We start from the raw sequence: 72,089 nt of genomic DNA on the forward strand, positions 1-72,089 counted from the left end.
ACGATCTTGGAAAATACATGAGGTAAGTAATAATATCTATTCAATTTGTTGTATATATTTATTATATTCGTGATTTGTTTTTCTTGCTATGTAATCTATTGTATATTATTTTGTAAAGTCTCGTATCTATATATTTTTTGTGACTTGAATCTCTTAATGTAGGTGGTTGTCATCTAAAGAAATCCATAAAGAAGATATAAACTATTGGAAGAGAAGAATTCTTCATTTACTGTGTGAAATGCAAAAGTGTCTACCTCCAACTTTTTTCAATGCACAGGAACACTACCTTATACACCTAGTTGAGGAGATTGAATTGTGTGGACCTGTACACACTAGGTCAATGTGGATGGTTGAGAGGCACTTGAAATATTTGAAGGCTTTGGTTTGACAAAGAGCATATTCTGAGGGTTCTATGGTAGAGGGATATATGGTATACTAGACTATGGTGTACATTACTGAATATCTTCCTAAGTTTGCATCAAATATCCATGTAGATCACATTTGGGATCTCGAGCCTTTTAAAAAATTAGAAGGGGAGTACTTGATGGGGAAAGGTACATTGAGGAAAGTGAGAGGTAATAAGTTATAAGATGTTATTGTAATAAATTATTTCTTGATCTTCAAAATAAATCGGTTGTAAGTTGTCTATTTTTTTTTTGTACAGGTGCTCGAGAGTGGGATGCACTACATTTGTATATTGCAAACAATATTTATTGGATGATGGTATGGATTGAACGATGTCAACATTCTAGTCACACATTAACATGGGAAGGTGTATCTTCATTGGTTAAAGAAGCTCATCGTAATGGAGATTCCAATGTTACGCAAAGGAAAATAGATTTAGCACGTGGTTTAAGAGATTTCCAGATATGTACAAATTTATTAATCACCCGTATGTTTATCAACTCATGATACAATAATTTTGACATGTTTCACATATTATTGCAGGTTAAACACCACAAGGCTATGTTTTGTAATGGTCAAAAATTTTGCGTCAAAGTGTTGGATGACACGAAGAAAACTTATGATTTAGGAATAATTGTTGTCTTTCAAGTGACTAATATTTCATCTAGAAATGACTTACATCCTCAATAGTCTGAAAATTGATACTATGGCATTTTGGATGATATACTTGAGTGTGACTTTAGTTCCTTCAAATTAGTACTCTTCGTTGTCAAATGGTACAGGCTATGACTTAATCCAAATGATCCTGATAGAACTGTTATTAAACATGATAATGGATTTACATGGTTAATACAAGGTCATTTGAGCCAGTTGGGGATGAGCCCTATGTTCTTCCAAGCCAATGTGAGCAGGTATTTAACTCAGAGGTTCCACATAAATCGGGTTGGTCATTTTTTGTTAGACATGAACTGAGAGGAAGGCCAATAAAGTATAATGTGATGGAAGAAGAAGACACCAAAGAAGTAGAAGATGATGTAGATGGTGATCATGATCGACAGTTATTAGATGATGTTCCTGACACAATTTTTCATGAAGAAGAAGAAGAAGATGATGACGATGATGATGCTACTAATGATGATGATGAAGATGATGTTGATGTTGATGATGATGATGTTGATGACGACAACAACAAAAATGATGACGACGACGGCGATGATGGCGAGGATGATGATGATGATGACGATGATGATGACGAGGAGGAGGATGATGGCGAGGATGATGATGATGATGACGATGATGATGAGGAGGAGGAGGATGATGATGATGATGATGACGAGGATGATAATGATGATGATGACGAGGATGATGATGATGAAATTTAGAGGTATGCCATCAATCCTTAATCTATTTAATATTCATTTCTTGATAGAAATATATTTGTCTTATATGGTTACATAGTTTATTCATTATCTATTTAAAAGCTACAAGTTTCAACTACAAATAGAATACTGCTAATCTAAATTAACTATTAATCTAAATTAATTAAATAAAACTATTTAAAACACATATTGATGTGTGAATGTATTAAGCCTTATTTTCTTTCAGGTCAAAAGCATTTGTAAGTGTTTAGTTTAGAAAAGGGAATTCATTAAATATCTATAAAAGGGAGTTGTACCTAGAATAAAATTCATAGGGAAAACATAATATAAGTGCTTACCCAATTTGTTGGTTAATAATTCTGCCTCTATAGGTGATGTAGAGACCCTAGGTGGACTTGCAATCATTCATAACAAGAGGGACTTCCATAGTGTTCTCATAACACCAACCAAGCATCTTCATAAGATCCCTCTCCTTGATCCAAGACAACTCCATAACCTATCAGAGTGCACACCAAATCCTTATGCCACCTTAGGTTCTACATCTTTGGAATAATCCCATGAATGTTCCTCAATCCATCCAATGGATTCATCCAAGCAATCTAATCAAAAAACTATCAAATGCTCATAATGCCTCAATAGGCGCCAAACTTGACTTCACCTTAACTAGGTGTTTCCTCCACCTCCACACACATCAAACAACTTCAAATAGCATGTCCCCAAGGTGACTAAGCCCTCACCTCATCAGCTGATACAAAAACCCAGTTTTAGCCCTTCACTAGGCCTACTTCCCTAGTAGGCTTATAATGTGAGCCTAATTTAAGGGTTATATTGTGTACCTTTTAATGTTTTTAATTTTTATGTGATGCTTATGGTGGATGTGATTATGATTATGATGTGATTATGCTCACCATAATTGAATTACATTTGCAAGAAACTGAACCCCTTTCAGAGGAGCATCCCGCATAGTCTCATGGATCGACAGATATAAGTCAATACTCCTTATAGATAGTCTATTTAATACACTTATCAATAGTAAGATTGATTTCTTCTAAGATCTCTCCCATTTGCAGGTACCAGCGAATAGGTATTTGTCAGAAGTGTCTTCCTCGAGTGAGGGAAATATAGGAATAGAAGAGGAAAGTGAGACATGCAGTTTATCTAGAATAGGGAGATTAACTAGAGGTCAAAGGAATAGAAGGAAATTCAATAAACGCATGAAATTTTTCCTTGCTCAAGGGGGTCATGTTCTTATGATGATGAGATAGAAGGCGACATTGAGGTGCCCTTGAGGTACCAACATCTACAGAAACATTGGGTACCCAAGGAACTTCCTCCAATAAACACTGATTTTTGTGTTAACGAGAGGATATATCGCATAGCACCATCATCATTACATGGTTTGGGCCTATTTTCTATGGATGGCATAAAGGTGTCTTACAAAAAAGTTTCTAAATTGATGGAGTATGTTGGACCATGTTACGATTACAAAAGTTGGATGCATATTGTTCAATATAAAAAAAGTATGCATAGGTATGCCCTCTCGAAAAATTATATACAACAAGAAGACACTAATCAAAGTAAAAGTGTGGCTATATACATTGATGGAAGGCCAAAAGCAACAGGGAATATTGCAGGTTTTATAAATAGTACACGACTTGGGTCAACTATAAAGCAACCCAATTGCATATTTGAGGCGCGCGAGGGAAATCGTGTATTCATCTGTGTGATAAAATCAATACGTGCAGGGGAAGAGCTTCTTATTGATTACAATTTGAACCGCATAGATACAAACGAGGCTACTATCATGGGGGTGGTACATACTATTAAACCAACTTCTAGTCAATGACTCCAACATACCATTTAGTCAATAAATTTTTGGCTAACATTTTTATACTTGATCTTTAACACAGGGGCACAATATGGAGCAACCACCTGGAGGGGATGCTGGCGATGTTCTCGGCTCATCTACACATGAGCAGGTAAAACTCATTGTAATTGTGCAAACTAGATAGAAGCAAAATGTTATTTTTTTAATGTTGTTTTCTTCATTTTTTTGGAGTAATTTTGATAATACTAATACTATTGTTGTCATAGAGGGCTAGTGGTCGGAGGGAGGGAAAGGAACTTGCAGTTCCTCAACAACCCCCCCTTGAGGAGGACCCTTTCTATATTGATTTAGCAGAGACCGATGACCCGATCGGTTTGATTAAAAAGGTGCTAAAGAAAATTTGCAAAGAAATTATACATTTGGCAACCATAAAGCCTACTGCTCAGGAAATAAAAGATAGGGGATATGAATTGTTGCACACCTCTAAAACCTTAAAAGTAAGTATTAATGAAAATTTTAATTATAACAAGAGTTCAATAATGGTTTTTATGTTATGCTCTTTTATGGCATTAATTAAAATATGGATGCATTGTCTTTACAGAGTTTTTTGCGTGATTTCAAGCCCCATTCCCATGATGAGGGTGCTGCAGGTGGTTCAGGTAGATCACATGTTCCATTCCCCACTTGTGTTTCCACTGAATATATATAGGAATGATCATAATCATTGACAATATGTGCTCGAACAATATTTTTTTTTAATGCTCTAACAATCTTGTCAATGCTAGTCCACGTGTTCTACATTTATGCATGCTCTAACAATTTTATTCTTCAACTTCAAATCAATTGTATCCCATGACGATGCCACCTCCATCCAGGACAACCACAAATCTCTTTCCGACTGCTGAGTCGACAACACACAGCTTACAGACATCGAGTATTGCACCATCTACTGGTACACAAATCCTTCTTTTTCTCTCTTTTGTTATGTGTTTAAGTATTATGTGTTTACAATGTAAATTGTAATGAGCCCCCTTTGGTAGTCACTCAACATTTAAACCTTTTCACAATTTTATGATTCCAAACCATAAGAACTCGACTCCATTCATAGCTTGGATATACAAGGTTATGTTACAGGTCAAACTTCAATTAGCTTTCTTTAGTTATGAAAGATTGTAATATTGAAGGTCATCTTCTCTTGTAGTATATTATCGCAATTATATTCTGATGCAGAGTCTAGTAGCCACTTCTTCTACTAGCCTTCAGAAGGCTTTCACAATCTAATTTTTGGATCTAGGACTTGGTATAAGTCCCCTTACCCACACCGGGTATACACAACTGCTGAGCCCAAATGCGACAATCCACTTCAAAAACTTCACTCACTGACACAAGCAATGGTGATAGCAACCAGGACCTTCAGTCCAACCACAATCCTCAGTTTGTTTGGAATCTACCAAATCCACAACAATCCTTTGCACTTCTAGGCCTACAATCCTTGTAGCCTTTCCAATCCGTTTTCTTGTATTTTCACCAACTATCCCTCTATGGCATAGGGACTTCTCCACTATTTTAGGCACCTCTTAAGACACTTGCTAGAATCCTAAAAGCTTCTAGGATGATCTTGCTCTAGCACCCTCCAAACTATTGCTTGGTACCTAGGCCTAGTTGATCAAGTTAGGCTAGGGCTTCAAGGAAGGATGGACTAGGTGGGTTCCCAAGACCTCCTAGGTTAGGTGCCCTGCACCATATTCGTGTGCTTGATCATGCAATGAGATGTGAATAAATATTACTTTTATTGATGAAATAATTGTCTAATATAATGTCCTTGATTTCATAGAATGGTTAATGTGATAATAAATCTATAGTGATGTAGTTGATATTTCAGATGAGCCTTATAAACTTACATCAAGTATGATTCTATTTCTAATGTGTATGAGTTACTTCATGATAAATGGAGTTGTCTTGCTTTGATCTTCCTTATTAGTAATCAATGCTTTTACCATCTTCAATTTATATATATATATATATATATATCCATTGCCAAAACTATGTTGTAATTATTGGCTCTGATCTATATCTGATTTGTCATCTTCCCAATAGTCACCCTTCATAAGTTACTCAAGGATTCAACAATGTCTTGGAATCCACTCAAGGAACTAGAGTTCAACTCAAGGATCAATAAGAAGTCCTTGACTTTAGGATATCAACCAAACACTCCTCTGTAACAAGTTCATTGCCTTGATTCATTTTGAACAACTTTCAATTCACTTTATCCATGTTTCAAGTTCCCTTTCATTGGGAAATCTCCTAATTCACCCTTCATGCAATGAACACTTAATCTTTGTCTTCAAGGATTCTCTTGATCCTTCCAATGCCTCAATAACCTTCAAATAGCATAACTAAGGAGTTCCAACCCCTACCAAGCATCAACTCTATACCAATCTTCAAAAGTACCTTTTGTAGGACTGTCCTATTAGCCCTGTCTTGCAAGCAAATTGCATTTTTCTTCCAAATTTCTCAAACACATGGTAACTTCTCCACCTCTTCAAATACCCTTTAATGAGTTCTTAAACCCCTACAAATATCAACCTTTCAACTTGTGACTGATGAACCCTTCTATGGTCGTCTCTACAATCAATTAGGCCTAATTAGCCCTTGCCTAACAAAGCAACTACATTTTGTGCTTATTATCAACCTCCCAAACCTTTACACAACCTTAAGGCATCTAATAAATAGTAGGATTCCTCAACTTGTTTAACCCTCCATGCATTTCTAGATACTTTTCCATTAAACCCTCCCTTTAAGGGTTTCTAGCCTAAGGCTTCCTAGAAAAGACCTTAAATCAACTTATAAAATATTTCTAATGGCTCAAAAACTTTTAAACAAACCCTCTCAGATGTTTTCAAGCAATATTTAGTCATTCCAACCCTCAGATCATTATATTCACCATGCGGTGCCTTGCAAATGCACCTTCACTGTTTGGTTTAATAGTCACCTTGCCGTTCCTTTCTTTGTTCACTGTCACCTGCATCTAAATCATGTTAAATTCATCATATTTAAAAGCCTTAGTACCTCTCCCACAAGTTACATTTTAATCACAGAAAGTGGGAGAGGCACATTTTCCCAAATTACTTCAAAACAGTGACAGACTGTCACGTTTCTTGTGACAGCGGAGATCTAAAAAGTAGTTTTGCTTGAGAATAACTTAAAAAACCCTTGCACAAAGTTAACGAAACATGACAATCTCTTCAAGAAGTAAAATAGTAACTTTTGAATGGCAAGAAACTTATTGAGTTACCAGTTTGAATCTTGCAAATTAGAAAACTGTCCCTGTGACAGTGAAGTGTAGAATTCTTTTATTTATATCTTTTCTTCGTACACACACACCCCTTTTCTTGACTAAAAAACTTGTGTCTTATAAAGACCTTTCTTTTCAAGCCTTTTTCCCATCTAACTGACTCATCAAACTAAACAAAGACTCCTTGGATTCCAACTTCCCTTCATAACTGTCTTATGATAGCAACAAACAATTTTTTTTTACAACTTTTTAACATCAATTATCATTTGTTCTTTTATACTTCGTGAAAAAGACTTATGAAACTTATGAAACTTTTTGTAATAAGAGTTGCAACATCATTTCCTGGATGTTCCTATGTTCCTAGTATGAGAATGGTGAAGGATGTCATATTGATCATCAGCAAAGATGAAGGCATTCCATTAAAAGTAGCCAAAGTTCTAGGTACTTTAAAGTTATTATTATTCTATAGTGATATAATAGTAATTTATTTTTTGATCACTCTTCATCGACTAATGATCCCATGATTGTTTTGTAGGGAATGATGTTTTTTGGAGAAAATTTGGTGATGAGTGTTTGCGAATATTCGGGCCCACCCTACGTACCTGGTGGAACATCATATCCTAACTAAAACCCCAAACCACTATTTTGATTTCATATCATTGCTAGAATAGTTTTCCTTTTCATCCATTTCTTGAACTATATTAAAGGTAGCTTCACTTCATTTATGAGTCTAACATGCTTTTTTTTACTTAAAAGGTGGAATAACCAAAAAAAAAAGTTGAAGGATGATCTTATAGAGAGCATGACCCAACTTTTTGGACCTCATGCATTCGAGAGAAACAAGCTCCTTGAAAAAGATGGTATATGTTTGAAGTATATTAGGGACCAATATAGAAAAAATTTATAGGTTAACCCCAGGTATGAGCATCCACCCTATGTTCCTGAGGCTGAGTGGCAGGCTCTGATTTTGGATGGAAAGTATAAAGCTGACATGAAAAAAGAAATTACACCAGTAGAGAGTAGAACAAGGTATGTGATACTGTTGAGAATGTAATTATGTACTAAATAACCTCTATATTTATGATATCTAACATATTTCAAACTTTTCATAGATTGCCTGACACATCAAAGGCAACAAAGGCAAGACTAGAAAAGCATGGGACACACAAGCTTGGCTCTGGTGGTTTTTTGAAACTTCAAGCACGAGTTGTAAGCATTAGTAAATGAAAAATTGTATCAAATTTTTTATATATTGTGATGGGAAATTCTAGGATAGACTAGCTTGTCTATGCTCTTGATCCTCAACTTGGATATCAGTGTTCCTCCACACCAATATATGATGCAGAGTAACACGCTTTGGAAGCACCAACAAACTCCTAGCACCTTGGAACAACTAAGCAATTCAAGTTATCACCCCAATCCTCTATTCTCCACAAGAACATTCAAGGCTTGATTCACCTTCAAATAAGGAACTAATCTATTGTTACAATTGCTCCTTTAATTCATGGACCCAACTCATCACATAAGGCTGCATACTAGTTACTTCTCCCTTGTACCATTCAAGGCCTCATACACCCAACCTTGACACCAAGTGTTTTGGACAACTCTAACCCTCTAACATAAATGGAAACCAAAACAAACATCAACACAACCCAAAACAAATCAGGTCTAAGGCAAACTTGCTGTTACCAGTCACAGGGCAGATTGCAGCACTTGACCTTTATTCTACACCCAACCAAGAGTGCAATTGGATCCTCCAGGACTCCCAAACACCAAAGATAGTTTAGAACAACTCCAACATGACCAAAATAAGGTGTAACAAGGGTTGGAAACCCTACTAACTATTTACCATGCAAACTGCTGCAACCAACCTAACAAGCACTTAGATTTCTTAACACTGTTTTTCACCAACAACTCAAAATGTTTACAAAGGACAAGGAAAACAAAAAGCAAATTCAAACACCCTTTTCAAAGTGCCAAAAGACTCCAAAGTTTCAAAATTCTACTCCACTCCAGCATACCCTAACCTCAATCATGCACTCAGGCCTAATTAGCAACTTTAGGCTTGGTCTACAATGAAAGGGTTAAAAATATGGGTGCATGGGTCAAATCTTCAACTTCAGTATGTCCTCCTAGCCAAATTTGAGATACCTTGCCTCCACACCAAGTCCTAACTTCCCTTTTTCACTCTAACTCATCAAATTGCAACAAACAAGGTCTAATACATGGGTCTTATTAGACCTAGGGCTTGCTCTTAAAATTACCTGCTGCAACCTCCTGCCTCCAGGCTTTTGACATGTGATAAAACATTGCCCTAGTTTGCTCCATACCAAATTGGAGAAAATTTCAACAGTGGGAATTCAAACTAGGGCCATTTCTTTGGCCACAACCCTTGTTTTGAGGGTTTCACAAGCAGCAAGAAAGAATAATGGATAACTTACAAATGCAAACAGATCTTTCCTTGAAACCAATGCCAAAACTTCTTAAAATGCAAACTCCAACTTTTCAATGCAAAACAACCACTGTAAAACCTTTAGGAGTCTGTATAGTATGGAAAAAAGTTAAAATTGCTCAAAAATAGCAGATTTTATTGATTTTAAAGCAAGTACATAGATTTCTATTCATCCCATGGATGTTTAGAGCCTTTATAGGCTTTTACAAAGTGGGTAGAACCACCCCATGGCAATTGCAGCCGTTGGGAGTGGTTTCTATTAAGAGTTGTAACATTTTGCAAAAAGTTGCTAATGTAACTTTGCAATTTTTGTATTTCCTTTTGATATTTTAACTACCCTCCATTGGTTGATGAAACAATGCAAGTAAAATTCACCATACCACACAAAAATGCAGGGCTTAGAGTTCAAGAGATGCCTCACAGAAGAGGATAAGAGAATTGGCTTCCAACAAGGCTATAAAGCCGTGGCTAAAAAGCTACGAGCTAAAATCAGTGTGGAAGGTTCTAATAATGATGCATCTGAGCCATAGGTAAATAAGCTAAATGCAATTTATTTCAAATTGAATACTTTACCAATTAGTCTATTTAATGTTAAGTTCCAATATAAAGTGAGAATATTTGTTTTAAGCAAGCAATGATAACAATGCGTAGGATGTTGGAATGCAGCTTGACAATCCTTCTACACAATCTGTGGATGCTGAAGGTTCGCATGATGTGCATCCCAGTGGTGGAGGTATACATTTGCTATTAAATTTTTTATATGCAATTGCAATTGGTGTTTGGATTAACGTAACATTTTGTATAGCAGCTGTAGAGGATCGAGGGGTCGATGTTCATGAGCGTGTTGACGTTGAGTCCAGACAAAATGATGTGGTCAGATTAGGTAAAGAGTGCCACAGTTATGTTATTTAAAATAATTAAATACTTGTAACCATTATAATAAATTATTTTTAATTTAACTCTTTTATTTGTTATTGCAGAGGACCCCCCTTTGCAACAACATAGGAATTTGAGATCATCAAGAACAGAGAACAGAACAACTGATGAGGGGGGAATTGATGATGACACTGATGCTCCTCTTACAACTTACATAGAAAAAAGGAAAAGAAAGGAAAAAAAAGAAATGATTGTCATCTACATACCTTAATTGATAATGACTAAATTTTACGTCTCAATGAATTTAATTATGTGCTAATGAATGTTAATGAAAAATGTGTTAATGCAGAATATTGATGAATGTTTGCATGTTAATGAATCTAATGTGTTAATGAATGTTATCATGTGATATTGATTGAATGTTATCATGTGATATTGATTGAATGTTACATTTTATTAATGGTTGAAAGAATGAATGAATGTTAGATGTTAATGGGAAATGTAGAGTGATGTTAGGGGGAGGGGGGTGGCGCCAAATGAGTTTCCACCTTCACATGGTTGGCCCTATTTAGTAGAGAATATTAAACTATTCTAGAAACAAAGTGAAGCTCAATAAGATACTAAATATTTCTCTATTTCTCTAAAGTAGGTTTCATATCATATGTTTTTATTACTTTGCAGGTAAAGCCATGTATATGGGTTGAAGCTCAAGTAGAAAAGCATTCAAGAAGCCAGGTTGAACAGTAGGAAAGTTGGATTGAAGAGATTGAAGATCAATCTTAACTATTAGATTTTGATAGGGTTTGATTAAAACTTTCTTTAATGAAAAGATGCAAATCTGTCCTTATTCAATTTATATACTCCACATTTTAAAAAAATTACAAATTCAATGTTTAATCTTTTCGATCCAACTATCTTCCCGTTCAAGCTTGTCCTAATTGGATTTGTACAAAGTTATGAATTGTATCCTCATTTTTTTTTTCTAAATTTCACCACAGCTTCCTAGTAGGGTGTTTTATATAAGCTATTTCTTGCAACTTTTACTTAAAAGAGCTATTACTGTTCATGGCTTTCCTAAACATTGTTTCTTGTTTATTTACTGAAGTTAGCTTGGGTTGTATCTCGATATGTTTTGTGTATTTGTTTTAGTGAAAGTTGCAAAGGGCTAATATGAAATTACATTTAAAAAAAAAGCACATGTAAGCCAACTTTCATGGAGCTCCCTAATCATTTGTTGTTATGAAATTTTGCTATTTCAAACTGTGATAATAAATTATAATATCTAAATTTTGTGTTATTTTGTCACTTTGTCTGTTTATGGTCTCAATGTTTCTTTTGAACACAAACTAGTTTATTATTTCAGTTCTAAGGTGATAGGGAACAAATTACTTCCCAAGCATGCCCCTCTGGATTCAGGGGTGTTCATGAAATTTGCAAAACGGATCTTTGTTTTTTTGTTGTTGTGATTTAACTTCTGAAATGTGAAGTCAAAAGCTAAATAGTAAATTTTTAAAGTATGATCATGATAGCTTGATGGTTGGGCTTTGTTTTTGACAGGAAGAATGTAGAAAGGTCTCAACAGAAGGGTAGCAAAAATGGTTGGAATTTTCAAATAAATTTCATGATGCAATTAAGGTTTGTTCTATATCTGAATTTGATTTTCTGATATACAGATAAGACATCTATACATTCTGATTCTCAGCATGATATTTATGTTTTATTTGCCCTAGGTTGATTGCTAAGTATAGGCCTACTATGCCAGTAATTTCTGTTGTCATCCCAAGATTGACAACATATCAACTGAGATGGGGCTTTACGGGTGCATTTCAGGTATGCTATACATATTAAAAAAGAAAGTTGTTCTGTTTTTCTTCAACTTGAGTGACATGGATTCAAAATCAAAGTAGCTTTATTATTCTATGTAATTTTTTGTTCAAATCATTCAAGTAACATTAATTAAATAAAAAATGATGAGATCAATACGCACATCTCAGAAAATTATGATGCTGCTTTACTGGCATTAACATCCAGAGATATTTTTGATCTAATTACATATATCGATGTATTCAATCTAATGCCACATCATTGCAATCTTTCTTCATAATATTTGTTTTCATTGAACCTTCCCAATTTTATTGGCTTTTGCTTCCATGGTTTCACTACTTCTATATTTGTATAATCGGTTTCACTACATGATATTGTAGTGCACAAAATATATATTGCACATTCCTAGTCCACCATAGCTGAAAAAGTGTGTGCATGTTCAAGAGATTATTTCTATCATAGTTTATCTTTATAAGAAAGCTTCTGAAAAGAGAAATGTAAGGAATCAATTTTAGCAAAATTGTCAGTACTCAATGATTTAAGCAACATAAGTATGACATATTAAGGCTTGAGAAGGAGTGAGACAAAGGGAGGAGACAAGGAAGGTGAAGCTTCCAGCTACATCATTCTCAACTACCTCCAACATCAAACCAAATCAAACCTCCTAAACCCTATGTAACTTCATTTGGTCACATCTTATATTTGAGTAGGATGGTGTCTTATTGGTGCTCCTTCCATTATTTCATGATATATTATTATCAACCCATCCAATCAGCTATAGGACAAAGATGATTCTCGAATAATCGAATTAGCAATATGGTCGATCTGCATTGCATTTGGACACTTGGTTTGAGGTTCATCTCATCGATTCCCATTCATCACAGGATCTTTATTTGATTAGACCTCCATAGAAAATACTGAGATTTCTCGAGCCCCAAGCCCAAATCGTTCAAGCTTCAATCTCCACATATCATAAAGCCTATATATAGAGTTGAGTATTCTCACACCATCCGAGAGCTGATGCAGGTGAAGCTTCCAGCTATGGGATGCTCAACTCTATATAAAGGCTTTATGATATGTGGAGATTGAAGCCTGCATGATTTGGGCTTGGGGCTCGAGAAATCTCAATGTTTTCTATCGAGGTCTAGTCAGATAAAGATCCTGTGATGAATGGGAATCGATGAGATGAACCTCAAACCAAGTGTCCAAATACAATGCAAATCGATCGTATTGCTAATTCGATTGTTCAAGAATCATCTTTGTCCTATAGCCGATTGGATGGCCTGATAATAATATATCATGAAATAATGGAAGGAGCACCAATAAGACACCATCCTGCTCAAATATAAGATGTGACCAAATGAAGTCACACAGGGTTTAGGAGGTTTGATTTGGTTTGATGTAGCTAGAAGCTAGCAAATTTTTGTTTTGTTTTACTTTGTATCCGTTGCTATTGCGACGTCAGCCACACGAATTGCGATGGGATTTCTGTAGCGGCGATGCCCAACTATTGTTGCAATTGCAAGGGTATCCGTTGCAATTGCAACGTCAACCACAAGCATTGCGACGAGGTTGCTGTAGAGGTGACGCCCAACTGCTGTTGCAATTACCTGATGTCCGTCGCTATTACGATGTCAGCCCCAAGAATTGTGACGGGGTTGATGTCACAATAAAGTGGTTGCATAGCGACGGATATGCATCATAATTATGACAGTATAGGATAGACATCGTAATTTGCGACTAAAAAATAGCGACGTCTATGACTGTCGTAATCGTGACACATTTCTGTCATAATTGCGACACATAGCCGTTGCAAAACGATGCCAAATGTATTAGTGATAGTCTCTACTACTTTATGCTTTGCAAATTGCTTGGCACTAGCAGTTGCCCTGGTCCTTGGCTTGTTTAGTGGTGGAGGTGTCATTGTTGTCTTCTTATGTATTCTTTTGAGCCTTCTTTCTTGATGACATGACAATAACCAGGGATTTTCCTTTGTCACCTTCTTCTTCTTCTTCCTCATCACCACTACCTTTTTCTTCATCTTCTCCAAGACCTTGTGTAATATGCAATGGTTCCTTGCCCTTGCCTAGGCTACCTAACTTAGCTTCTAGGTCTTCAATTATTTTCTTTCTTTTCTTCTCTTTGGAAGCTATATTGATATTCATAGTTATCCTTGCTTTGGCTTCCTTATATCTACCAAAAGGTTCAGCCTCAATGTTTATCTCCTCTTTCAGTAGTGCCTCAATATTTGCACTTACAACATCACTTTGTATCTCATAATCAAAACTTTGTAACCAAGCCTTCCTTGGCTTAACTGCCTGTACAAAAGTGTTGTCCAAGTCAAAAAGAAAACATATGTCACTGTAGTATCTTATGACCAATTCTTTAGGAATCCTCATTCTTCTTTTCATCCTTTTGCTTAAATTCTTCAAAATAAGCATTCATTACATTTCCAAAGTTTTCTCCCAATTGAGTAATGTACTCATTGATTTGCTTTGTCACTAGTTTGTCTTGTTCCCATACAACATTACCAATACTAGGAAAGTACTTATGGATATAAAATAAAATACAAATGATTAGGGATCTGAACTTACACATTGAATTGTTTGCTTTTCTTATTGATGACAGATTCTTTGCAAGTTGCAACTTCTGTGGCTCGGTAAGATCATACTCATGATCTTTCATCACAATCTTCCAAGCTTGATCCACAACCATACACAACATGCTATTTAACTTCTTGATTGATAGAATTTGTGAGCAATGAATCTCACTAAAAATTTAGTTAATGAATCAGAAATGCTTGTAATGGACATACCACGTCCATTCCACTTAGCTCCAATGTTAGCCTCAACTTCTTCATGGCTCAAACATCGCATGGTCTTCTTCTTTTATAAGTTTGGATAACTTGTAACCCTATGTATCATTTTCTTTGTAATCTCCACTAGTCCATTCTATAGCCAATACTTCATGTCATGAATTCTAGACTCAAAATAACTTTAATCCACTCGATTTTGAAATTTCTCAAGAACTCTAGGGCACGAGTTAACCCTTTCCTCTCAATAATTTGAAATTCATCCTTCAAGATTCCTTCATTACACAACTTCTCATTAGCTTCCTTGATTTCATAATCTCCTACCTCTCCAATTTTGCACATATAATAGCTTCTAACATCATGGATCATAATGACTTTAGGTGGTATTGAAGATAATGCACCCATTGAGTCTCCTTTCATATCAATCTCTAGAATAACACAAAATTTAGGTAGAGGACATGCGCCACTCTTCACCAGTTGAATTCTATTAACCTCTTGGCTCATTCCAGTGGTTGATGAAGCTACGATGACCATAGATAGGGTTTGAAGTTCTTTCTTCACTAGATACTCAACATAGTTCATATTCTCCACTCATTCAAGCTTCTTGATCAAATCACCCTTGAAATCTTTGTTGGTTGCTAAAATCGCTAAATCACTCTATGCTCTCAAAAATTTGAATGCAAGGTATGAAATAATGTCTTTGAAATTTGTTATACACCTTCTTCCTAACAATTAGGGTCTCCATTAATGTTGCATACTTAGATGAGTGGAAGCCAGTTGTATTGGTCACTATTGATGCCTTTAAAATAGGTCTACAACTTGGCCTCTTCCATGTCACTCGATCTCTATCATTCTTGAAATGCTCAGTCCATGTTGCAATGCTCGGTCAACATAGATAATTTTCTTACACTCGACAACCTTTCACATATATATGTTCTTATGCACCTTGTATACGCAAATATGAACTTTTGGCACATTTATATGTAAGGAACTGATGTATGATATATCAATTAAGTATAAAGTTCCATTCATACCTTTTTTACTTAGTTTGAGATGACATGATCACATTCTCCATTGGATTGGGTGACCTTGACTCCATTAGCTCTGTTATTTTCATCTTTTGTTTTCTTTTTCCATTTTTGGTTCATTTCATTCCTTACTTTCTCAATGTCCACTTTACCTTCACTTTTATTCTTTGTTTGATTTTATGAATGTACTTGAGTCCTACAATTCTTACTTTGATGTCCAAACTTGTGAGGTTTGGAACATGCAATGTTAGGTGCATAATTCTTTTTCTAATTTGTCAAATAGGGTTTTATCTATGATCAAAATTCATATGCTCTATGCCCATATTTTGATAATTGTAGCAATATCCTTCAAATTTATGTGTAGCTAATGTATTCCTTAGTCTTGACCTACACTCATGTATCTGATGTCCTTGTTTCTTGCAGTAAAAATAGTAACTAGTAAACTCAGGTTTAGAATTTTGCATACCATGTTTGCTTTGACAGATATTTGTAGTATGACAAAGTTTTCCACAATGATAACATGTTGTCTTATCCTTTGACTTTGCATATCTTATTTCTCCATTCCTGGATGATTCTCCTTTCTCAGTGCATGAATGTCCTCACTCATTTGAACAACTTGATGACTTCATAAGTTCTTCAAAGTACTTCATTGCTTCCTTTGGTTTGTTGAATCTCTCCATAGATTCCTTCTCATTTTTCAATTCATTCTTTAGTATGTCAGTTTGTGATTTGGGATTTGCAATTTCCACATCCTTGTGATTCAATTCCTAATTTACAAGCATTAGTTGGTTCATCATGTCCAATTGAGTATTAGTGAGATTTTGTACACCTGGTATTCTTTCTTCAAGTCTGGTAGCCATTACCCTTTTGTCTTCTTTAGCCATGGTCCTATCTTCTTCAACTTTCTTTCTTTGCTCGGTCTTCACATAGTCTTACTGATTGGATTTTATGTTCTCTTTTCAATGCTCTCACTTCTTCACTTAATAGTTTGTTGTTGTCAAGTAGATCAATAGATGCTTTATCATTTGGATTGATTGGTTCAAACAATCCTTCAGTCTCAACTTCTTTATAAGAAAATTGTTTTATCTAGATGGCAATTTTATTTCTCCTTTTTAGGGAATCTTTCAGATCTTGTCTTGCATTCTCAAGTTTTTACAGTGTGATTTGAATGCCAATCACCTAATTGTCAATAGTCTTGTCCAATTTGAAAGCCTCCATCTCCAAGATCTAATCTCCAAGCCTTTAAGCTTCTTTCAAAGAACCAACACTCTGATACCAATTGTTGATTGATGGAGTAGTAACCAACTAGATACTGAGAGGGGGGGCGGGGGGTAAATCAAAATCTAAAACACTTTTTTCACTTTTCACAGATTTATCCACATGTATCAATAACTCCTGCATGTAAAATTTATAATGTAAATTTGCTGTAACATATAAATTTGATCAATCACATGCATACAAATAAAACACATAACATAATATTTGTTACCCAAAAACCCTCCAAGTTGAAGGTAAAACTAGGGTGGGGGTGACACCCACAAATCTTCACTACTATAGTAATAAAGTTAAATTAGTTAAGGTTACAATGTTTGATCATAAAATATGATCTACCCTGTGAGGGGTCTGCCCTATTAAAAGCTTAAGACACTGTTAGGTCTCACCTTGTTAGAGGATTTAACACTTAGAAAAAAGTAAGGAATCTGTTAGGAGATTTACAAAGATCTGTTAAGACTGCTCTATTAAGAGATTTACCCTGATTCAAATTTGTTAAAACTGATTCAGAACCTACCTCTCAATTTTCTTTGTAAGCTGATTTCAAGTCTTCTTCTTACTAATTGATCCTCTCCTTTGATTTGATATGCTTGTCTTTCCTTTTCACTTTATTGTAATGACTAGGTCACTTAGTTTGTTAGATGATAATAGAACCCTTCAATGACTTCTAAACTGATCTTAATCCACATCTATCAATAACTTGTGCATTTAAAACTTATAATGTAAATTTGATGTAACATATAAATATAATCAATCACATGCATGAAAATAAAACACATAACACAATATTTGTTACCCAGAAACCCTCCAAGGTGAAGGTAAAACTAGGCTGGGGATGACACCCACAAATCTTCATTACTACAGTAATAAAGTTAAGCAGTTAAGGTTACAATGTTTGACCATATAATATGATCTATCTTGTGAGTGGTCTTCCCTATTAAAAGCTTAAGAGATTGTTAGGTCTCACCTTGTTAGAGGATTTAACACTTATAATAAAGTAAGGACTCTGTTAGGAGATTTACAAAGATCTGTTAAGACCACTCTGTTAAGTGATTTACCTTGATTCAAGTATATTAAAACTAATTCAATACCTAACTCTTAGTTTTCTCTCTAAGCTAATTTTGAGTCTTCTCCTTACTAACTGATCCTCTCCTCACTAACTGATCCTCTCCTCTAATATGATATGCTTGTCTTTCCCTTTCACTTCACTACAATGACTAGGTCACTCAGTCTGTTAGATGATAACAAAACCCTTTAATGACTTCTAAACTAATCTCAATCCTTTTTTTGTCAATAGCTTCATGTTTACAAATAAACTCTTCTCGTCTCCTTCTTTATTGGTCTACGATCTAGGTTAAGATCATCACTATATAAAGATTTTTGTAAAGATATTCTAGATGATTCCATGTTTTGCCTCTTCATCCTGATTGTTGAACACACAACATAGGGATCGATGATCCACAACATGTGAATGTTCTATAACAACCTCTGATAGTATTGAATGTTCTATAACAACCTCTTCAAAATTTAAATATTCCTTCCAAGTTGGCTTGATAATCGTTTCGTCTAAAACTTTGTTCCATTCCTGACTTTCATGTAAACTTTGTGTAGCTCGGCCTTTACTATTTTGTGATGCTCGACATTGTTGTTGCTTGACCTTCATTATTCTTGGTACATACTAAGTAACTCGACACATGTATTTTGAAAACTTGCTTTCTCATTGATGACTTACTCGGTCACTGACACGCTTGACTCATATACAAAAATACTTTGTGACCCAAAAGACTTACTCAGTTCCTATAGAGCTAGGTACATACTTAATTATGTACATGACTCAATCTATATAGAGTAACTTGATCATAGTGATGATTGTCTGATGCTACCTTGTAAATGACTAAGTGGTTGACACTAATAGACAAAATGGTTAGAGATACCAACAAAATCTTGGTTTCTTACTTGAGCATGTGTGTTCTTCATGTTCTATGACCAATTGGAGTTTTATGATAATGTGAAGCAATTTCCCAATTGGCAAAGCTTTGCGGCTTGTTTACAATGTTCCTTGATCTTAGGATGATGTCTCTCTTGGATTGTCCTTTATTTTAACAATTTGGCATTGAGATCTTCATGCTTTTTGTCTTGAATTATATTCATGGTATTACATTTTCTTTACCTAAGAAAATATGAATGATACGAGTTGACATGTTCCTAACAAAGGCTCTATATATTAAGATATTGAATCTTTATCTAGGGAAGGGGTGAGATCTTGGTAGGACACTCTTGAAGGATCAAAGGACTTAGAAGTCTATATTTTTTGTTCATCATTGGACATGCAATCCTGGATGCAATTTGTATGTTACTGGCCAACTTGATTTAAATTTATGATTTTTTTTGTTAATGTGAAGATGTGGGAATGCATATTTTTAGTTCATTGTTGATCTTTTGTTGTTGATTTTGCTATGATAAATCAGGATGTGCAAATCTCATTGAGGTCCCTCTAACCATGACTATGCCAAATGGATATGTATTACATATCTATATTGAGTTTCCTTGAGAAGGATAATGCAAACATGTTATTCGTTTTTGTTGGTGTAAATAAATATTCACTATTTACACTTACTTAAATTTACTTAGGTTAATGCATTATTTTATTATTTCTTTGGTGAGACACTAAGGAGTTTGCATACTTTTATGAGTTGTCATGTTGACAACACAAAAGTAAGCAACTCTAATTCAACACATGGTGTCTACAACATTGGAGTTTGCATAATTAACTGAGTTGTCATGTAGACAACATAGTTATTCGCACTCATAATTTAGCACATGGTGTCTACAACATAATTTTACGTGCTACACCTTGGTAGGCTAATCCTCTCATCATCACACTTACTCCTATGCTTAATAGAGGATAATCCACTTATGGTGGACATGTGCCTTGTTGTAAGACCTATCAGTATGCTGATTCCTAGGCATTCTAGAAGCATTCCAGAGGCCTTTATATACAGGCACTCCTAGTGTACTTATACATGATAGAACATTGAATGACAATAAATCAATTTTGGATATTGTTATTTTGATCATACCTTATTGGTGTATTCTTGTGCTTGTGCTTGAGTTCCTTGATCTTGGATGATTTTTCCCTAAGGAAAATTCTTACATGCACTTGTAAGTTTTATGGTCTTGGATTGTTTAAATCCTTTATTCTAAGGTGCCTCACTTAGCTTAATGTTCTTCTAGGTGATGGGCTATTTAGTTAGCTTTCACATTGTTTTAGACTTGGGATATTATTTATCATTCAAAAAGATAGAAATACAATTATTTTTGTAAAAAGAGGCTTTAGAGGCAATACATTTTATAAACTTTATTTGATCACTAGGGCAATGTCCCTTACATTGTGTTAAGTAGGTTCCCATATTTGTACCTTATAATAGAAAACATTGACACTCTTGACTCCTCTTAGTACTACTTCTAGAAACATAAGGTGGTTCCCCCTTTGTTGGCAAGCTAACACATTAGGGTTCTCCTCCACTTGGCTAATTTCCACATTGGAATCCCACCATCTCACATAGTAGATTGAAAACCAACTTGCAAACATGAATGATTTGTAGTCACAAAAGAATGAAGATGATTTTTTCATGGGTTCAGAGTGAATTGATGAAATCAAGGGCTTTCTCAACTGAAGGGAGGATAAACTTGATGATTAGAACCCTTCCTCCTAGAGTAGGTTTAATAGCTTTAGAAGCTTTTTTTTTGATCCCGTTGCAATTTTATGATTGACTACTACTTTTACAGTACTAATTGCCAGCCATGCAATTCTTTCCTCTTTACGAATGCTATCCACTTTTATTCTTATTTGTGTGATTCAAGACAAAACACCATTCTAGAATGCACTTTTTGTTTGGGATACACATTTATTTTTATTAATGATAATATTGTACAACCAAAATCTTGTAAATAAACTTCACTTGAACCCAAAGTAGAAGTAAAAATACTATCAACTATAAAATTTAATAAAAATGAACTTTTCAACCCTTCTTCTAAACACAAAACAAACTTTTGAGCTCTCATTTTGTACATATATTAGCCCTACATACACAAATTGAAATTTAAATGTACCTTTATGCTACCACCATCATTATACTTCCCCCCATATTTTTAATTTTTTTTTTACCAAAGTTTTTTCATCCAGAAAATAATTTTTGGCTATCCAATAAGTAATAAAAACTTTAGACTCAAACCTATTCCCTATTTGAAAAATATACATCCCTTGAAAACTTTAAATTTATACCTCTTACCAATTTAAAAAACATCCATCCCATATTGACTTTGGTTATCTCCCCGCCACAAGAAGGTGAGGAGTTTGAAGAGGATAATGTAGATGGTTGGACACAACCAAATCCTTAATTACACTAGGAGCTAAGCTTAGGTTAGAAGGATGAACCATACCCTCCACCTCCTTTAGGTACAACTTTAGTCACACTAAGTTGTTTTCTTTAGGTACGACTTTAGTCACACTAAGGATGAACCATAGCCTCCACCTCCTTTAGGTACAACTTTGATCAAATAGTTTTATGCTCTTTCTATTTTGGAGCTATGCCCTTATGATTTTAAGTACTTTACTTTCTTGACTTAGCCCATGTGACTTTCAAAGAATAACTTTGCCTCCCAATATTATTTTTTAATTATACTTTAGATATCTTTCATAATTTAATATTATTAAACAAAATTTAAAAACAGAACTTCAATTTATATTATTATTAACATAAGATTCTTTAATGTTCCAAAAGAAGTCACAATTCACAAGCAATTAGTCTTCAATTCTAATCATACAACCTTGACATCCTTGAAAAGAATCTCCCCTCGTCTCCGCCACTCATTGGGAAGAAACAAAAGCCGTATTATTGTTGTGATAAAAATGTCCCGTTCTCTTTAAAGGACTTCCTTTTAAAGGCCTCGCTATATGTGGTAATGATAAATTTGGTCCAAAATGCTTAGTACTAAATCTAACGCGAGTAAATGCTTCTCTTTTTTGTGGGTCCCATCTAGTCTCCCTTACGGTGGGCCCTACGACATGCAAACGTGGATTAGAAGATTGAACAGGACAAAAAGTGGCTCGAATTTCGATACGTGTAAGGCGGTGATCCGTTCCACAGATCTGGGAAATCTGGGTAATTTTGATTAGATTTTCTACCGAACAAATTTGACGGCTAAATAATTTGAAGAGCCAGTAATAATATTGGGTGTTCGAATTTCTTGCTCGTAGACGTTAAACGGCCCGCTACTTAAGGGACAACGGAGGGGTAGATTATACCCTTTGGTACGTCAGAGGATCTGTAAACCGTACGATATTTTTACGGCACGTGTTTTATCGAAACGCCCGATGGCGACAGTTTACCACTTTCACCCTGTATTTCACCGCTCTTTTTCACCCCTAACGAGATAAGAGCTGAGATTTTACCTTTTGTACTGTGGTAGTTTTGACCACCCTCGTATGTTTAACCTTGTCTTGGTTTTTCACATGTAAAATAAAAATATTCGACGTTAAATGAGATACCGGCACTTTTTTTTTCGGTTGGTATATTTTCGGGCTTTAGAATGTGGGCATCGAAATGCTGAGTAATTGGGATTCGGCATTTCTTCAGGTTTCGACTCCAACAATAATAAGGAGAGATCGCGATAAGTCTGTCCATCGGTCTCGGATTGAGTTTGCGATTAACGAGAGCTGCGCGTTGAGACTAAATTTGTCTGATTTGGCCGAACATTTTGTTTATTTTGAGCTCAAAACCTACTATTTTTGGCTTGCTCAGTGCCCTGATTATCGGCTCCAGGGGACTGTTTTAGTTGATAGCTAATTTGTCCGATTTGGCAGCAAATTGTGTGAAATTTAATCGAAAAACGTGATTTTTACCCGAGGCTTGGATTTGCGGGTTTGATGGGAAGGAATTCGGCGCGTTTGAAAGGTTTTAAGTTTATATGTTTGGATTCTTGCGTATTTCGGACAGCTTTTGATTGTTTTGCGGTGGTTGTCGAGACTATGGAGGAATTGAAAAGCGCTGACAGGGTTTGCGACGTGAACTTTAGGGTTTAGTTGGAAGGGAAGTGAAACGGGGCGTGAAGTTTGTTGTTGAGTATGGGGAATAAGTTTACTCGACGTAGACATGTCGTGGATGAGCGGTATACGAGGCCGCAGGGCTTGTATCAACCCAGGGATGTTGATCAGAAGAAGTTGAGAAAGCTTATTCTAGATGGTAAGTTGGCTCCCTGTTATCCTGGAGGCGAAGAGCACATCGGTGACCTTGATGAGTGTCCAATTTGTTTCCTGGTAAGTTTGTAGAATTTTAATGCTCTTTGCGTTTTTGAATTTTGTGGGTTTTTATTTCTTTTGCTATTTTGTGCGGAGGCTCTTTTGGGGATGAGTTTTGTGGAATGAAGTAAGATTATAGGGTTTTGCGGGGTTATTGTTACGTTTAAGGTTATGAAATTAATCTGCCATTGCTTTTTGGTATTGACGAATTGGTGTTAACCTTTGGATATGGGCTTGGTTTGTTTTTTTGTCGATTCGGTGTGATTGAATTCGGTGCCTTGTATTGTTGGACTGTGACCGCAGGATATATGGACTATTATATTTAAATACTGGCAAGTGAATTTTTTTTCGAAATCGTAAGAATTTTAGGAAAAAGTATTAGGATAGAAATGCCACCTTTCCGTGGCGAGCTACTCAAACTGTGATGGGGCTAGTGTCTTCATAATTGAGTTTGTGAGTTCCTCTCTCAGCGTTATCGGCATGTTATAATAGAAATAATTGTGAACTCCGAAACGATGGACTGGGTTCAAATCCTGTCAAAATTGCTCTCCTTTTGGTTAAATAACTTAAATAAGTTTGTTGTAATAGGAGGAGCTTTGCCAAGCTTACCTGATGATAACTGGGGAGTTTTGATGAATCGATGCTCCACTAAAAGCGAATGGTGTAGTACCTGCTTAAAAACGTAACTAGTTGAGTTATAGATTTAAGTGCTTCTTAATGATAGTCGTTGAAGGTAGGGTATTTGAACTGATACCGTATGATTTATACATTAATAGCAGACCTTAGCTTTTGTTCAAAAATCATCTGTACGATTATTAAGGTCATAAAGGAATTGGCTCAGCATCAACATCTCACTTATAATTTAATGTTATTAGAAATTTCTTACCATTGATTGTCAAACTGACGGAACTATAAAGCTGTGCCCTGTAATACTTCACCATTGTAGTGAATTTGGGTATTATTTTCAAATATTTGAATATATTATGTTGGGAAATTTGAATCTGAAATACAAGTTTCCTGAAGCGGTGATACTCTAGTTGCCATGAAGGACTTAGACAAAGGGAATTGAACTGCAGTGGCTCCTTACTCACCTACGCTGTTCACCAGTCTGCATATAACATGATGCATGTTGTTAGTTTTGTCAGAATTGTGAGAAGATTCAGGGGAATTAGTATTGATGTGAATGCTTGTGTAAGAATGACATTGGGTAAAAAGAATTGAATTATATTGCATGTATATCTCAGAAAGGCACAAGGATGTATGCAGAATCAATTTGCTATTTTGATGGAGTTTGCTTGACATTGCAGAGTTATGCTTCAGACTATATGTTTAAGAACTTAGATTCTTACCAGCACTACTAATAAATCAGCATTGTTAATTTATGTATTCTTAGTTTTTAATTGATATTATGTGGTTTCTAGGGAAGTACTATTCTTCTTCTAAAATGTGAATGGCATTTTAGAGAATAGAAATGTCAGTACATTCCACGTACATCCAAGAAAGGTATTAGGATGCATCCAGATCCAACTGGCCTCGGCATGATCTCTTCACAAGTGATTTTATGCTTAGGATATTTCCATTTTGGCTGTTGAATTGTTGTCACTGTAAGTCGCAAGATTTTTTATTACTTATCATTGCAATCAATTTGAGTATTGTTATTTTTCCTCATGCAAGATTCGAGTGCAATGCTGTTATATTGGATATATGTTTGAGAAGGGCATTGATGATTTGATGCCTACTAAAAGGCATTGAGCTGTGTACAGGTTATGTCCAAAAATACTCGGAATTCTAGAACTTTAACATTCTTACTGTTGCCTGTTGAGTTAAAGCCACTTTGAGGATCCAGCTCTATTTTCAAGCTATAACTGTAGTCAATTTATATATTGTTATTTTTCTTGAAAATATAAGATATTTGGGCGGTGCTACTCTCTGGGTGCTTTATGAGAATGGCATTACACGGAAGGACATTTGAGCAAACTTAAAATACATCTGTAAAATGTATCAAGCTGTGTTTATTGCTATACATAGAAGTATTAGTATTTCACGTAATTTTGTGCTTTGGATATTTTACATGTGCCAATTGTTGATGGAGGAATGCCATTCTACATTTCCACCTCTGTGTTCAAGGTACCCGAGTCAATCTGGGTGTTTCTGGCTTATTTTGGAATAATGGTATCCTAGGGGAATGCTATTGAACTGGATGGTTCCTTTTTGATTGGTACTAAAGAACCGGAGATTCAAGCTAATATCACATCCTTTAAAATCATCAAGTTGTGTTCATAAGTTTTGTGATTTCAGGGAACTGCTATGACATTTTCCTTAGGGTTGGGTAGTGTTACTTCACACAGTAAGCACAGAGCAGTGCAAACCGCAGAAGCAGAGTTGTTTGGATATGGATTTTGAGCATTGAACTTGTTTTTGTTTTGACATTTTCATACTGTGCTTTGTTATTTAAAATGCCTTCATTTGATTATTGGATGTCACACTTATATTATCTTGAAAGGAACCTGTTTATACTGTCATGAAATGATGAAAGGAGGAATCACACACTTTTTCCTTTTTCTGCCTTGAGAATCTGAAGACCTTTGTGCATTGGCTGGTTCAGACTCCACAGTTTTATTGTGTATTTTATGAGGATTGAGGCTTCCGTGTAAATTGTTTTGCACAAGCAAAACAATAGATAATAGCATTTGAGATGTGGTAAAATATTATTGTATATGATAGCTGATCCATTGGCTCAATGATTTACTGTATCTTGTCCAGTTTATTACAACGATGTATTTGCTTCATGTTCTTTGTTGCTTTTGTTTTCTTGTTTGATGCCCACTTTTCCAGTATCTTATTTAAAGGAATTTATTTGAACATTCATTGAATAATTAAACTGGTGCTTATTTTTATATTTCAGTATTGTACTCCAGTGAATTTCATTCTAAATGGTTTTTATATTTATACAAGATTAATTGCTTTTCATCATTCATTTTGCGACTACCTTTTTTGTTTTCTTGCTGTGGACTTCATGGGTTTACAGATATCAATCTCAAATTCATTTTTTCAGAACATACAGCTTGCATTTTCAATTTTTAGTTAATTATCGATTGATTGATAAGATAATGGATCAGTTTTGTTTTGCACAGTCAATTTCTTTCCACAGAAATATTTCTGATCCAGTAAAAGTGATATTCTGTCTTGTGTTTTCTTATGTTGTATGCAGTACTATCCAAGCCTTAACAGATCAAGATGCTGTATGAAAGGAATTTGTACAGGTGAGTCTGTCAGAACTTGAAGTTTATGCTTTCAACAATTTATTCTGTGATTAGTTATCATATGATGACAATGGACCAATGCACTGATTTTTTTACCCTTGTTGCAGAATGTTTCTTGCAGATGAAATCACCACATTCTGCTCGTCCTACACAGTATCCTTATGGAAGATTTTAAATATACCTATTTCATTTCTCATCTGCTGATCTAGAGATATTAGGATGTATGAACATCTTGCAGAGCAGTTTAACTTTAAATGTGTGCTGTTTTTTTTAACTTCTTAAGATGCCCCTTTTGCAAGACTTCAAACTATGCCGTAGAGTATCGAGGTTGTAAGACACAGGAAGAAAAAGGCATTGAACAAGCTGTAAGATACCATAGGAGCATGCTTTGATTTCAAATCTTGCTTGAGCACATTTTTGTTTGCAATCCTTTGTAGAGCAATAGCTGAATGTGAAACTATTTTTGTTTGCAATCCTTTTTAGAGTAACAACCAAATGTGTTTTTCTTACGATTTTGTCTTCAGGAAGAGCAGAAGGTGATTGAGGCAAAAATAAGGATGCAACAAGAAGAAATTCAAGCTGAGAAAGAGAGAGTTCAGAGAAGACAAGAGCCTATACATGATGAACATCAACAGACGATGTCACCTGAAGAAATAGAGCAACTAGACCTTACCAATCCAAATGTAATGTCAGGTATTGCAGCAAAAGCCTGGTATTCCACATTTTCTTTACCTTCTCAAATCTGTATTTACCAGACTCCATTCAAATAGGTATGACAAGTGGGTTGATTTTAACAGATGAAGATGTAAATAGTGTATGTGGTACTCATGGTTCTTCATCAGAGCCAAATGAGGTTCTTGCTACTCAAAGTTCATCTGGTGTTGCTGTTGCAAGGCCACAAGACTTACAACCTTTGCAGGGCAGACAAATCAGGTAGTGTGGTCACTTCTTTCTTTTCTTCTGGCTTTTTTTAATCATTGTTAATTTTATTGAAATCATCATAGATTATTGTCTTCAATTACATGCATACCTTGTTAAGAACTCATGCCACTTTGTACCTTTCCTCTATACAAGTTAAGTTAAAACTAATTATGTATACTTATATTCAGCTCAAAACTGCAAGCTTCTGATATTATCAATAAACTTGCTAGTGTGTTTTTCATTCAGTTATGAAATTTTTTTCAAGCTAAATTACGAAATTTGTCCCAAGCTGAATTATGAAATTTTATTCCAAGCTGTAATACTTATTGTGAGGGAAGATATCGAGTCAGTTAAGTCTTTTAAAACACAGAGTTGTCATCCATGGATCAGACATCAAAGTCATACATGTTTTACTGTAAGAAATGCAGGTTATCCCTAGTTGGTCCATGTTTGAGCTTGTGGCTGTTGTTATTGCTTGTAATAGAAAGGGTCCAAGAATTTAGATTGATTGACAAACGTTCTGAAACTCCTTAAACAGTTATAAAATTATTAAACCTGAAAATCATACTGCCATACTTACACAATTCAACCTCAACTTTTCTCCCTAATTGGACAACTCAGTATCAACTGTCCTTGTGCAGATGTGTTCAATGCTATTTAAAAATCAGATAATGATACTATTAACTTAACAATATCAATACTATTTTTTGTACTAGTAAGTTTTCAGTGAAATATCAGAATGAAATTTGTAAGATTTTTCCTGAATATATTTGTTGTGAATAGTTCTGTTGCCAAAATCTTAAATGCAACACTGAGCTGTTGTTTGTTACAATCTGGATCAAGTCACCTTTTGAACACCTACTTGAAGAATAAGACCAGCTTTGTTTTTTAAGGACTTGAGTTGAATTGCCAAGTACTGACATGCCAAACAGATACTGCTCCACCATTCTTCAATGTACAACATTTCTCCAAGTTTCTGAGATGAGGGTATTAGCAGGTGTATGGAGCTGTTTTAAGGATAGATTTTGGGGATGGTAAAAACTGTGTGTATGTTTCTTATTATAATTTGGATCTTGTCTCCATTTGAAGACATACTTTAAGAAAAAGACAAGCTCTAGGCTTTTAAGGACTTTACTTGCATTGCCAATTTTGTGGACAATACTGCACTTCTATTCTTCAATATATAATGTTTCTTCTAGTTTTGAGATGATGGTATCAGGGTATGTAGGGAACCATTTCGAGGATGAATATGTGTTTATGTATACACACATATTATATGTGCATTTGTATACACACATATTATATGTGCATTTGTATACACACATATCATATGTAAACACTTCACATGTGTGTGTATGTTTACACAAACACATATATAGAGTGTTTTGAGGGACACAGCCACCCCTAAAATTTCTCATGTTTTTGGGATGTGAAACTTGGAGAGGATGTACCCTTTTCATCCCATTATCACCATGAAGCTTTCAAGGATGTTTCTAGGATGCCTCCATTATTTGAAATTCTCTAGGAAATGTCAAGACATCATTGAGATTTCTAGGGGATTCCAGAAAGTCCTTAGAACATACTTGAGGCACCTAGGTGGCCTTCATGGCATATAACATGGAAAAGTCATCTAAAAAATAAAATGAAAAGTTCTTTTGTGCATGCCCTAAGCCCCAACTCTAAACTTTCAATAACAAAATTGAAAGTGACAACAAATTGTAACAGTGAGAGTGAAGAAATTAGGATTGAGGAAGAGCAAGAGAAAGGGCTAGATGAAGTGTAATGCGAATCCACCATTGAATCAAAGGAATTAAAATGCCATTCAAACCTCAAGTGGGCTTCCTTCACGACTTTTTAAACTTTATTGACAATTTGCATTGTTGCAAATTTCAATTTGTAATTTAAAATTTATTATTTTAGTTATGCCAATGAATAGTGATCAAATTTTTTATTTTTATGTTTACAAGTTGCAATATCTTATTTTATAATTTTTAGATGTTAAAAATTATCATTTTGTCCAATTAGAATTATTTTAATGTACATAGATAGATAGATATTTTTAATACCCACGAGGCTAAACATAGCCTATGTGAAAGCCCGACAAATATAGTCAACTTCAGCAATTTGGTTCTTTTCTTGTGCAAAATAACACCGAGCACTCCTGGCTTCTCAATGCACTCCTTGTTGAATAAATTATGCCAAGAGTAAGCAGATAAAATACCTGTAAATTTGTCCTTGATGTCTGTTGTGAGGTTTTCACATCATCGCCCCAAAATTTTGGGGAGCCCCTTTTTTTGGATCGCCTTAGCGAATTTTTTGGAGTTGTCCAAAAGTTTTCAATTTGAAAATTTTACACTTTGGATGCCTTCAGGCGAAGAGGGATGTGGTTGGATTTCTTTTTTTCACCCGGTCTTAACTTGATTTTCCGAAGCATGTAGTTTTATCCTTAGGCCAAACAAATTTCAAAGACAACTTTTTTGATGGTTAGAACAATATTCGGCAGGATAAAATGGCAAAATTTGGACTTAGATGGATTTTGAAAATTTGATATAATTGTATAAGCTTGAGCGCGTTTTCAAAATGAAATTTTTTAGATTTAATTGTTTTGGAAAATCTTGAATTTTTTTTTTGGTGAAGAGAAATTTTTTGATAGTGAAATTAAAATTGGAAAATTGATTTTGAATGCTAGAAAAATGATTTATTTTGGTTAAAAAATTAAAATTGCGTGCAATATTGAAAGTGGATTAAATTGAAAAAATCTCATTAAATTGGTCGAAATATTGCCTAGAAGATTTTTAAATGTAGAAAAAAGTTGGTAAATTGGAATTGAAAATCGATTTTGGCTTGCTAGAGTTGATTTTAATGATATTATAATTATCAAAACGTTATTAAATGAAAATTTTAACATCTCCAAGGCTTTCCTCATTTTATTTTGCAATTTTTGATAACAACCGGCAATTAAATGGGTTAATTTCACTTTGAGCTAAGTAATTTTAGCATGGCATTTAAATTTGGGCCATTAATAAAGATGCTGATTTAATTTTGCTTCCTTCTAGGGCAAGTCAGCCAGCTTGGAGAGATAGGAAAATTTGCTATAAGAGGGGCTCCCCCCTCTCTCATTCCCTCATTCCACCTTCCTCCTCATGTCTTGGGCGATTTTTTTTGAAGAGGCAATTTCCAGCTTAGGCGATTTTCTTCTTGAAGCAGATTTCGCCTTCTTGGCGGCATTTTTTCTCTTCTTCCATCCTGGGTGAACTTTTGCCCTAGGCAATTTTTAGAGCAGATTTGAAATTTTTCTCTTGGTTGGGCGATTTCTTGAAGTCTAATTTTCTTGCCAAAGGCTGCAAATTTCTGCCCTAGATTTGGGTGATTTTATTTGGTAAAGGAGATACAAGATCCAAGGTTTGATATTTTGACAAATGAGGGCAATTTCAAGGGGATCAAAATTCTGATTTTGCTAGGGCATCATTATTTGCAAGAAGGCTTGATATTTCCGAGATCTGATCTGAACTTGAAGAGGGCCAGGTTATTGGTAAAGACAAAATTAAGGTAAAATTCTATTCATTTTAGAGGTGAAGATTGGTTTAAAGGCGGATTCCACTTATTGTTCTTGCTGGGTTTCGTTTCCCTTATATTCTTCTTGCATTCATCATCCACCACTTCATCATTCCATTGATAGGTTGAAGTTTGGAGAGATAAGTGTAGATTCCATGATAGGACACTTGGCGAGGCAAAAATAAGCTAGATTCCATCAATAGAAAGAAGGTTGGAGATTGATGAGTGTCATTTAGAACGAAGGGGCAAAAATAAGTGTTTAGGATGGTAGATGTTAGTGCAAGCAAGAACCCAAAGGAAACGAATACCAAAAAGGACAAACAAGACATGATGCCTAAGACCACCTTCTTCTCGAAAGTGAGGCGAATAAGTGATACCAATATCGGTATAGTGAACATGATGCAGTTAAAGGACAAATTGAAGGAAGGACAATCCCCCATGGCAAAGAAGATCTACAAGAGCGGAATTGTACATGCGGCGGCCTTCCCTTCTACCTTGCCTTGGCTAGAATTGGTAATGGAGTGTGCATCCCGATTTGATATTGTTACCAAGTCCATCATTTTTGATGAAGGGAAGAGAGTGTTAGCCAACATTGGCATACAAGTGGTCGAAGAAGCATATAATATCCCCCAGTACAAAGGCATGACAGTGGTAATGATGGATTAGGCGGCTAAGTTCTTTCAAGATAAACAAGAGACTTTCTTCATTCACCTAAAGTAGAATTGGTTACACGAAGGCAAGAAGCGAGTTACCAGAGCATCAAGGCTCACCATGTCAGATTTCAAATCAGAGTATGGCGATCTCATTGTGCTTCTCAGCCAGATCATGGGCCTAGCTCAAGGTATGCAATTTGAGAATTGGATGTATTATTTTATTGATGGAAATGAAAATGGTAAAAGAAGATTTGATGGGGATAGGATTATAAGCGAAAATTTAGAGTTGCAACTAAGGACAATACAAATTCAAAAGCAATTCTATATGGGGTCCTACCTCTTTTATTTGATTTAGAGGCAGTGAAAATTGAAAAGTGAGTCTCAAGGAAGAGTGAATTTCAAAGAAGAGCAAATTTGGAGGAAGTGGTTTGAAAATAGTTGAGGCTAGGCAAGGCTTGGCTATTCATGCAAACCAAATTCAAATACGAAGGTTAGAAAAGACCAAGAAGGTTAAGGAAGGCAAAGATAATGAAGGAGGAAAGTGAGACGAAAGGTTGAGAAAGGTCAAGTTTGATTTCAGGGTGATGGCCAAGAGCAAGACTCAAATTGCAAGGAGGTCACGTCTGGGCAAACCACCGAGGCCAAGGCAAGATTACCCCAAGTGCATGGAGACTTCACCCTTTCAAGGTCAGGACATCAGGCACAAGCAAGTTCAAGTGGTGATGAGAAAGTTTCTAAGGACAAGCTCAAGCATCCAAGGCTTCACCTCATCTCAAAGTTTAAATAAATTTATAAGGTTGATGAGGTGGCAATTTCTTGTGCATGCAATCAAATCATGACAAGTGTCCTATGATCTCATTGGTTGACAAATTATTTTAATGTTCTCATTGGCCCACAAAGTTGGTGCCATTATGTAATTGGTTGAATGATGGTAACCCTAATTAGGGTTTGTAAGGTTTAATCTTGGTCCTTGATTTTGCCTCTTAATCTTGGCCACTCATAATTTTTGGCCTCTATATAAGGCCATTTGCTCTCATTTGTAAAGTGTTGGAGAAAATTGTTGCTAAGATAATACCAAAATCGCTTCTCTTTATCATTGTTGTGACTTGCATGGTGATCAAGAACATTTGGTGTTATTGCATGGTTTCTACTTCTAATAGTTAGAATTAGATTTCCTTTGAAGCTGTTAAAGTAGGTTTTATTTCAAGAAGGTTGTTAAGAAGAGTAAGAGTAGATGGATAGTTGCATAGTGATATTAGTGGATGTTTGATAGGGATTTATAACTAAGCCACTAGCATCCTAGCGGTTTGTTGGGAAGCCTTGCGTGGTAAATTAGTCTTTTCCCTTGAATCATTGCATATATGGAGGTAGAGCTGCTGGTTAGCTTTCATCAGATTCGATCCCCGTCCATTTGCTAATCTTTCCATTCATAGGAGTAGGAGTAAAATAGCAAGTAGTTGAGTAGTTGGATTTCATTCTAATGAAGTTAGGAAGGTAAAAGTCATTAGAGCATTATTGCCTCCATCATCACCACCATGAACATCATCTAGCATTCATACAAAATCATCTTCACCATCATACCACAAGTCCAAGCCATCCTTGAATGAGCAACGTAAGGCCACCTACGTGATTACCAACAAATCACATTGATATAACTGAATTAGAATCCATAGGTGTGAGGAACATTGGAGTTTTTTCTCATGTCTTCATGAGTATTAACTTTTCAAGAGAGGAATTGAGTATTTGATATCCCATATCAAGTGTTCACTTGCTATATGTTATTTAGTGGTACAAAACTGACATTAACAATGTCCTTAGATGCATCACATTCTAAAATAAAGTTCTATTCAGTTTCCGCAATTCCAGAATTGCAAAACGTGCAAACTATCTCCTCCCAAGCCTTTTTTGGCCTCTTCCAGCACCCGTCTCACATTGTAGTTGTTGAGAATTGGTTCTTAGCTGGGCAATAAGAAAAATAAAAAGACTTTTGCACTTTGTGCAATTTGAAGTAAGAAAAAAAAATCCTTTTGTCTTGATCTCTTGCATTAGGCATTGTAAGAATTTAATTTTAAGATTCTAAACTTTGATTTTTTTATTATTGTTTGTTACGATGTCACTATGAGTATGAGCTCTCATAGTATTAGTGAAGATGAGGCCGAGACTTAAGAGGTTGAAGAAATTGGAAGTGCATTTAATTGTACACCTAATGAAAGTATAGAAGCAAAGAAGGGTTAAGCCCATAGTAACACGGGAACGTGTTCCCCCCCCCACAACCCCTTTTGCCCCATGCATCGGGGACTTGGGGACTCCGTTCCTCCATCCCCAACGGTGCCACCAGATTTTACCACCTTTGACGAGGATGGGGGGGATGTCCTAGTGTTAACTATTTTCTGATTTGACTATTTATGTTCAATGTTTGATGTTCAAGTATTTACTCTTTTACATCTTTAGATCTTATATTGCAATACATCTTTTCATAACTAGCATGTTAAGTACCATATGTATAATATATACAACCCCCTCGCCCCCCCTGCCGCCCTCCCCTCGCCGTCCCCCTGCCGTCCCCAAATTAAGGCCCCTTTGTCCCCTGTCCTGGAAACTTGTCCCTTGTTCCCTTGTCCCCCCGCCCCCCAAGGTGGTGTAACTATGGTTAAGCCACTAGTTCCGTTAATTCAACACATGACACTTGTGTACTTTGTGGCAAGTTTTGTAGGGGTGTATCTTGTGGTATGCCTAGTTGGCAGTATTGTAACTTGTGGAGGTTGATTGTTGGTGATTGTTTGGACCCCTAACCAATAAAAAAGGTAAACCACTCCATAGAAAAGAAACCACACCTTCCCAAATTAAAACATTAATAGTGTTTGGACCTCTGATCAACAAGAAGTTCAAAGTCAAACCATTGTATCAAAAAAACCATGTTGGCCTAAATTAAAATATTAAAAAAATTCATGTTGTTTATTAATTTTTTCCAAATTGTGGTTGCTCGACCCTGCCAACACCAACACTAATCTCAACATGACATAAGTTGTATAGCCAATTGTATAACATCCTTGACAACTTTATGACACCTGAACCTCCCTCCTATTGCCCAATGAAGCTATTTTGTTTTAGGGGGTGTGACTTTTGCCCCACATTGTTTGTTTTTCAACTCATATTTGTTGGATAGATTTTTGAGAAATCTTTAGTAGTACAGGTTTGGTTCCACTGATTTTGTTACTTAGACTGGTTTTTTGTGTCTGCCAGCCAAAATCTATGTTTCACAATTGTGAGCATAACATTGCTAATAAAAACATTTTTAAAATTTTGAATAGGCATTGGAGAGCATGTTTAGTGTACTACACACTGGTCTTGTTTTTCTAGTCTGATGGGCATATATAATTGTGTACTTGTTTGAACACTTGTAGGTCCTAAGGTTTGAGGCATGATTATGTGAGCATCAATACAAGTCAATAGGCGAAACCTTGAGGGAATGTGTTTTCTGAGTTATTCATGATCGTCCAACTAATTTTCATATTTGGTACTTCTTGGCATAGGTTTACAGGTGTTTTTCAGAGTTAGACTTTGGTGGTGATAGGTGTAAAGGTTGTTTTCAAGGACATGATTGGACATGGTTTGAGACTTGAATCTTGTGTGGGTGATAGTTGAGTGTATGTAGAACATTGGTGTTGACAATGCAAGTGCACTTATGCTTTGGCACGACATAATTAGGTTTGCGGTGGTTAGGTGGTGATTTGGTTTGATGCTAGGAAGTTGTTTCTTATTTGCTAGATGCTTGATTGGTTCCGGAACTATGGTACTTGAATGTGGACATGTTTGGCAAATTGGATTAGAGGTTGATTGGGTGCTTGAGAGATGTGGTCTACAGGATTATTCTCTTTGATATCTCATTTTGCATGTTATTAGTGTCACGAAGAGTTTGCTTGTTTTAGCATTTGTATCTATGAGCTATGTAGTTGTGTGTGTACGGTACTGATTTGATTGCATTGAGATGACTTGAAAATCCCTTAGGTTTGATTAAGTGTTGATGTAGACTTTGTTGGTTGGCCTTGTTTGTGGTCATTTGTGCCATTGATATCTTTGCTTTGAGATGAAAGGATGGATGCTATTTAGAATACTTGGATACTTAGTTATGGGACGTGTAGCATGCTGATTTATACTTTATCATGGTAGCTTGGTTACATGGTCTAGTAGATACTTTTGACAGTGTTGTATGCATTTTTGATGGCTTGTTGGTGGCTGTATCTTCTTGGCTTGGAGATTTGGTTTCACTTGATGTCATTGACATTTTAGTTGTGTGTGTGTAGACCTAGATTTTCATTTAGGAGATGGTTATTGGATATGATGTGTTACTTGGTATCACACTTTAGTGGGAGTTGTGGGTAGTTGTGTGGATTCACCATTTGATGGTGGATGATCTTCTTTAGTATTATAGATGTTTGGAGGAGCTCTTAGATCCCATTGTTGTATAAGCGTATTTGACATTTTCAAGTGGTTATTTTCGTGAGATTGGAGATGTTGACCTCTTGGAGCCATAGAGGACTCATGATGTCTTTGGTTGAGGTGTTGTATATGCGTTGTCCCTTGACATGTTAATTTGTTACAACAAGATGGTTTGTATTATGTCATGATGTACTGTTGATTATGGATTACAATTTTGGCATGAGACTAGTATTTGATATGTTCATTGGAGCATGTAAACTTTTAGGAAGAGATAGATCATGACATCATGTTTTTGTTCTTGATTGAGCTATTGGACTATTGGATTGGTCTTGTTTGGGAAGATTGGTCTTGTTTGGTTCCCTTCTATTGAGTACTTGATCATTTGCTTGATAGCTTTATGATAATACTGTGTTGCATGCAGAGTTTGGTACAGACTGATCAGCTATATGTGCTCATTGGTGCATGGAGACATAGGCAAGGGTTGGAGCTGTCTTCTGTTTAGAAACATGTTGAGATGGTGGTTTCAACAAGAAGTCCGAGGTCATGTTGTTGGTTGGGCATGAGTTTAATATGGACTTATGAGGAGATTGTTTGTAATGTCCCCTTTCTAGCATTCATAGCATGATGTTGTCGTTAGCCTATTTCCCCACAGTCCCGTAGGCTAACTAGGACATTAAAGGGGCTTAGAGGCCATTTGGCCTAGACAGTTTTAGTTGCAGGTCTTTCTGAGGGGTTCTGAGGCAACTTTGGGCATACTTACTATTTATAGTAAGTCATCTTCGACATGGCCGGACATTCAGTCACAGTGGTATGTCGATGGTAATTGTTCAAAATCGACAGGAAGACTTATTTATCATTGATAAGATTTGTTATGCATTGATAAAGCCATTTTATAAAGTTAAATTTAAATATTTAACTTTATTAATGCATAGACTATAGTTTGTGGGAAATATTTAAATTAAATTAGTTCCCTTTATTTTTATAACACATTGGAGACATAAGGTACATAAAGGGAGTTATGTTTTATCCCACATTGAGAAAACGAAGGATTGAGCTCTTGTGAGAACACTATAAAAGAAATGGAAGAGTTTTTTGTTTTGGGTATGCTTGGATGAAGATTAATGTTATGTTGCTGGATATCTGATTATCGGGCTTGGAGGACGGAATCCCTCTTTGCTAGCATTCTCTTCGCTGTTGGAAGACACAGTCAGGAGGATCAAGGGTGTTTTCACTTCAGGAAACACACTGGGTTTCATTTGGGGCGTTCACATAAAGAAATTTACAAGGGTTTGAGGTGTAGATCTGAAGTTAGTTATTGCTATAGTGCTGCATGAACAGTATTTTGCTACAGTCGGCATGAACAGTATTTTGCTACAGTACGGCGTGAACAGTGTTGGTATCAAGTTTACTTGTTTTTCCGGCTGATTAGAAGTTTGGAGGGCTGCCGACTACATCTGCAAAATACTACGGCAACTAATTCCAGGTTTCTTCTGTCAAATTTTGATACTTTGCATAATAATTGTTGAATACAAGTCTGAATAGTTGTTGCAGCCTTTAAGGCAGCTGTAAGTGCACATCTACATTTAAAAATCACCCTTTTATCAGCGGATTGAAAGAGTTTCCAGATTTTTCATATACTGTTGAATGTGTGCCAAGTGTTTGTGAAAATGTTATGATGTGTATTATGCATTTTAATGTCACTTCATAGTTGTTCGTAAATCTACTCATTGGAAAGCAATTTATCGAGGAAATCAGCTTTATGAGTTTGCATACAAAGTGTTTGACAATATTCCTTAAGTTAAATTTCTACAAGTCAAAGTTCAAATCAGGGGAGGATATTACATTGTTCTTGGATGAGTCATAATGACTTGGATATCTTGGTCGAGCATTCTCTTTCCCCACTCATGGTCAACTCAACAGTTGACTACTTGAGAAGTATTATCCATTGTTCCTTTTAGGTGCATTATGTTTATGTTTATCGTTCATTGGAATGGATCTTGAGGTATGGATAAATGGTTTATTTGTGGGGGATTTATTTGAGGGATGGATAATATGGTTATCTCCTTGCATATATGAGCTGATATTATGATGTCCTAATTTGGGAACGATTGCTTTTTTTTTTCCCTGATTTGGGAATGGTTGATTTGAGTTTGATCTTCTTAGTATGAGAGGCTTCTATCCATCTTTGTTACATGACACATATTGCGTGTTTGATCTTGGTGATTAAATGAGTGGGATGCAATTTGCGTTTAGAGGTTTAGATGGGCCATTTTATAGGTCTACGATTGGTAGATTCTTTCTTTTGTCTTGTTTATCTTCTTGTATGTTCGGTTTCACATGACAGTGGTATTGGGGTTTGGTTGGAGTTATGGTGGTTATTGGTTTGTGGTCATGTGTTGTCACTTATGTTTTTGGGCAATGTCATGTAGGTTCCTTTAGCTCTTTCCTTTGTTGTGTGGGGAGAACTTGGGAGAGCTATGGAGACTTGTAGTAAGAATTGCGCTCATAGATTATTGGTTTACATGTTTTCAATATCATTGTGGATGTTCCTTCATGCCACATCACGTTGTTTACACCTTCTACGTGATGCTATAAGTAGACATGATATGGATTAATCGTTTTTAGATTTGCATTACCAATGAATTGGAGTTCCTTGATGTGTATCTTATTCTTTGATATGTTTGCACATGGAGCTTGTGATTGTGGCTGATGGATTGTATATATATATATATATATATATTGATGGCATGAGTTTACTATGTCTTATATACATATGAGGTATGGATAGTTGAATGTGTTAGCACTTGTTGTGGATGCCATTTCAACCTTGGACAGTGTATCTTGACAATTATTGCTGCATATTGATAACTTTGGACTAAGTGTTACTGTTGGAGATCGATTGAGGTAGGATTTATGATTCATTGTGACAGATAGTGTGACTTACTTGGATGGATTCTTGTCATTGTGCATTGGCATGATGAAGGATGAGAGCATTTATGTTTGAGATGGTCACTTCGTTTCTTTTTCAAGTATCATGGACCACTTTGATTCCTTGATGGCATATATGGCTGTTGGGATTTATATTATGGGTTGTATATGTTGATGACATGGGTTTACTATGTTTTGTATACCTATGAGGTATGGATAATTGGATATGCACACTCGGTATAGGTGATAGTTCAACTATGGATAGTATATCTTGATACCTATTGTTGCATATTGATACCATTGGATTGAGAGTTTGTGTTGGATATTAGGTGAGGTAGGATTTATGCTTCATTGTGTTAGATTGTGTGTCTTCTCTTTGGATGGCTTCTTATCTTTGTGCAATGGCATGATGGAGGATGAGTGTGTTCATGTTTGAGATGACCACTTCGTTTCTTGTTACATATACCTTGATGTAGCACATAGATCACTTTTGATTCTTGGATGGTGTATGTGGTTATAGTGATTGTTTCCTTATTTACGTTTGAGGTTAGTTGTCACCCCGAATGTAATGTATACAACAAGTGGGAAAATGCTTGGAATTAGGTGTTGTACACATTCCATAATGTTTAATTATGCAATGGTAGCAAGGGGCAAAGTGCAATCCTGTGAGTGTGCTAACAAAAACTCTTTACCTTTTAGCTTAAATTTGCAGTGTAACATGGGATATCATGGCCATGGAGTCTACGTGATTGGTTTTCTTTAAACTTCTATTGAAAGGTACACATGAACACTTGTAAGAAAATAGCATTGAATGAACAAATTTAATGTGTTTGCTCTTTCAAAAAAAGTACACACAAATTGGCATTTGCAATGTACCTGCGGCCGTAAGAGAAGGGAGTAGAAAAACAACAAAGCAATTGACGCAGTAAGTTGCAACTTAAAATAATTAAACCTTTTCATTTAATTAATGCAAGGCCAACAACCCATATTAATGTATTATGGGAGATTGTTGGTGATTATGATCAAAGGTTTTGTTGTTGATGTCAACTAATGTTTTGTAGTTGCAAGCCAAACTCAGATTTTGTATGTTGCAGGCTATGGATCAGTGTAGTACAGACAATGTACAACAGTCCTGAGTATGCAAGCATGGATTTGTGTTGCAGGGTGAGTGTAGACCTTATGTCTACAGTTGCAGTACCTTATGTGTTGATTTGAGTGAGTTATAGTTGATTTGGTGAAGACTGGTTGCAGGCCAGTCATAGGGAATTATGCCAGAGGCAGTTGCAGTATTTTTGGTATAACATGATTGCAAGCTGGACTTAAGGTTTGCGAGCTTAGAGACTTATAGAAGATTTGGTTGTGTGCGTATCTTCGGATTTGTTGGTCATTTGATTCATGCTGGTCTGATTGCTAGTGTGTGGTGTGTGGAATATCTTTCAGGTGGCTGACAGGATGGTGTAGTGTGCTAATTAATGTGGCGAGTGTTGATTATGGATCTTAGGGTGTATCTTATGTATTGTAATTATTGATATATGTGCAAGCCTTGATGCTTGGATATCAGAGCAGAGCTGAAGGATTGTCAGACACTTTCTAAAGAGGTATTGAGTGGAATCTATTATTGTTCCTAGTGGACTTCAAAGAAACTGCAAGGGAAATTGAATTGTCATTCAGTCAGTTCAACAAAGGTGGTTTCAACCTTTACTCTATCAGATAGTGAGCCTTTTGTTGTCATCAACTCTTAATAGGGTTGTGAACCTTTTAACAAGGGTTCAGTCCTTCAGTAGAAACTTGTCCTTTAACAAGGACAGATGTACTAAATGCATTGTATAGATTCCTAATAGCGTCAGATCCTTTAATAGGGATATTTATATATTAGTACATGATCTAGTGGGTATCATCCCCACCAGGTTTTTTCCCTTAATAGGGTTTTACTCGAGAACAAAAATCCTTTTGTTCATGGTGTTGACTTTCTTCATGTTATGCATTGTTATATTGTTGATTGGTGATCAGTTTAACAGGTTTGAATTTCATAGTTATTACTCACAACAGATTAAAAATCAACATTTTGTACATTTGTCTAGATTCTAGCTGTCCAAGCTCAAGAGCCATTTAAGAGGTGGTGTAAAACTGCATCATTAAATTTTAGTAAACATCTGATCTAGGGTTGAATATTCATTAACTTCAAAGGGATTATGTTTGTGTGAATATCTTTGAACGATTTGAAAATTGTGAATTGTAATATCTCAACTTGGTATCTATAATCTGCCTGCCATAAGCAATTTCCTAGCAACATCAATGAAGTTAAAATTTTTAATTTATCAATAATTAATTGTTATGTTGTGCTGAATATGTTATTTTTATCATTTACATGCTCAAACAGACATTGCAAACCCAATCTTCAGCTTCTAGTTAAAATTTGTTTTATGGTGTTGATAAGCCAGAGCTGATGCTAATTTACAAAGCATTTTTGTACTTGTAAGTCCATTCTGATTGTTTTTTCTAGCCAAATTCTGCTCGTGGACTTCAATTCAGTATATTGCGAGGGAAAAATAATGACTTTTCTATGCTAGATTTGATATTGTGGGTAAGTTATTAGAAAATAAAACTGCTGCATGGCTTGACACAACATTTTGTTGGAAATCTGATTGAAAAGCTCATTGTTGTTGAAGATCAAAGAGGGAGATTGTTGTAAAAGAATGTTTTCAATCATTGTTTTGTCATTGATGTCAAACCTGCTATTTGTAGGGATGATATTTGCTTATAAGATTCAAGTACTATCACGTAGTTGATTGATGAAGAGGATTTGATCAACAAGATGTAACAAGAGCACCTAAGAGAAAGGTTGAGTTATGATGTTGCAATGAAGTGCAAGGATCAGTTAAGACAATGGGTAAGTAATGTATTGATGACATACTCAAGGATACAGAGGTTGAAGCCGAGCAAATTTTCAGTAGAAGCCGAGTAACAGACAATTCTAGTGTGTGTCGAGTGATCTTCATGTGCCGAGTGAAGATCAGGTGCCGAGCATCAGGAAAAACACAGTTGATGCCGAGTAATACAGTATGTGCCGAGCACCAATATCTCAATAGTGCCGAGCTGTTGTATTATGTCAAATGACAAAGATTCGCCAAGTCTAATCCGACATAGTGGTTACATTGAATTTTGTGAATGAGTTGGAAGATAAGGATGATGAGTTGGTGGCATAGAATCCTATGTAAACCGTTTTTGGACAAATTCTAAAGGATTATTCAAGAAGTTTTTAGAGGAAATAGAATATGGGTTAGATGCAATGAATCCTACCTAATCCATGTGAATTGAAATAAAAAGAATTGAAGAATCGAGCGGGAAAAGGTACTCCAAGACTTCTATGTAAGAAGTCATAGACCAAGAAGCAGAGAGCGATTGATATTGTTGTTGCTGAGGAGCCAAATCTGCGAAGTAGTTAGAAGGGTGTCAAGGAGGAGACATCCAGGAGAAGGAAGAGCACAGAGTCTCTACTTCTATGAGTGGTCATGAATAGATGATTGCACTGGTACATTGAGTGTGGAGACTCAAGGAGACAAAGCTTGAAATAAGGGCAGGCTGTCAAGAGTTGCAGAGATTGAAGGCCAGGCAAGGGTATGAGCTGAGAAGTGATCTGAGATCTACAAGATAAGTTGTATGTTGTAGTTAGGTCAAGATTTTCTAATACTCTCTAGCAATTGTATTAGATTTGAAAATCTTATGGACTTAGGTTGGCCTAACAGCCATTTGTAAATCCTTTAACAGGGTGGCATTCCTAGTGAATGTTCTAAAGTCCTCTAACTAGGCCCACTTCTAATAGGGTGGTTAAGTCCTCTAACAAGGTCACATTTAACAGTGTGTTGTAAGCCTTTAACAGGGCAGACCTTTCACAGGGCATCACTTCAGAAGAGTGAGAATTGAGTAGCATGTTACTAGTGGTTTTTCCCAAATTAGGTTTTCACGTAAATCACCGTGTCGCGTTGATTTCTTATGTGTTATGCTTGCATGTTGATTTACAATAACATGCTGATTAGATAAGTTAAAGCTTGGATGAATGAATGGTTGAATGGGTTCACTACACTTAGTGAAAAGTTTGAATAGGACATTTGGACCTTGAATAACTGATTCACCCCCCTCTTAGTTATTCTAAAGCAATTCTAACACATTTTAGAGAAGGAAAATCTTAGGTGGCTATCTGAGAGTGAGTTGCTTGTTATTTTTTGGTTTACAGACAAGCTTAGCCTAATTAAATTCCTCTATTAAAACAAAATAGCTTGATGGAATCAAGATGGAAAAGTAAGAGATCAAGCTGGCATATTATAGAAACACCAGTCTCCTGCCTCAAAATGGGCAACAGAACTATAACAAGTTTGGCCTGCAATTTACTTTTCTTGATGAAGCATGTGTTGCATTCAAAATTATTTGGCAGAAGTGGAGAATGGTTAAATATGTGAAAGATGCTAATTTAACTCTTTTTGCATCACTGAAGGCAAAATTTTAAAAAGGATTGTGTACTATGTTTTAGTTTCCTGTTTGTGGGTGTGCTGCTAGATACAACACGGAAAAATTTCAAGCATAGTCACATCATATACATATGACAACGGAAAAGTATAAATAGAACTTAATTACACGTGTTTAAAATGTGAAAAAATGCAAATTTTGTTTCATACCAAATAGAGTACCTAGGGGCTTTATAGGAAAAAAAAAGTTCTGAATGAAAAAACGAGCAGTTTTTTGAATTACAATTTACATGTATGTAAAATGTGTTTTTTTCAAAATGAAGATTCTTATTTCCGCAATTTATGATATTGATTAAATCAGCTTCTGGATTAGACCCCATATAAATTGTGTTTTACACATTAACCACGACTTATTTGTGATCTGACCTGCATCGATCCGATTGACTCCTTTTAATTGAATAAACAGGGCACTGCATGTTAGAACCACGTGCTTTTGTGGCGGTTGCCTATTAAATGCAGTTATATGCATATTTTAAGCATTTCCTGTTGCAATGTTCTAAGCATACAAGTGAGCACCTGCAAAAAAATGTGATTAATAGTGAGTATATGCAATATATCAGTTATATCAAATTTTTCCTGCAAAATATGGCCTTATTCCCAGGCTCCAGCTAATCACAATTTAATTGCCCAATGCATACTTAACGGAAAATGCAATTACGAGTAAAAATGCCAAATTAAATTCTATTTAGTATGTAATGAACCATTTTTGGAACATTAGATTTCATAACCTTACTGTGTATAATTTTCTCCTTTTTCTCCCAAGATTACAACTGGTTCCCTCTTATTTCCCTTTATATTTCTCCTCCTTATCATATATCCCTCCATATTATATTCCTCTAGGTATATATAGTTTTCATTTCTAAGAGTTGCGTCTTTTTATAATATTAATTATATTATATTAATAATAATAATATATTGTAACATTAATTATTATTAATATATTAGTAATTGTGATATTAATATAATAATTAATAATAATTATATTGTAACATATATCATTTTATTAATATATCAACTGTATAAATTATATTATTATATTATAATATTTTATATTAATAGTGTTTCTATATTAAATCATATTTTAATCATTATAATATAATTATTTATTATATTAGATTATTATTTAATTAATTTCATAATTCTATATTGCTATTAGAATGTAAGGATATTATTATATAATATTACATATAAAATATTATTACTTTAATATTTTTATAAATGTCACTTTATATATAATACTTATTTATTATTTAATTTATATATTAGAGTGGGGACATCACAGTCCTCCCCTCTCGAATTTGCTTGCCTTCAAGCAAAATCTTTCATACACAAACTTTGTCATAGACACAAAACACATTTGCATTCAAGGACAAGAGAGATTTATGAAAAACATGAAGTAGACACGATGTAGGTATATGAAGGCACGAAGCAAACACAACAAAGACACATCATACATAACCTTGATTAGATCTTAAAATTAACAATGCACAATGACTATACTTCTTCATTAGGCTTATGAACCTTGCAACCACAAAATAAGCATCAGTACATGCATATAAATATATATAAACTTCAAAGAAATTTGAATAATAATAAGCTAATCCAAGCCAGTTCCATACTAAGCCCAAGAGCGGAACTTTGGTCCCTTTGGCCCCGGTGGCAAGTGTTAGGCATCCACACTAGGTGGTCTACTTAATGGATTGCTTGTTTGGCTAGAAAGGTTCTTGTAAAAAGGAGCCATTACTATCTTTCCCTTCACTAGCATTACAATAGGGTGTCCTAACCGCTCTCCCTTGATTGCAGACTCCATAGGAAAGTTGTTAGGGTGCCCTTACTATCTTACCCTTAACTAGTGCTACAATAGGGTGTTCTCCCCTGATTGCAGACTCCATAGGAAAGTGGTAGGGTTCCCTTACTATCTTCCCCTTAACTAGTACTACAATAGGGTATCATAGCAGCGCTTTCCCGATTGTAGACTCCATAGGAAGGATAGATGCCCTTATAGTCTTTCCCTTAACTAGTACTACAATAAGGTGTCTTAATAGACCTCCCTTAATTGCAGACTCTATAGGAAAGTTCTATATAGTCTTTCCCTTAACTAGTACTACAATAAAGCGTCTTATAGACCTTCCTTGATTGTAGACTTCATAGGAAAGCTACTTGAAATCTCTAAATCATTTCTCAAATAATCAATTTTACACCTTTATGATTACATTAATTAAGAAAACTTACAATTTCATATTTTAACTATGGTTGAACTTCCTCGAAGCTCCATTGGCTTCCCTCTCTGTTCATTGATTGAATGTTATTGATGTTCCCTTGATCATATCTCATCTTCTTCTAAAGGCAATAGTGAAAAAGGATCTTCAATGTTTGTCTCACCCGCTTAAGTATTCTCTTAACTCACTAAGAGATCCCTTTATATTGGAATTCAAATCCAGTACAATGAGTTGTTTGTTTGTTGACGATTTATAAATGTCATTGAATGCCAACTAGGGCTTGTGCTTGATCATCTAAAATTTTTCCAAATGATCCTCCGATCTTTTCAAAAGATTGAGTAGGTCCTTGATTATGCTACAATGTGTACTGCCTTGAACAAAATCTGGCTGAAAGTAAATTGCAATGAGGAGTCAGTTTAAGCCTTTCTCTATCTTGTCTTGTTTTCTTTGTAGAATAATGCTTTTTCATATATCTTCGCACTTTTATTCCTCTTCATTCTTTAGATGGATAAGGTTCGATGATTTTCAAATATTTATCTTTGTTTATTGTTTGATGGGTCTTTTATAAACTCCAATGTTCCACGTATTGTTAACCCTATTTGTTTTGACGTGGGGCTGTTTGGACCAGATTCTCTCTGCCACGCCCTTGTATCCCGTTATTAGGTTTGCAAGTGTGGGTGCTGCTGGCATTTCGTCCATCAATCTGAATTTAAAGATGAACTTGGGCAGGTCGCTGGACTGAGTGGAAGCTCCAGATCGAAGGGTGCTTGCACCACTGTAATGTCCCTGGTTAGGGACATTAGATTTTAACTCCTGACTATTCTACATTTTTTCGTCATATCTTTTTCTTCAATCTGACCAAAGAGGAGGAGTGTCTTCCATTTGAAACCTAAATTTCCTGCTTTGTTGTCCGTAATGTAGCTTTGCATTTGGTTGGCCAATTCTACTTACGGTTTGGCCTGCTCCATGTCAAACGCCATGTTTTTTGAATGGGTTAATGGCTTGGTGTTTGGATTCCCAAATGATCTCCAGCATTCAAATATGAATTTCGGGCGTAAGATCTTGAAGCCGTTACTCTATGCATATGGTGGCTTAGTCTTAAAACAATGCCCATAGCCCTGCCACTGTGTAGTATTTCATAATTTATTAAATAATAGGATTAATCACACTTACATGCTATTTCTTATTGAACCTATCTACACCACATCTGGAGTGTTCATAGTGGTTTATCACAAGGATCCCTGCCATAATTGAACAAATCTCTAACTATTTCTTTTGCAGATCTTTGCAACCGAGTCATTGGTCATGGATTTCTATGCCATAACAATGCCTTTTGGCCCTCTTTGTATTGGCCATGCTTCAGCGATCATACACCAGTACTATCAGAATCAAGCTTTTATTTTCCAAATGCTTCGTCGCTATATGCATTGATGCGCTTTGACTGGGTGAACAGTTTTTTTATTCCTTTCTTCGTATATTATCCTCCCATATTTCCAACAGGTCCATTCCTGCACATGTCTGCAAATATAAACAAATATACAAAGGGTGATGCTGAATCTGGTAGATGCTTGTAGCTTGTCCATCTCCATTCCTTTATCATTGATCAATTGAAGACATTTGGTTCACATCTATTGCTTGTTTCTTTTCTTGCAATATGAAGATATGGTCGCTACAAATTGTCACTCAACAACCTTTTATCTGAGTATTATTACTGTTGCTGGCGGAAACTAAACAACTTTGGAGGTGATTTAATGTAATCTTTTATTGGCCAGCTATGTTCCTTGAGTGATGCAATGACTTGGGTTGTTTGTTCCATAAATGCTTTTAGATCATTATTTAGCTGAGCACTCATGGTGGTGTCTCCCTTCTTCCTTTCTCTTTCAATTGCTCTTTTTCCCCTCTGATTGATTTGTATAAACTATTCTTCACAGGTTGGCAGGATTTCTTCTTTGATACCATTTGTAATGAACCATTTTTGGAACATTAGAATTCATAACCTTACTGTGTATAATTTTCTCCTTTTTCTCCCCAGATTGCAACTGGTTCCCTCTTATTTCCCTTTATATTTCTCCTTCTTATCATATATCCCTCCATATTATATTCCTCTATGTATATTTAGTTTTCATTTCTAAGAGTTGCGTCTTTTTATAATATTAATTATGTTATATTAGTAATAATAATAATAATATATTGTAACATTAATTATTATTAATATATTAGTAATTGTAATATTAATATAATTATTAATAATAATAATTATATTGTAACATATATCATTTTATTAATATATCAACTGTATAAATTATATTATTATATTAGAATATTTTATATTAATAGTGTTTCTATATTAAATCATATTTTAATCATTATAATATAATTATTTATTATATTAGATTATTATTTAATTAATTTCATAATTCCATATTCCTATTATAATGTAAGGATATTATTATATAATATTACATATAAAATATTATTACTTTAATATTTTTATTAATATCACTTTATATATAATACTTATTTATTATTTAATTTATATATTAGAGTGGGGACATCACATGGTATATGTTGTCTTTATAGACAATATAAATGATGGGATGAAGAAGGAAAGGAATGTGGTGGTTATGCTGATATTTTACTGTTTTTGATTGATTTCAACTTCATTGAGCAATGCTTTGGAGGATATTGGATTTTGCAGAGAATTTTTTTTATTTGTTTGATTCTATGTTACTAGGCTAAGCCAAATTTTAGCCATTTTCATCCTCTGTTTGTGCTGGCCCGGAGAGTGGATGAATGAACATCTACATTATGTCCATATTACAGTTCTTGTTTGCTACATTATGAAATTGCACTTTTAAACAACTCGTACCTTATTCTTTATTTGGCTTATTCTCTAAAAACAAACAGTGTTTCCTTCTCTTGAAAAAAAGGAATTGTGAGTATAATATTTTTCTTTTATAAATTATGAATATTTCTATATAATTTAATTATTATAAGATTATAGATATATAGACATTATATTTATCTAATTTAATGTAACATATATTGTAAAAATTTAGATTTATACATGTTATGTGTTTCTTTTTCGGTCTTTTTAATAAAGAAAGCAGAATTGTAAACTAATTAACACAATACACGAAGGTACCCTGGGAAAACTTTCAACTTGAAGGTGAAAAACTCAGCAAGAATTTCTGAATATAATAATTAAAATGTTACGGTCCGATTACAATTTGTCAAGATCAATATTGATCTTCAAAACATCTCCAATATGTAATAATGTCTGTAATGCAATAACTATATTCACTGTATTAATATATGCTGCGATCTGCGATCCTCTTTAAAATATGCCTGTGATAATATATGCTGCAATCTTAATAAATATCGGAAATCCTCTTCGATCTAATATATAGACTGCAACTTCATTATCCTCTGTGATATATTTGTCAACTGCAATCACAATATCCTCTGTAAGACTCTTACACCGGCGTGGGGGGACGTTGGGACGAGTTTCGGGTGCGGGAAAAAAAGGGCTACGAATTGGGGACGGCGGGGGTGCGGAGGTTGCATAGCGTATATATATGACCGAAAATGCTAATTATGAAATGATACTTCAATATAACATACCAAATATAGTTGAATATAGAAAATTGAATGTGATTCATGAACCTTAAGTTCAAACTTGAAACTTCATAACCATTACCAATGACCTTTGAACAACTTAGGAAAACACTAAAACTTTTAAACATAATAATGATAATGAGAAATGAAAAATATAAACCACACATAGTACCATGTAAGTCAACCATTAATTATCAAATGACAAAGATGAAAGATTCAAAATTCATTGTTCAAATATGAATATCATATATCATAGAGATGCTCATGATGACAATGAGCCGAGTAGCATGAAACAGTGAAATGAAATAATGTGTCATAGTCATATCAAAGTGAGTACAAACAAAATGACAAAATGTCAATAATGAGAATGTAATCATCCCAAGTGCTCTCTAATCAACCCCTATACTGAAGTCCTCATCACTAAAACTACTAGACTCCTCGTGGGGTAAGATCCTAATCCTCCAAAGGAACACCAACTAGCCCTACATTGGCTTCTGCTGCATTGTAATCCTCATCAATCTAAGCTGGATCCTCTGGCTCCACACCCCATTGTGCTGTTGAGCTCTTCTTGTACTCGCGTGTCTTGCGATCTTTGAGCCGCAAGAAACCATGTACAACAACAAACTTATCCGCTTTCTTAGAGTAAGTCTGTTCCTCGTAACAGAGTAGATGAAGCTATAGGTGGACCGGTTCCTCTCTACAACCGAGGAGCTAAAAACTTGAGATAACAAAATTGAAAGTTACAACTTACAAACAAATGTTCATACAATTTGTGACAAATGATAAATGATAAATCATTGAATCATAAATCAATAAAGTTAAACTCTCAAAGTTAAGATTATAAAGGGGGGGAACTACAAACCAGAGAAAGCAGTCGGATGGCTAGTGAGTTGGTCTTTGACTTCTGTGACCCATGACTTGTACTCGCTTGTCTTGTGATCTTTGAGCCGCAAGAAACCATGTACAACGACAAACTTCTCCGCTCTCTTAGAGGTAAGTCTGTTCCTCTTAATCAAGTGGATGAAGCTATAGGTGGACCAGTTCCTCTTTGTAGCTGAGGATCTAGAAACTTGAGATAAAGTTGAAAGTTACAACTTACAAACAAATGTTTATACAATTTGTGACAAATGATAAATGATAAATCATTGAATCATAAATCAGTAAAGTAAAACTCTCAAAGTTAAGATTATAAAGGCGTGGAACTACAAACCGGAGAAAGCAGTCGGATGGCTAGTGAGGTGATATTTGACTTCAGTGACCCATGACATTTCCACCACAAAATGGGATTCTTTTGTGCCATAGTTTTGAGATCCACCTTTGCAATATCCGAGTATCCTACAAGTTACAAGTTTATAACATAATATTAAAATAAGTTATAACTTATAACTTATAAGTAACAATTAAAAGAACTTATAATTATAAAGAGTTTAGAACACTGAATCAAGATCTAAGGATTACCTGAAAGACTAGCAAATTCAGACGACTCAGTGTGAATCTCACTAGCAATCTTGGCATCATACATCCTGGCAATGCATCGAAAGAACTCATTCTTCACCTCATCATCCTGAAGTGGTGTGCTCTACCAGGTCTAGGCATGTACCACTTCGGGTTCAATGCATAGGCAGCCATGTGCAAAGGAGTGTTCAACTTCTCCCACCTACAGTGAATGATAGGCTCAATGTGCTCCATGTAGAATGCTACAGTGGGGTCTCTCTCATGCACAACAACCCTCATCTAACCCAAGCATAGAATCAATGCACTCATAATCCTCTCCTAGGCTAGGTGAATCTGCAGCTCCATATCTAATCACCTGAACCACTGGAGTAATGATGGAGACTGTGTATTTTGGATCACTCCAAAACTGATCATCCTTCATTGTCTCCTTCACCCTCTTCCACTTCTTTGTTCTGGACTCAGCCCATCGATTCCATTCTTGTGTCATAACCATGAGTTGCAATGGCTCTTGCAACTCAGTCTTTCTCTCCAAGAGAATATAATATGAGGCGTATCTGGTCTCAACTAGTTTCAGGAATTTCTTCTTTGTGAAGCTCCTGAAAAGTGCACGTAATGTATGGTGATTGCAGATAAACATCTGCACCTTTCTCCCATCATTAACCACCCGTCTGATCCAGTCAATTTTCCCCATGTCTTTGAGTGCATTTTCATGGCATACACACAACATGGAGTCCACCAAATATGCCTATAGGCTGCCTCAACAAGCCTTCTTGCAGCTTTGCACACATGTGCTACTCTGTCACAACTTGGACCACATTATGTGGCCCAACCTCCTCAATGGCTTCCCTAAGCACATGAAACTTGAAATCAACATCTTTACGATGCCTTGAAGAATCAACTGCCCTCAAAAAGTATGGGCCCTCTGTGCATGTGACCATAATGTTGATGAGTGGATAGTGACTAATGTCTGTCCACCCATCCATGATAATGCTGTAGCCTGAATCCATATAACATGCCTTCATCTGCTCCAAGATCCCAACCTTGTCATAGGCCCTATCCAACATTGTGGTCCTCAACTTGTGGTCACCTGGTGGCACATATGATGACTCTTCCTCCTTCATTGCCATGGACATCATCCTCACGAAATGGGGAGATTGAGCCACATGTGTAGGGATGCCATTGGAAAAGAAGAAATCACCAACATCATCTAACCGCTCCCTTGCGTGCATGTTAAATAAATGAGCAATGGGGTTACTATCACTACGACATGTAGTTGCTTTCCATTTCCCCCTGCTGCTATCCCCTGCTGAATTGTGTGTAGATGAGGAAAATGATGATGTAGATGACATAGTCCCTGCTCTTTGCTGCAAGATATATGTAGATGTATCTCATTGCCCTTGTAATTGCTGTATATTTTGTACCTGTTGCCTAGCAGCCAAAGATCTAGGCATTGGGACTTCAATATCATCAGAAATACCCCATAGTTTGTTCACTTCAATTCTGTATTTCACATTCTCAGGATTTGCCAAGAATATGCATGAGGTCACACCATTACCAGTCCAAAAAAGGTGTGCATTAACTCTCGTAATGTTGCCAAACCATTCACCATCATACATATTATGCTTCCATTTCCGTGTGCCACCAGCTGTAGGCGTAGAGCATGTAATTTTCTTAGCAAATTGTTTTAGAGAGGACTTTGGAACATAAAGATCCCTAGCAAACTTTGCCAAAATCTGTGAAGCACAATCAATAAAAGGCACCCATGGTGCAACATAAGGAGGCTCTTCCTCAGATTGGGCATCTACATTAGCCCCATGATCACTCCCCTTAGGTTCAATCTCATAATCAGATGCGCTTCCTCATTAATATCCATGTCTTCTACACTTTGATTGGATCTAGATATCATTAATGAAACTGCATTCACAAAATAAAAATGATTATGAATCATGATCCTCTGGGTGCTATCTTCAACATTATGCTTATATATATTAATTTAATATATATTATGTAATTATATATGCACACACAAAAAAATCATACTTGAATCTGAATGTTAACCAACAACTTAAGTTTGATCGACAAATTTACCTTTGCCATTTTCACATATGTTTGGAACATGATAATAGCAACTTGAAGTTTGAACAACTGTTCGCTTGTCCAAATTGCAAGTTCAGACTGTCTCTTTCGGGTATGTGATTGCTAACAAATAGGAGATTAAGAAAGAATATTTGTGACTTAACTTCTCATGTGAAAATCGATATTTCTGACCATTTACTCTAACCGTCTGCTGAGTATTTGTGGCAAGTATTATGTAGAAGAAATACAAACTAGTTTTGATGCTCAAATCACTTGACTATCAAATTGTTAATATAAAACAGAGTACAAAGTATCAGAGGTCCTTCAACAAACAAATATAAAAGTTAACGCCAATAGAGATGAGAAAAAGTTGAAGTTTTTCTGACAATCATTTTAATTTATAAAAAATAGTTTAAAATTACAAAAATATGACCATCCATTAAATCATCATCAGGATCTGCAACCATTTAGTATAGCTCTCTTTGTAGCAGCAAGTCATAGGCCAGTCTAATGTCTTGCAGACTGGACTTAATTTGTAAGTTGGACTTTTATGCAAATTTGATTGTAATCGAGAATTTGTAAACTGTTAGTATCTGGTTATCATTTATGCTGTATGCATATGTACATAAATGAAAAAAATCTATATTTCACAATTCATGGGCTAAATTTTCATTTTTGTTTGATTTTTATATCTCTATGCTATTAAAATTGCCGTTAAATATAAAAATACGAGGATTATCTTTTTCTCTGGTCTGCGTTTTTCTATGTTTTAGAAAATCGCACTTTTCCTTATTTTTCACTATTTACTTTTGTTTCCCCTGATTCTCTTTCCCATTTTTTTTTTGCTTCCATGGTTTCAATTTATAAATTGACACGCTATGTTATTGGGTATGGGAGTCAGAGGTTGGATGTGGGTGCGAGTGCTGGATTGGCCCCAAGTACGGGTCCAGTCCAGGTGCAGTCCTGGATTCTCGTAGGGTCCCGCAGCATAAATTGTCTCTGCTTTCCAAACTCACAGGCCAGGTCTGTGTTTGAACTATAAAATCATTTATTGCATAGAAAAGACATAAATATTATGCTTCCATACTAAATGCACTATAGGTACATCCACACTATTTATGGATGCCAAGATCCCTGTAAGTAGCTTCCAGCAGCATCTTTCCCTTGAGTTTTGCAATGACTAGGCTGAGTTTTGCAGCAATGAATTGGCAACTTAGTTAAACACATCTACAGAACAGTACTTCAGTTGACCAAGGAAAAATTGGATAGGATGATCATAATGCATAGAATTTTTTCGATAGTGTTAAATGGGGAAGAGACCCCTATTTTAGAAGGCTACCTATCATTTCGAGGAGTTTCTTAGCTTGAGGTCCCATGTGAACAGTGTGTTCTACAAATCCTGTCACTGCACTCTCTTTGTATTTAATATGGTTTTTATTTTTGGCATGCAGGGGAGAGGATGGTTTTGACCTGGACTTAGAGGACATTATGATAATGGAAGCAATATGGCTGTCTCTCCAGGTATTCTTTCTCTGCTGTTGATGTTCCGTATTATGTGGATAGTCATTGCAATATATCTGCACAGGTAAGCTGTTTATGTAAAACAGCGTACAGTTTCCTTTACATTCACAAATGCAGGTGCCAGGTATGGGTGTACTCTCCATGCATGCAGACATGTATGGTAGGGGGATGGAGCGAAATATATTTCCCTCCTGGAAAAGATGATGTTTTGGTGAATACAACACCTTCAGTCATTACACATAATTAAATTGAAATTTTCTTTTTACAGGAGCATGGTTCCCATAGAATTGCCGGACGTTATTTATCTGGGTTTGAAATTCCTATTCCGAGAAGAATTAGGGAAGCCTCTGGAGTGGTAGAGAGTCATGGCTCTACCATTTCAAACACTGAATCAGGGGATTCAAGAGAGATGATTCCAAACAGCTCTGTTACAGGGGGACTTGCTTGTGCAATTGCTGCGCTTGCTGAAAGACAAATATTAAATGTTGACTCAATGGCTGTAAGGCCAAGATCACAAAGTCAACGAATTGATGGAGACCACACTGAAAATGGCATGACAGAGAGTCAGGATGTTTCACAAGACGGTACATCTTGTCAACAAGATTTATCAACATCCAATATTTGTGACCAAGCATGTGACTACACAGAAACAGATGAGCATGAGCAGCACACATTCCCTGAGGAACCTATTAATAATAGTGAGCTAGAGGACGAGAGAGAACCTGAGGCTCATGCTCCAGAGAATTGGATAGAAGTTTCCCCAGAAAGTGGACGTGCACTTTCACAGTGTGTAAGGGAAGGAAGCCGAAGCTCTGTGTCAGACTGGATGTTTGACCACAGCTCTGAAGTTGTTGAAGTTGGGACAAGTTTTTCCAGTAGCATTCCGTCTGCTTCAGATTTACCTTGGGAAGCTCCTGATGTTCCTCAAAATGCTGATGTTTCCGTTGATCCACCTTCCCTCAGAGCGCAGCCTTACGTGGTCCCAGAGAGTTATGAGGAACAGATGATGCTAGCATTGGCTATTTCACTTGCTGAGGCTCAAGCACAGTCATAAATTCATAGAAGCTTCTATTATGACCACCTGCATGCATATAGGAGGGTGAGATGTCGCCAATATCTTTCAATACACCTCTATCAATTCCAATTTGCTAGCATTTTCTTTGTCCTTTGGCAGCCATTGACTTGTCACTGACAAGATAGTTGCATTAGACTGCCTTGTCAATGACAAGTCAGTGTAGAATTGTTTTGTGAGAATGGTTTTTGCCCATGCATTCTGAAATTTTCCTAAAAGCTTCTCTTCTGGGATCAGTTAATCAGGAACAAAATTGTAAAGTAAGGTTCTGTATGTAAAAGATGCTACAAGACAAACTGTATAACTGGCTGGAGCATGTGTTGTGGATACTTGTTGCAGTTCTTGCATGAATGTCTTGTACCTTGACTGTTGTGTTTTCTACAACTACAAGGAGAAATTGATAAACTTCCTTTCCAGATTGTTGTGGTTAAAATAGTGTAAATGGAGTCCATGGTCTCTTTAGATTTTTTAGATTTGCATAACTTATTAATTGTTCCTCATCAAAATTTAAAAGCTTGCATAATAGAGCAAGTATTTTGTAAAGATTTTTTTTCTGGTTGAGTTGCATCCACCAGTGTGGGTGGTGCTAATTATTTTTCAAGGCCATGTAATTGATCTTGATAATTGGCAAGGTTCATGGGAATATTTATTGCAGCACTCTTCCTCTTCCAAATGTATTGCCTTACAGCGTATGTCTTTTGTTTCAATGCTGGAAACACAGCGAACTTGTGAAATACAGTGCAAATGAAAACAGAATTAAAGAGGAAAGTAAATGGAGCTAATTGATTTAAAATTCCAGTTCCTTAATTTGAATTAAAATAAAAGTAACTCATTAGTCTATAGCTGATCAGAATTTCATTGTTTGCACAGAATTAAAGAGGGAAGTGAGCGGAGCTAATTTGAATAAATATTCTACTTCCTTAATTGGAATTAAAAATATTAGATCAACTCATTAGACAATGATTGATTGGAATCACAATGTTTGCACTCAACAAAACAGATACATCTTGAGAGCCTTGATCACCAAAGTTCAAGTTTTGATATAAATAATTAATTTGAGTAAGAGATTTAGTTTTTTGATTGAAAATATTAAATCACACGATGGATTCTACAATATATCGATTGGTTGGTTGTGACAATCAAACATAGGCAGTTGGTCCGCAGGGTTCAAATGCCTTGAGACAATAAAATTGAGGAAATGTTTGGGAGATATTCCAATTACGGGAAAAGATACTCGACATTATAAATAGAAAAAAATTAGTTACTTGACAATGGACTTTATAAATATAGAAATCAAAATTAGCTACTGGGAAGCCGGGGCTTGCTATTGAACTTGGACCCTGTCTTAATAATATCTCTTCGGAAGATGCGGAAGGACTGCCAAAAAGATACTAACTGTAAGAAACGCCTATAAAATTACACAGAGATATAACTCTGCGTTATAGTGAACTCCAACATCAAACTCTATCCTTCGGTTGTTGAGGCAACGTTTTGTAACGTTGCAGCTAAGGTCAGATTTAAGATAGTACTTAGAACAACACACCCTTTTTTTTTCCTTCTACCTGTGGATATTTTTAAGAAAAAAAGCCATGTTCTAAATTGCAATATCAATTTACTGTCCCGTAAATGCTCCCGTGACAATAAATTAAGTCTAATTCCTTTGTCATTCAAGCACCCATTTTCATTTTCATAGTTGTACAATACGTACTGTGCCCACAATAAATCAGTTCAAGTTTGACAAGGGTGTTGGTTAATCTAAAATGTACCAAAGAAAAAAAAGTCAAACATGGTTTTTTTTCATATTGATGAAAACACAGCAAAATTTTTTCAAAAATTTTGTTGTTTTCAATCACAAAATATACAAATCATGAAAAGATCAAATGCAGAGAATTTAGTCAATGGTGCAATTTGTAGAGGATCGTTTTTTTGAATTTAGTCAATGGTGCAATTTGTAAGGAGGATAGCAACCCTAATGGAATACCTAATTAGGTTGATGCCGGAAAGGATGGGATTTGTTTCAAAGATTAATTTATTTATACCAACAGCTCCAATCCTTATGCTTGAGCAAAGAAGTATTTTACCAAGGGGCAATCTACATCTTATTCAGTTTGTAGAACTTAAGGTGATTGATTTTGAAAATTGTAACCCCCTTTAACATTTGTGACAGTGGTAACGTGAAATTTGATGACTGCCATATGATTTTTTAATTGATTGGTTAAATTTTTTTTTTTTAATGCTTTCCATTTTACATTTTAAGAAAAAAAATCCAATGTCAATTTTTTTGTTATAAAATAATTTAGTTGATCATTTTAAATTTAAATATTTTATAAATTAGAAAATAATAAATATTAATAAATAATATATGCAAAAGTTGTTAATGTTTAACTTCAGAAGAAGTGACGTTTGCATATATGTTAAGTATATGATCTGTGATAGGGGGTTGTGCAAGGTAAAAATATGTATAAAAATACCTCTTCTCTGAAAAAGAACAAGTGTAGTGGTATAATACTGAAGAAATAGAAAAAGAAATACCTTCTACATCTCACCCTTCTCTGGAAAGTGTGCAACATTCTTTGACCAAAGAGGATGTTGATGACTCTAAGAAAGTATGAAAGTATGAAAGAGGGTGCACTAGATGAAAATTGTCTCAAGGAGATGTATAAGAGAAAGTTAAGGGAATAAAAAGCTTTTCTATATTAGCAGGAAATTGAAGGAAAAGGAGTAGATACATAAGAAGGTCAAGGGTTGGATGATCTAGTCATTGCTATGGATAGTTTAGCCACTCCTAAGGAGACATAGGAAGATGTAGCAACATAGGAACCCTATGTATTAGAGGTTTCTATGGGGGACATCATTATTCTGGGAGACTTTAATGTGCGGACAAGATACCTATAGCCTCCTCTCCATGATCACAAATCTGATCCTTAGTGATTTTGAATGGGCTCTCTTGTTTTCCTGGATCCAAACTCTTCACTTGTTGGCCACATGGTGGTGGTGCTAGCGTTGTTGACTATGTTCTCTCTACTGCCTCTTTCATCCCTCTCATTTGTCGCTTTACCATATCTTGCCTTCCTTTGGTTGACCATGCCCTCCTTAGCATCACCCTTCAGGGACCCCTGACATCTTCTCCCCCTTGCTTATCCGCTTCTTCTCACCCCCCTCTTTCCTCCCCCCATGCTCGCACCTCTTTTTGCTTCTCCGATGGTGATGCAAAGCTCTTCATCCACTACCTCAGACGACTTCTCCCCTAGGACCCCTTCCTCGACTCCGGGGACGTCACCTCCATGTTCCACTCGCGTCTTTGTGGGAGTTTGCCCTTCTCTCCATTCCCCACTGAACCTCCTCGCTCACCCCTTGCCCCACTTGCAGGTCTTGCCCCATGAACCAGTGGTTTGATGAGGACTGCAAATCCTTTTATCGCATGCTTCGCTTTGCTCTATCCACTACTTCTCCCTCCTCTTCCTCTCAGCTGAGGCTCGACTACTACCACTTCCTTCGCCATAAGAAACGTAAGTTCATTTTATTGCAATGTAAGTCTCTTTGTGCCATGTTCTTCCAGTCTCCAAAGCTCTTTTAGCGCACCATGTTTCCTCACCACACCCCCCACCTGGCCTCCCTCTACTTTGGACCTTCACTCCCTTACCTCCCACATCTCCACTCTCTATGATATTCCTGGCTAGCCCCCTCTCCATCTCATCCCACCACCCCCCGCCCAACTATTGTCACCTCATCTCTTTTTCCCACATTTGTGAGGTAGTTAGAGTTATGAACAGTAGTAGAACTCCATATGAGGAAGGATTTCAAGCGGAATTTTTCAAGTTGGGTATCTCTGTCCTAGGTCCCTTTCTTACAGTGCTCTTTAATCAAGTGGTTTGTATTGGCTTCCCCGACTCTTGATCATGACATATTATCTATTCAATCCATAAATTTGGGCCAGCTTTGGACCCCAAAAACTACATGACCATCATGGTTGGGCATATCTTCGCCAAACTCTATGCAACTGTGCTGAACGGTATACTATCCAATGAGATCGATCAATGACATTGTCAGGCTAGAGGTCAGGCTAGGTTTCGTTCAAACTTTTAGACCATTGATCACATTTTGACTTTACGGGCCATTATTGAGGAGGCTCACCACCGCTCGACAAAACTTTATTGCTGCTTTGTTGACTTCCGCAAAGCCTTTGACTCTATTCCTTGGGCGGCTCTCTTTCAGTGTCTTAGGGATATCGGGATCTCAGAGATTCTTCTTACAACTATTATGAGGTTATACGAGTGCATCGAGGGTAGATTCAAGACTCCACAGGGCTTCTCTAATCCTATCCAGAGCACTATTGGGGTGAAACAGGGTTGTCCTTTCTCCCCCACTCTTTTTGGCATCTACATTGATGAGCTTGAGGCATTTCTTCATGATTGCTCGCTCCTTGGTGATGGTTGTTATTTATATCAGGTATTGATATCTATTCTCTTATTTGCTAATGATGTGATTCTCCTAGCATATTCTCCTGATGGTCTTCAACGACTCCTTGATGGCTTGGCCTCTTTCTACGACTCACGTGAGTTAGTTGTAAATCTGGGCAAGACTCGGGTTATGGTCTTCAATTCTTTGAGGACATCTCATCTCCATTTTTACTTCCAGGGTACTGAGATCAAGATTGCATCTTCATATACTTGGGGGTTAAGTTTTCTGGACCAGCCATGTAGCCCAAAGTCAACAAGGGGCTCGACTCCCTCACTATTCTTGAGTGACAGTGTTTTTGACACCACTTCCAGGACACCACGACTAAGATGTCTCTTCTTGATTCCTTGAGCAAGCCGACTATCCTTTATGGCTCTACTATTTGGGGCCCCTCCCTCTTGGAGTCTGATTGGGCCTCTGTTGAGAGAGTCCAAACTCTTTTTCTTCAGTGCAATATCATATGTCATCGGTTCACACCAAACAACATTGTTCTGGTTGAGTTTGGTGCTCACCCTTTTAGATTGGGGACCATCTTTGATTTAGTTTGGCTTCTTCATCGGCTTAGGGGCTTTGTCGATTCCTTTGATGATCGTCACAAATATTCCTACTTGGCTTATTGCTCTTCTATGGAGGTTGCGGATTTAGACTCTGGTCACAAGTCTTGTTGTTGGTACACCTAGGTCTCTGCTCTCTTGGGCTCGATTGGTATTAGCTTGGATTGTCTTCCTCGCTTCTAGTTTTCTCTGAACGCTCTAGCCCATCTTCTTCCATCTCAGTGGGAGTTGAATGAGCATATTAGACTTGACATCTATAGATAGTATGTTATCACGACCAAGAAGAATCCCCCAGGTGGGCTTTGTCTGCGCATGGCCTTCTATGTTGAGCACTTTCTTGATATACAAGACAAGATCATCTTACATCCCTAGTACCTCACTCATCATTGGACTCACACTCTTCGCATCTCCTTGGGATCTTTTAGGGTGGGATCTCACCGACTATGTATTCAGACTGATCACCAGATTGGTAGGGAGGACAAGATCTGCCGACTTTGTCACCTCAGGGAGGTTGAGACTAAGACTCACTTTATTTTTCGTTGTCCCATTTACTATGAGATCTGAGGGAGATTCTACTGTTTGTTCACAGAGTGTCGGTCTCTTCCCTCATTCTTCAGATATATTGACTAGCACAGTCTTGCACCCTACCTTCAGGAGACCATGTAGCTTCTTGAGAATATTATATAGCTCCAACTTTGCTCGACTTCAACCCCTACGCAACTCATCACCTCTTTCTTCAGTCCTACAATTCCTGCCCGAGGATTGAAACGACCTCTCTGCACTATGTCGATTCACACCAGATTTGTGAGACCCTGCAAAGATTATACTTGGGCAACGTCCCTTTAGTAGACCTCAGAGACAACCTTCTAGAGTATCTGATTGCCCTAATGTTCACCTTTCCATTTTGGATAACTTCTCACATATGAGTTCTTAGCTGTTGTTGTTTCTTTTTCTTAGTTCTTTTGTTGTTTTGCTTTCATGTTCTTTCTGCAGACACCCTACTGACATTTGCCCTTTGTACTGTTTCCAATCCCTTAGAACCTCGTTGGTCTCTTGTTGGATATTAATAAATTTATCCTATCTTATCTAAGGGTACAAGTATATTCACACACTCATCCTTCTTTCTTAACTTGTCATTCAATTTGTTTGGATTTTTATAAACATGTTCAATATGATAGGAGTATGTGGGAAATTGAGAAACATAACATGGATATATAAATTGATAAAAAGGCAGGAAATTGTGAGATCGAAGCAAAAGACGGTAACAATAAAAAAGATGTTACTAAAGTTGATGGAATGTAGGCCACTTTATAGGGTGTATGCATTGTGTTTGAAAGAAAAGTTTTTTTATTGTTTAAGCTAATAACGACATTAAAGGATTTTGATCCTAGTCTTGAGTCATCAAAGGAATTTTATGGATTTTTAAAGTCATCTCCAAAGTGGATGAAAAACTTGCTATGTGAATTCTATTCACAAAACTACTTGGCTAGCATAGATAGTGATTGGAACCCCTTCTTATTTAAAGGGGATGTTCATTTGAAGATCCTGATGTCTTGGGTACATAATGCGATTAGCTTTGAGGACCATCTTAATAAGTACTATGAGATGGAGATGATTGTTTTTATTCCTTTGAGAATAGAAAAAAGCAAATCACCAACTATATGCTTAAATTGGATGCATCTCTAATATGGGTTTAATAACCCAGAGAAAAGGGCAAAAATTTTGAATTAAGAGAAAAAGTCTACAGAGAAATGGAGCAACTTCCTTTTCATGAAAGGATAGTGCGATATTGTAGCACTGGCTTAGTGGTGGGTGTGTAGGGGGGAAATGAAATCAACCACCCTAATAACTAATGAAGGGGAAAACCAATATTCACCTCGTAATGTAGATTCAATTAACAAAAAAGAGAGTGTCAGTGCATAACTTAATGAAAAAGGATGAAATACTTGGACTTATTTCTCCCACACCTACACTTTAAGATGATTTTAGGAAGGTAGTTATACAATGTAAAACTAAAATATAAAGAAATGCATATTGAAATGAAGAAGGAAAGAAGATATACCTTGCAAAATACAAACATGAAAGTGGGGAATGAAATGATCTTTGAAATAGATAAATCCATTAACCTAAATTGGAAACGATGAGATCTACAAAACCCAGTAATTGTTTGTCTATTTGGTAGAGTTAACTTTTCTTAGGAAGGACAACTTTATAAAGCAAGGAAGAAATACGAACCTGATCAAGAGTGTCTGATCTCGAAGCAAATTTGAAATCTTTGCCGATTGGTGAAAAGAGCATCCAAATCCACAACTTCTTCCTTCCAAGATGTGCAACCTGCATAATAAAGGATTTTTGGTTTTGTTGTTGTTAGGGGGCGTGGGGGTGGAGGGGTTGTGGTTTGCTTTAGTCAAACCTCGGTTTAGGAATTAACCCTAAATAGAGATAGAAATTAGAGAATGCTAGCAAGTAGTTGAAGTAGATCTAACATGAAGTAATACAAATCTAGGAATACACTTTTCAATTTAGAATGTAATCAAGTATGTAGATAAAATAACCTTGATTCGACTTCAAAAACCCTAGGAAAGGAAATCAATATAAAACAAAACCTTCATGAATAAATGTGCTTGAAATTTTCCTTGGGAATGAATGTAGATGTTAGAGAGATGAATGTAGAAGAAAAAAAAAATGTCTCCAAGTGTATGAAGAGATATCTTGAATGTTGAAAATGCTAGATCTTGCATTAACTCTTTTAATAGCTTGAATCCTTGATCTTCAACGGAGAACTTGCTTGAATGCTTGAAGAATGCTCGAGTGTTAGAGAACATGAAATTTAGAGTGCTAGTGCGCATGTGGATAATGGATAATAGATGCTAAATGAGGCAAATGAATGGGTTTATAAAGGTCTCAGAATAAAATTTCTTCAGCAAACTAACTATACCTTGCATCAACACCTAAGATCAATTCGAACATGAGACCCAAGAAGCATACCCAAAATAGGGCTAAAGCAAGGACACACTGCATCCTTGATTGGCTTAGCAGGGATGCATTGTATCCTTGATTGAGTAGGGATGCACTAAGTCCCTACTAACTAGAGCCTGAAACCCTTGAGATTCCTTTGAGTGTCTAAAATAGGCCCTAGATCATGGAAATCATGTGCAAGTTTCGAGAAAAGTCTGTTACGATGCATGGAATAGATTATTAGTAATTGGATGAAGGAAAGGGATGACCCAAGTGGTTAGATACCACCTCAATATTTTCACTATGAAATAGGAACACCGAGGAGGATCAATTAGGTCCTACCCTAATATCACTAAGGATAAATGAAAAGAAAAGGGAAGAAATGAAAAAAAATTTATGACCTCACATTAAATGGGTGCTAAACCACCATTAAATTGAAGTGCTTCCAATTTAAGAAAAACCTGTCACTCAAACATTGTGGCTTGAATTGTAGGTTTCCTTTCCATTTTCATTTGCAAGAAATCTTAGTGGGACTCATAGTATTATGTTGGGAGAGAGCACTAACAAAATCTCTAAGAGAAAATCAAACAATTTATTAGGTGCCCTTTTCTAGCTCATCAAAGGTTGTGAAATTTTCTTGTGTTTTGGGTGTTCATTTTTGAAGATGTCTAGTTTAGGTTAGATCTTTTATTTTCCTAATCTTGCATATTTTTGGTTTGCAACATATAGGTTATATTTTTATAATATATAGAATCTTCAAATATGCATTTAGGTTCCATGGATATCTAACTTAATTGTACCTCTAACTGCAAGATAAGGGACAACCTTGACCTAAACCTCAAAATATCAAAATTTAGAATGAAATACAAATCTAGAGAGTGTACCAAAAATGGTCCCTTGATTTGTGCTTTGAATCCTATAAATTTAAATAAGTGTGTGCGTGGGTGTCTATATAGGGGTTTACCTTAGTCAACGCCTATTTTGGTGATTTCCACCTTTATAAATAATGGTTAAGAAAGATGCATCATGTGATGTGTTCGTGAATAAAGAATGTGTATCTATAGTACAAGGAGTTATGTAATATAACATAAGAATTCCATGATCTAACCCTAAAGAGTGAAACCTTAGATGTAAATGCAATCAATATGTGCTTGAGCGCATGCTAATGTGTAAATGCAAAGAAACAAAGTGAATCTTTGAAAATAACATAGAAATCATACCAAGAACCCAAGAGTTGAAGTACTCTATTCATCTTCACAATCTATTTGCAATAATATGATGTCTTCAATTCTTATTTGAAGCTTGTTTGAATGCACTTGATTGAGAATTTTGAACTCCTTTTGCCTCAATGGATGAATAAAAAAGCCTTATGTTTTCACCTTTCAACTGCTCTCATGTTAGATTGAGATGTTCAATAAATAATTCTATCTCCATTGCATACTTTTATTCATTCTTATATTTTCAAATGAAGCCAAAGAGGGTGTTTTATAGTGATTCAGAGATGAATCCTACAAGAGATGACTAAATTGGGTGGGAATATGCCAAATTTGAAATTGGTTTGAGATCTTGTAATTTTGAGACCTAGGGTAAGGGATGACCTCACCCCCTACCCTAGGTAGAGGACAATTATGCCCCCTATCCTAGGAGGTTCCATGTATGCTGGACCCCTCAGGATCTCAAATGTTCAGATTTTATTAGATTTTTTCACATAGATAAGAAGGAAACAAATACTTTGATATATAAATAGGATTAAAGTGGAAAAAGGAGAGGAGGCCACATAGATGCTAATTCCCACCTCAATCTGTACACAAGATAAAAAATGAATTCAAGGAGGATGTGTTATATCCTACCTCAAATTTTCCTAGGAAAGAGAGAGGGAAATTGAGACAAGTGTTTATAAAGCTTAAGCGTGTAATGTAATTTCACCAAAGAGGATAAAAGTGAAGTACTTTCAATTTAGGATGGTACATTTAGCCCCCATTTTAGCAATAAATAACACTACATGTAAATGAAAGAAAAAGTAAGAAGAACACCATTAAAAGGAAAAATGATATAGTCAAGTCTAGAATGCATAGATCCTACAAGAGAATGCTATTAATCACATCCTACAAAACCACATGTTAGTGATAAGCATAAATCACATATGAGTTACTAAGGAATGTTTGGGAAGTTCATAGGTAGCTATATGCCCCCTTTTTCGGCTTGTTAATTAAAAAAGAAAAATAGGGAATCATGTTTTATCTCAATGAACTTTGATATAAGGTAATAAGAATGGATTTAAAATGTTCAAAATGAATGCGAAACACTTCAAAATACATATAGATATTTATATATTGAATCATGATTATAATACTTTTGATTGTGTGAAAATCAGAGTTACATAACCTAATTTATGATGACATGAGTGACCATGAGTATTTATGCATGTATATAAAAGTTACTATTTTTGCAAAAAGTAACCCAATTTGAATCATTTGAAAATATGACCTCTTGGAAAAATATTAAGGATAAATAAGGATGGGAGGAATAAATGTTAAAGAATGATCCACTTCCGTCAACGATGAAATAGGTCTTATGAAGGAGATTAGAGGAGGGAACACCACTAAATAAAGTATTCATTGATTCTAGTGCAAATCTTAGCATTTATGTGTTTGTGTAGTAGATGTAGAGTGATTCTTATAGAGGTATTAGGATTTTGTATGTGCTAGGTGTATCACTTAGTTTAGTAGTGCAAATTGAATACTAACTATTAAATGGAAGCATTAACAAAACTAAACAAGCAAACACCTAAGATAGGACTGATTGTTATCACCACAAAAAGAAGCAAACCAAGAATGGTAGGCTCCTAATGGTATAACATCATGATGCAATGGATTTGTCCTTGATTTAAGATGTGTATGCTCATAAGATATGCTCAAGCTTTAGATGGATGGATGAAGTGAATGAAGCAAGGTTTCAACAATGGATTCATGGAGTGATTCCAACATTATAATGGTATTTTGGCAGTTTATGAGCTCTCAAAAAAGCATTATAACTTTGCATGGAAGGTGGATGATTTTGTGAAGGGAGGAGGTTCAATTTATAGGCCAAGGTTTGGAGGCATGGAGGGTCAAGATGTCAAGATGATGAGATGGTGAGGGAGGGTCAGGATGCATTCAAAAGGGAGCACAAGGATTATGCTTATTTAGCACCAATGGGGAGTTGACAAGTGTCACAAGGAGAATGCATGTGAGAGGATAGGAAATGGGTTGGTGAAAGGTTTGATGAGGGTGGTTGAGTATGTAAGAGTCATGTAAGAGAGGATGAGAGAGGTGTAAGAGTCATAAATGTTGGAGGGTGAGGGGAGAAGATATTTGTTGACTTTGGGTTGGGTTAGCAAGTCTTAACCTATGTTTATGATTGTGCACATGATTAGAAGGGGGTTTAGGATTAGCTTAGAAGGGAGGTTAAGGGGTAAGTGATTTAGCTTTGATGGGATGGGTTAGTTAGGAGGCTAAGTGAGGTTAGTATGGGTGAATGGGTTGGATTAGGGGTTAGGATAGGGTTTAGGAAGTCTTTTAGGATTTTAGATATTTTATTAAATATTTTATTCAATAAAATTGGAGTGTGAAATTAGATTGAATAGATTTGATGATTTATCCAATTTAATAGAGGAATTGGGATTTAGTTGATAAATTGATTTTGGGTGATCATTTGATTTTATCAATTGGACTATAGTTAATTAAATTAGTTAATTAACTAGGGGATGACAATTAACTAATTAAATAGTAAATATTTAATCAATAATGTTTTAGGAGAAAACTAAATACGATTACTTACTGATGTAATCAGATTTAGGTGTCTACATTTTGCCCCTCTTTGACATAGTGTTGAAACAACACTATTTCGAAGAAGTTAAAACATACACGACGTGAAGAAGACTTTTTGAAGCAACATGGTTGCCCCAATCTCGAGTAGAAAGAGAGAATGGACTATTTGATGCCCCCTCAAGAAGGCGACGGGGAAAGAAAAAGCATCACGACGACTTCTTGAAAAAAATTACAGGAAGCTGGTATGGGCGCGGTAGGCATGGAAGAGGGAAAAATAGGTAAAAAAGATAAAAGGAGGGAAAAAAAAGTGACGGGGTGGGGAAAAACAGTAGTGTTGGATGACCTATAGGGGTAGCTAGGGCACCGGGGGGGGGCTATAAGTGGCGAGAAGGGGGCTAAAAGGGGCCATTTGCATTCAGATTGAGGAGGATATATTGCTGGCAGGAGCTCTACATTAGATATTGCGATGGCAGGTATTGGGCGACTGGAGCACCGAGCAGACATAGTGCGACAAGTACGAGTACGAGTACGGGGGACACCAGATCAATCGGTAGGGTCTAAAACCTCTTCGTGATTTTATGTTTTATGATTTTTATATCATTCCAATGTGATCTCACAGACATGGGTTCGAAAAGAATGCGAGCGAGATTGATGGGATCGTGATCCCGCAAAATTCGCATAGACGAGTAGGAGTTTTGTGGTTTCGGTTAGTTTTGGTGGGATCACAATGCTGGGGTGGGAGTTCATGCAAGATCAGGGGTAAACCGGTGGTATCGCGTCCCCACAAAGTGGAATGCAAAAAAAGTCGGTGGGGACGCTATCTCGCCAACAGAGGGGTCAAAGCGAGGACGGGGTTGGGTTGACTAGGGTGGAAAAAAGGAAAATGCGATCCCGTGGGATCAGGGGTCCATAGGTTCATAGGTTGTCGGTAGCATGCAAATGCGTAGGCAGGAACGAAAGTCAAACTAGGAGGGCGGCACAGTCAAAGGTGTGATCCTACTAGACGATAGAGCTGCGGGAATGCAGGTCAAATAGGTAGAACAAGGAAAGGTCAATGTTGCGATGCTGCAAGAAGATAAACCCATAGGAACGCGAGGTTCTAAATTCATGAGAATGCGGGATGGTGCGTAAAATAAATAGAAAAAGCTAGAGGGGAAAGGGAGGGGTTGAGGATTATAATATGACATAGAATACTAACATCTGAGCTGGTGTTGTGGTGTGTAGTGGTCCTTGGAGGCTTTAGTATCGCAGAAGCGGCAAGCGGCAGTGCTACGCACAAGTGAGATGCTAATGCCCACGGATCGGGTGAGGATCGAGGCGATTGAACTGGGCTACCTAACAAGGTTGCCCCATACCCGCACATACATGGCGATGGTTAGAGCCTTGTGCGAGTGATGGCATAGTGAGACAACAATTTTTCATCTACCGATTGGGGAGATGACGGTAACCTTAGAGGATGTGGATTAGATATTCAGACTGTCGGTATGAGGGACACTAGTGATGGCGACTAGAGAGATGACAACAGAGGCAGCTGTATAGGGACTAGTAGGACCTAGAGTTTAGTTCAAGATCCAGCGAGGATAGTTTTCCTTGGACGAGCATCTAGATTAGGTGGCGCCGGAGAGGCAGAGTTACTTCTATGTGTTGGGGTTCATTTCGAGGTACATTGCCCCAGATACAGGTGGAACATGAGTTACTTTGGCACTGATCCCAGTGGTTATGCAGATAGTGGAAACAAGACTCCTAGTTGCATGGGGGTCTTTGATGTTGGTCGAGTTGTACAAGGACCTTCATCAGATAGTATACTAGGGTGGTAGTCGACAAGGGAGGAGTATTGGTTTCCCAACTTTGGTACAGGTGTGGGCTTGGGAGCATATTGCCGTGCTCAAGCCACTGGTGTGAATAGAGAGACAGGTGAAGGAGTCAGTGGCATACAGCTGGGCCGAGCCGTTGACATACTAGCACATAGATTCAGTGGACTACTAGAGAGTTGGCATTGATGAGATAGTTACAGTGGTGTGGCAACCATACATGGGCGTAGGACCATGGGCAGAGGATAGAGAGCAACTTCCATACACGATATCTCCATGTTTTGTGTTCAGTCGATGGGCCTACCTAGTAAAGCAGTATAGGCCAGACAGGGTGTTACGACAGTTTGGATGGCAGCAGATAACTCTAGGGGAGCCAAACTGGTATCAGCGTGTGACATGTGAGCTAGTATTGATGTAGGAGCCAGCCTTGCGAAGAGAGGGATTATTGAGGGCATGGTTGGAGCTAGAGCCACAACAGTGGGACTGGTTCGTGGGTTCAGCAGATGTGGGCTCCACTCAGGAGTACCAAGACACTTTTGTGTGCCTAAGACTAGTGGGCTGAGTGCAGGGTACAAGGGCGGTAGTGGTGGCAGGTGAGTTAGCCTGAGCAGCCTGACAGGGGCGCTATGTAGCTAGAGGTTTGTGGTAGTAGGCAGCGGTCATTGCTCAGGAAGAGGGGTCGACGCAGTAGAGAAGGAGGGTAGGGAGGCAGGAGAGAGGAGCTTAGGGGGAGAGAGGAGGAGAGGAGAGAGCGAAGGAGAGAGGGGCAAAGCCAGAGAGAGGTGGAGAGGAGAGAGTGGAGGAGAGAGGGGGAGAGGAGGGAGTGGAGAAAAAGAGGCCACAGGGGGAGAGGGAGTAGAGGCCACAGAGGCCAACAGGGGGTGATGGAGGAGGGTCAGTGGCAGGGGGAGGGGGTGGTGGACTGGCAGCCCGCTACGCCTCACTACAATAGGCACACGAGGCCATTAGTCAGCTACTTCGAGATACACAACAGGAGCGAGATCAGCTACGTACAGAGTAGGATCAGTTTAGATAGGAGCAAGACATAGCATAGGGGTAGGCGGACATGACAAGTCTTGAGATAGGGAGGTTGCAGACAGAGGTAAGACGGGCGGAGGGGAGGTTGGATGTGGTAACATTGGAGAGGCAGGCCGCACAGGCAAGGATAGATGCCCTATAACAGGAGAGAGACAGGCTCGTGGTGGAGGTGGTGACCCTACGGGTGCAGATGGCGGTGGGAGGGGGTCTGGATGAGTTGAGGAGACTGTGGGTGGAGGTAGAGGAGCTGAGGGAGAGGGCCAATTTTTATCAGGGGAGGTACCACGCAACAATCCCGACATCTCAGATTGAGCACTACAGGCGATCGACTCGGTCAGGTACAATAGGTCCACACACAAGGATGTAGGGAGGAGGGGATAGTGGATAGAATGCGAGGGGAGCGAGCACGGGTGGGTCCTAGCACACATGTCACAGTCATAAGGCAGGGCTGAGCTAGAGGCAGAGGAGGAGGGATGAGGTAGAGAGCTCCGGGACAGGGGGAGGACTGATGAGGCCACCACCTCTGCCACCAACAGCACCAGGGGCCGTGGGAGATACTGAGGAGGAGACTGATGATGCATTGACTACTAATGAGCTGGGCATTTTTGGATACTCAGTATTTTGTACATATTGGTCATTTTGAGATATATGGATTTTTGGGCGGGCACAGACCCGTTTGTATGATACAAACATTGTATATTGGGACATTGATGGACTGTTATTCTTTCATTCTTTCATTGATATAGACCTGATGATTTTGGTGATAGATGTGTTATGGACTATTAATGTCATGTGTATTGTTGCTATACTTTGATATGCAGGATGTACTATTTGGATGATATTGCTGACGATTTGTGATGTAGGATGAGATATGTGTTGAGATTTATGATTGTGTTGACAGCTTTTGATGCAGGATGTGATATGTGCTATGATTTGGATGTATGATGTGATATGATTTTCATGTGATTTTGTTTTGATGATGGGGATATGATGCGATTGATTCAAGCTATGATTTTGCAGATGTGATGTGATATATGTTTATGTGATTTGCTTTATGATATTTTAGATGTGATGCGAGATATTTATGATGTGATCCCAAATGATGTGATTCTTTTTATGATAGATATGATGTGAGATGTTTTGATGTGATCTCTGGTGATAGGATTTACTTTATGATATGTGATGCGATATGCTTTGATGTGATCCCTAATGATGTGATTTTGGTGTATGCTATTTCAGAGGTGATGTGAATTGCTTTGATGTGATATTTGATGATAGGATTTACTTTATGATATATGAGATGACATGTTGTTATTATGAGGATAAATACAAATTAAAAGATAAGTGGTAAATGTAAAAATGACTCACTAATTGAATGCTAAATAACATATTTATGATATGAAAAAATAAACTCAATGTTATATATAAAATCTAATGAAATGATGGATGTGAAATGCTAATGAAATGATGAACTTTACAACAAACGAAATTGAATTAAATGATGGATGTGACATGCTAATGAAATGATGAACTTACAACAAACGAAATCTAATGAAATGATGGATGTGAAATAATGAATGAGAATCTAAGGATGAATTGACAATAATAATGATGAATCCTAATCTAATGATGAACTAACAATGCAAAAAAAATGCATTTACAATCTAAATGATGAACTCATAATGCTTGTTAAAAAGTGACAAACTAAGGATGAGTTATACGAAATGCATTGCATAAACAAATGA

General features: G+C 36.5%; 1 protein-coding gene and 1 long non-coding RNA gene across 2 annotated transcripts; both read left to right on the plus strand.

Annotated features, from left to right (window-relative positions):
* Positions 1-22,686: 22,686 nt before the first annotated feature.
* On the plus strand, positions 22,687-56,132 carry LOC149569224 (E3 ubiquitin-protein ligase DA2L-like). The gene is made up of 8 exons (XM_089821974.1): positions 22,687-23,490; positions 26,684-26,735; positions 26,843-26,888; positions 27,019-27,100; positions 27,260-27,428; positions 27,533-27,668; positions 54,575-54,644; positions 54,913-56,132. The coding sequence occupies exons 1-8, from the start codon at positions 23,299-23,301 to the stop codon at positions 55,696-55,698; spliced, it is 1,533 nt and encodes a 510-aa protein (XP_089678100.1). The 5' UTR covers positions 22,687-23,298; the 3' UTR covers positions 55,699-56,132.
* Positions 40,324-40,807, plus strand: LOC149569225 (uncharacterized). The gene is made up of 3 exons (XR_016362731.1): positions 40,324-40,396; positions 40,484-40,556; positions 40,673-40,807. It is a non-coding gene; the product is annotated as an uncharacterized LOC149569225 (long non-coding RNA).
* Positions 56,133-72,089: the final 15,957 nt, after the last annotated feature.

The sequence above is a fragment of the Cupressus sempervirens genome, chromosome 3, assembly GCF_028749045.1.
Source record: "Cupressus sempervirens isolate cs-2001-9-10 chromosome 3, ASM2874904v1, whole genome shotgun sequence".
NCBI classification, from domain to species: domain Eukaryota; kingdom Viridiplantae; phylum Streptophyta; class Pinopsida; order Cupressales; family Cupressaceae; genus Cupressus; species Cupressus sempervirens.

What these genes read in the sequence shown, in the direction of transcription:
- LOC149569224 (XM_089821974.1), top strand. Translation starts at nt 23,299, where the DNA reads ATGGGGAATAAGTTTACTCGACGTAGACATGTCGTGGATGAGCGGTAT. An exon ending in TATGAAAGGAATTTGTACAG is followed by an intron (nt 26,736 to 26,842) that starts GTGAGTCTGTCA and finishes CCCTTGTTGCAG; the next exon opens with AATGTTTCTTGCAGATGAAA. An exon ending in TTGCAGGGCAGACAAATCAG is followed by an intron (nt 27,669 to 54,574) that starts GTAGTGTGGTCA and finishes TTTGGCATGCAG; the next exon opens with GGGAGAGGATGGTTTTGACC.